The sequence below is a fragment of the Semicossyphus pulcher genome, unplaced genomic scaffold (genome assembly GCF_022749685.1).
Source record: "Semicossyphus pulcher isolate SPU_LCO1_2020_fin unplaced genomic scaffold, fSemPul1.0.p SCAF_13, whole genome shotgun sequence".
NCBI classification, from domain to species: Eukaryota; Metazoa; Chordata; class Actinopteri; order Labriformes; family Labridae; genus Semicossyphus; species Semicossyphus pulcher.
In genome coordinates, this window is record NW_027211637.1 from 31,263,587 (window position 1) to 31,335,675 (window position 72,089).

The 72,089-nt window shown below is 43.2% G+C and overlaps 4 protein-coding genes across 4 annotated transcripts in view; all 4 read left to right on the forward strand.

The window, feature by feature from the left end:
• Positions 1-6,088: 6,088 nt before the first annotated feature.
• On the forward strand, positions 6,089-8,625 carry LOC138589413 (peptidase inhibitor 16-like). Its single transcript, XM_069659675.1, has 4 exons — positions 6,089-6,175; positions 6,258-6,367; positions 7,602-7,693; positions 8,091-8,625. Exons 1-4 carry the CDS (start codon positions 6,089-6,091, stop codon positions 8,612-8,614), a joined length of 813 nt encoding a protein of 270 aa, XP_069515776.1. The 3' UTR covers positions 8,615-8,625.
• A 12,996-nt stretch (positions 8,626-21,621) lies between these two features.
• LOC138589414 (peptidase inhibitor 16-like) lies at positions 21,622-25,874 on the forward strand. The gene is made up of 4 exons (XM_069659676.1): positions 21,622-21,708; positions 21,791-21,900; positions 23,135-23,226; positions 23,624-25,874. Exons 1-4 carry the CDS (start codon positions 21,622-21,624, stop codon positions 24,145-24,147), a joined length of 813 nt encoding a protein of 270 aa, XP_069515777.1. The 3' UTR covers positions 24,148-25,874.
• A 13,362-nt stretch (positions 25,875-39,236) lies between these two features.
• Positions 39,237-43,489, forward strand: LOC138589415 (peptidase inhibitor 16-like). Its single transcript, XM_069659677.1, has 4 exons — positions 39,237-39,323; positions 39,406-39,515; positions 40,750-40,841; positions 41,239-43,489. Exons 1-4 carry the CDS (start codon positions 39,237-39,239, stop codon positions 41,760-41,762), a joined length of 813 nt encoding a protein of 270 aa, XP_069515778.1. The 3' UTR covers positions 41,763-43,489.
• A 21,124-nt stretch (positions 43,490-64,613) lies between these two features.
• The window catches only part of LOC138589416 (uncharacterized), a 14,179-nt gene continuing 6,703 nt past the window's right edge, over positions 64,614-72,089 (forward strand). Inside the window, exon 1 of the mRNA XM_069659678.1 lies at positions 64,614-64,907. Within this exon, the coding sequence (XP_069515779.1) occupies positions 64,881-64,907 (27 nt within the window). The 5' untranslated portion in view covers positions 64,614-64,880. The remainder of the gene's footprint in view (positions 64,908-72,089) is intronic.

The window sequence follows — 72,089 nt, forward strand, 5'->3', positions numbered from 1 at the left end:
CGGTGATGCAACAGCTATCTGGTCATCCTTTAGTCCCAATGAGGACTTCAGGGATGAAGATGACGGCAGACAACAGGTTATCATGGAGAAATCAGAGGAAGACCTGTTAAAAGATGCCGCACCTAGCCCCTCCTCAGATGCCAGGCCTGGGACACGAGCAGACCCGAGCTCTCTTCCTTCAGAACTTGTGGATGTGAAGGATGAAGACGTTGCACCAGCCAGCATCATGGAGCAATTCACAAACAACCTGGAAAGAGAAATGGTTGCACCACCAAGCCTGGAATCTGAGGTCACCACTAATTTGACCTCACCTGGATCTCCGGAGGAGCAGCAGAAAATGGAAAAAGATGTGGAGGAGGCTGTTAGTTCAGAAAGCACTATCTCAACCTCTGTCTCTGCAGTCATTGAGGAAGACCTTAACATGAACACAGATTCAATAGACGTACCCACATTTTCAAACCTGAGCTCTGATTCTCTGGAGGTGGTTGATACCGTTAAACAAAAGGACATCACACCAGAGTCTAAACAATATGACCCAACTCTGTCCCCCACTGGCTCACCTCAACAAGTAGAGCCTCATGAAGCTAGCTCTGCTGTCATTGAGGAACTTGTGGATGTGAAGGATGAAGACGTTGCACCAGCCAGCATCATGGAGCAATTCACAAACAACCTGGAAAGAGAAATGGTTGCACCACCAAGCCTGGAATCTGAGGTCACCACTAATTTGACCTCACCTGGATCTCCGGAGGAGCAGCAGAAAATGGAAAATGATGTGGCGGAGGCTGTTAGTTCAGAAAGCACTATCTCAACCTCTGTCTCTGCAGTCATTGAGGAAGACCTTAACATGGACACAGATTCAATAGACGTACCCACATTTTCAAACCTGAGCTCTGACTCTCTGGAGGTGGTTGATACCGTTAAACAAAAGGACATCACACCAGAGTCTAAACAATATGACCCAACTCTGTCCCCCACTGGCTCACCTCAACAAGTAGAGCCTCATGAAGCTAGCTCTGCTGTCATTGAGGAACTTGTGGATGTGAAGGATGAAGACGTTGCACCAGCCAGCATCATGGAGCAATTCACAAACAACCTGGAAAGAGAAATGGTTGCACCACCAAGCCTGGAATCTGAGGTCACCACTAATTTGACCTCACCTGGATCTCCGGAGGAGCAGCAGAAAATGGAAAATGATGTGGCGGAGGCTGTTAGTTCAGAAAGCACTATCTCAACCTCTGTCTCTGCAGTCATTGAGGAAGACCTTAACATGGACACAGATTCAATAGACGTACCCACATTTTCAAACCTGAGCTCTGACTCTCTGGAGGTGGTTGATACCGTTAAACAAAAGGACATCACACCAGAGTCTAAACAATATGACCCAACTCTGTCCCCCACTGGCTCACCTCAACAAGTAGAGCCTCATGAAGCTAGCTCTGCTGTCATTGAGGAACTTGTGGATGTGAAGGATGAAGACGTTGCACCAGCCAGCATCATGGAGCAATTCACAAACAACCTGGAAAGAGAAATGGTTGCACCACCAAGCCTGGAATCTGAGGTCACCACTAATTTGACCTCACCTGGATCTCCGGAGGAGCAGCAGAAAATGGAAAATGATGTGGCGGAGGCTGGTGGACAGACCATCAGAGTTCACCAAAAGAAGTCGCAGTGGTGGCGCTGCTTTCCCAAATGGCGGCAGTGTAAGGTCCACCCAATCTCAGACCAACCAGTGAATGAGGTTATCCGGTTTTCATCCAGCGAATCATCTGGAATCAAATGTTCAACTCCTGCAGCCATTTCAAAACAAAGCTCTGTGCAATCCAGTAAGAAGAACTCCTGCCAGAAGGATGAGGACAGTGCCCCAGCCAGCATCATGGAGCAATTCACAAACAACCTGGAAAGAGAAATGGTTGCACCACCAAGCCTGGAATCTGAGGTCACCACTAATTTGACCTCACCTGGATCTCCGGAGGAGCAGCAGAAAATGGAAAATGATGTGGCGGAGGCTGGTGGACAGACCATCACAGTTCACCAAAAGAAGTCGCAGTGGTGGCGCTGCTTTCCCAAATGGCGGCAGTGTAAGGTCCACCCAATCTCAGACCAACCAGTGAATGAGGTTATCCGGTTTTCATCCAGCGAATCATCTGGAATCAAATGTTCAACTCCTGTAGCCATTTCAAAACAAAGCTCTGTGCAATCCAGTAAGAAGAACTCCTGCCAGAAGGATGAGGACAGTGCCCCAGAAAGCCCACAGAGCCCACCTATTACCCTAACCCCCTCACCCCCAACTGATTTCCAGGAGGAAGTTGTCCCAGTCCCAGTGACTAAAAAGAAGTCACTGTGGAAGCGGTTCAGACATTTCCTTGGGTTGAGGAAACCGCAGAGGTGGAAGAGGACCTCATCCACAACGCCTCACCCAGATCCCTCTGACCCCTCCTTTACCCCCATCTAGCCCCACCCCCACCAATCCTCCCCTAACCCCCCACCCCCCACCAATCTTCCCCTAACCCCCCACCCTCCTTGTGGGTTTCCCCCGGGTTGCTCCGGTTTCCCCACATTTTTTAAAATAAAAAAATAAAAAATGAAAATTACATTTTGGGTCGTCTAAATTGTATAACATGTATAATGTGTAACTATATTAAAAAAAATCTACTAAATAAAAATATAAACATAAAATTTCAACATAGATGGTTTAATTTGGTTGTTAGTTTGAATACAGTCATGTTATTAAATAAACCTGTTGTCAGATGTAGGAACTTGCCAAAATAGCCCCTGTGATAGGCGCTGCCATCTTGCATTGGTGACGTCATACGGAGCCAGAGTCTGTGCAGTAGAGATCGGCGGGTGAAGCGGCCGTAGCCACTTCCGCTAACCCAAACACACACTTAACTTACCGAAAAAACAGCAAGGATCCCACACACCGGCGTGTTTAACAGCATAACAGCTTCTCTGTGTGGGTCTGAGGTTAACGTTCACAGGTATGGAAACTTCAATGACTGCAGCGACTGTTTTAGTTACGTTTCCACTCAGGGATCGTCCTCCGCTCTGTTCACCTGGAACTGATCGGCTGCAGGAGCCGAATTTGTCAACAGAGCTGTCAATCATCATTTTGACAGCCTCAAATAACTAATTAAAAATAAACTTGTCAGAAAAACGAACACTTGGACGTGAATCACCATGATAATAACTGGCTATAATGACAGAAACCATGTTTGAGAAAAATTTATCGGCCGTGTGTTTTGATTTTATAGTTTGACCCATGTCCCGTCTGTTAACATGGAGGAGGCGGGCTCTATGACCTATACTGCAGCCAGTCAGCAGGGGGCACCCGAAAGGTTTTGGCTTCACTTTTAGGGAGCTGTCATGTCGTCCATCTTTTTATACAGTCTGTGGGCTCTACTGCCAAATGTGGCCAGGGTGGCGAAATAAAAAAAGACTTCCATTTAAAAGTTCTCCAGAAATGTTTAACATTACAGCAGATGGGGGAACTTTCTGTGTCAATTAGGCATCTCCTGGCTAAAGTGTAAATTTTTCGGCTTTTGGCACTCATTTACCACAAGCAGCACAAGATTACTTACGATTTGATGCCTTAATTATGTATGTGGAGTGAACGTTCTGTGCGCTGGTGCACTTTGTTTGGAAAGATTCAGAGTTCTTTTTTCACAGCCTCTCCCCTATGAATGAAGTAACTCTGAATGAATGATATGCTGAAAGCTGAAATGACCTGAAGACGGAAAAGCAAAGCAAAAAACGTGGTGTGTGACAGACGTAAACACACGCGGGTTGCACTTGCACCATAAAGAAAATTAAATCAAATTAGGTAAGCAGTAAAAATAAATAAGAATATTCTATAAAATACGTACACTATATCTCGGAATGTGCAGCATATTGCCCAGTGGGAAATACAAAAAGAGCGTGCCATGCACTGATATAGTACAGGTATAGAAGTCAGATGTAGATTAAGAGACTATGATGTTGGATGAGAGTCCAGGTCAAGGGGGAATGAAGGCGTTACATATGAGGCTGATGCAGAGTTCAAGATCAAGATTCAAGATGTTTATTGACACTCCGATTATACAAATACAGATGTGTGAAATTCTTATGCTGGGAGGACCCATTTAAAGAGGTTAAATATCAAACATAAAAGACATAAAATATAAGAAAATATATTTAATAATATATACACCAAAGTGTGCAAGTGTTGTAAATGACGAAGATACCAACACCAGACTAGTTATTGTTCCACCAACCAACTGAAACTAGACTGTTGTTGCCAAGCAACCCAAACATCCTCCTGCACTCTGATCTGTGTCTGCAGGTGACCACAGATCTGCTGTTTTTGTATCATGTACATTTATCTGTTTGTTTTGCGAAATAAGAGTCGGCTGTGCGATTCAGAGGTACCCGCCTGACTAATGTGGACATGCACAGTCTGCTGTAATGTTAATTAAGAGTATTCAGAACACCTGGTTGAGGCTGAAGGACACGCACAGTAAAAAGACCCAGTGATGTTGTACTCTATATATCCACTCATGAAATGCCTCTAATCCAATCAGATTACTTGGTCTGAACTTACTGTTGTATAATTCATATTGCATAATCTTTATAAGCACACCAAGTTTGGCAGAGTTTTTACAGAATTGTAGATGTTCATATTCTTACCGTTTACTGAGAACAAACAACGACAAATGTTCCTATTATGTTTTTACGACATTAACACTTAATCTTGTCTGAAAATGGCTATGGAAAATTTTAATCGTTGATTTTTGAATGAATTACAAGACATAAGGGAACACATTTAGAGGAAAAAGTGGCCGAATCAGTAAAACTGCTAAAAACGGCTTTTTTTCCAACATCGTGTCATATTACGTCACTACAGGGACTCACGATGTCCGACTCTACTTTAGCTCAATGTGCAGTAGTAGGTGGTAGTGAGTCTGCGCTGTTATATCGTATTGTGCACATATTATTTCGGTAGTCTAACATTGTATTTCAACAGTTATTGTGATGGTTATTTATTCAGTTTGTGCCGGTTGCACAAATTGTAGCTTGACAGGACATCGAGCCCACTGTTCTCCTGACAGGAAGAGGAACGGTGCGAGCTTTCTTGCCTGGATGTGTTTGGTACTGGTGAAGAGACGGGACCTTGTTTCTGCACCGTTCACAAAAAAACGCTGTCATCTGTTGCGCTCATTGTTCACAGGAGGATTATGTTGCAAGCGATATCATGGAGTTCAGGATGGGACGTTAAAACCAGGAGCAAGTGAGACTGATGGCTGGTGCGATCCCTTCAATACATACAGCATGAGGTTCACCGTCAGCAGCAGCCTCTGCTCCCAGCAGGACATACAATCAGAGATTCATCGGCGAAAATGTGAGCTGTGTACAGTAAGACTTGATTTTTAAAGTTAGCTAACTTGAAATTAGGGTATAAGAAGAAACGTCACCACTCTCTCTCTGTAACGTAGTACGGACTGTTACCGTTTAGCCCAGCTGAAGCTGCAGCCGACACGCAGTCGACACATGTTGTGATGTGAAAAAAGCGCTGTGCTCTGCCTGGCACGGTCGGCACCTGTCTTGATCGTTGCATGTGTTGTATTGACTCTCAGATGTCCGTCGCGTTGGACAAAAGTGTCCGCTGAATTCAATTGTAAATTCAATTGCTAGATATCGCTAGCTAACACCGGTCACTATTCACGACACCTGCCCACTGGTTCTCGTTGCACTACAGCTCACTGTCTCTCGTTATTTCTCCTCATCGTGGCCTGTTCCTGCTCTCTTTGATACCTAACAGGCTCATAATTATCACCCTGTGGTCCGTCTTATGCATATGTTTTAACAATTTCTTCTTCTTCAATGACAAGAATTCAAAAATCTATTAATGTTACAGCCCTTATTAATCTGCAGGACTCCCTTACGTTAAGTCACATCCGGTCGTCTGTTTTGATGCAGAAATATAAGAAAACGTATAAAAGTGTCACAGCTGACTCCACAGTTACCAAAAACACAATTTAAATGCAGTTTACAAATTAAGTGAATAAATAATCTAATACAATAAAGACACATGAGCCTAATGTGATGTGTTGTGATGTCACTGATTCCTGTAGAACACCTGAACTATGATTTCCACAACAACAGCTGTGATGAAGACAAGATGTGTGGACACTACACACAGGTCAGAAACACGCAAACACGCACGCACAATTACTTAAACAGGCGTGTATCACAGGTCTGGATCTAAGCTGTGTGTGTTCCAGATGGTGTGGGCGGACACTCACAGAGTCGGCTGTGCTGTGCATCACTGTAACGACATGGAGGGACTGAACTGGGGGAAGACCTACTTCCTCGTCTGCAACTACTACCCGACGTCAGTACCTCCACTGTAATACTGCCTGTACTTCAGAACTAACACTACTGATGCTGCAACTAATACACTGCTGCTACAGTCACTACCACTCGTTACTTCTACTTCCTAGTAAATCACTTTTACTACGACTACCACTACTAGTACTACTAACCACTACTATTAATACTAACTGGACTATTATTCATACTACTACTTCTGGTGTTTCTCCCACTACTGTCAATGCTACATGACTGTTTAATATCACTAATAACACTTCCACTACCACTTCTACTCCTGCTATTACTCCTTCTAATGTAAAACTCCTCCTCCTCCTCCTCCTCCTAGTAGTTCTACTTCTTCACCTCCTCGTCTTAGTAGTACTTCTCCTCCTCCTAGAAGTACTCCGCCTTCTCGGAATCTTAGTAGTACTACTTCTTCTCCTCCTTGTCCTTGTAATAATTCTCCTCCCCCTCCTCCTCCTTCTAATCTTAGTAGTACTTCTCCTTCTCTTCCTCCTTTTACTACTCCTTCTCCTCTTTCTCCCAGCACTACTTCTCTAAGTGACTACCCCTCCCCTTCCTCCACCTCCTTGTCCTCCTAGAAGTACTTTTCCTCCTTGTCCTCCTTTTAATCCTCCTCCTTCTCTGTCTAATAGTACTCCTCCACCTCTTCCTTCTCCTGCCACCCCCTTTAAGTAGTACTACGACTCCTCTTATGTTTCCTTCTACTAGTACTCGTCCTCCTTGTTCTCCAAGTACTACTTCTCCTCCTCCTGGTACTAGCACTTGTTTGCCAAGTATTGCTTCCCCCTCTTCCTGGTAGTACTCCTCCTTCTTCTACTCTTAGTAGTACTACTCCTTCTCCTCCAAGTCCTGGTAGTACTTCTCCCTTTTTAGTACTGCAACTTCTCCTCCTCTTCTACCAGTGCTTCTCCATGTTATAGTTTTACTATATGACTATACTGTATAATGTTACCTCTGTATCACTGACAGCACTACTTCTCTCATCAGTAGAGTGATACCACTGCTAGTCTAACTGCTTGCACTATAATGAATTATGTTGATGTGACTGAAGTAGCAGTGCTACTGCTGGGACATGAGCTCCCTCTTGTGGACTGTTGCATGTATAACTATTTAGTATTTTCGCTGATTATGTATTTCAGTGCATGAAGGAGAAATTAGAGGAGACTATAACAGAGTACAATTAGACTTATTATTACACTATATATTACCTGTGTGTTTTTGTATGTTTTCAGAGGGAACTATGAAGGCGAGCGGCCGTACGTTGAAGGTGATTGGTGCTCCAGATGTCCTGAGAACTTCCAGAAGTGTGAAAACAACCTCTGTGGTACGACACGCTGTCTTTACTCCTCTGTAGTTCACATTCACTGACAAATCAGGTCCTAGTAAGCAGAGTTCAGAACCCGTACAGTACACAGCTTTTATATTTATAACAAGTTAATCAACAAATATGACTTCGTCTGTTAATGTTTTGATTCATTCATTCAACAGAAAGCACCAAACTTTGTTTCAAGCGTCTCAAACAGAAGACTTCCTGCTTTTCTTTGTTTTGTATTATTTCAAATAAATATCTTACATACAAAAGAAGCAGCCATGTTTTGCTCCTGAGAAATTGTAACAGGATTTTTTTGTTGCATCTTTTTTATAGATTAAAAGTTTAAAAAATGACTTCAAATAACCTTTAAGTCAGAAGTTCATGAAAATAATGCTCTTGTGTTTTCTAGTCGCCGACACGGTGGAGGAGGAGGATGACATTGATGCGGAGGATGAAGATGAGTTTACAGAATTTCCTGCAACAACTGTGCCATTCCTCCTGCCTGCAGAGGATGAAGAGGAGGAAAAGGAGGAAGAGGAGGCGGTTGTTCCTCCTCCTGTAACATCTGACCCTCATGTCCCGCCTGCCACCACCGCCATCACACCTACAACCAGCACTCCCCGTGTCACCACCACCTCTGCAGGGGACTCAGAGGAAATCCAACCAGATGACACGCCTGACCCAGGCACACAACCTCCAGAAGCCCCGCTAACGACACTGGGAAGACTTGAGGAGGTTCAGGAAAAGATGAGGGAGAAGGAGGAAGAAGAGGAGGAGGAGCAGGTAGAGGAGATAAAGCCAGCGGAAAAAGCAGAGAGAGATGTGGTTGGAAAAATATTCCAGAAAAACAGAGTTACAATGAGCGCTGCTTCAGTATGTTCACCGTCTGTCCTGTTAGCCAGTCTGACTGCCATCCTGACTCTGAGGCTGTGAGGAGGAGGAGGAGGAGGAGGAAAAAAGTTCCTCTACACCTCACCACTCTTGCGTTGACTGCACATGACCTTTAATCCGCCCGGTGGTAACAAACTGTTTCCCGTCTCTCCCCCATTTGGGTCCATTCATAATTCACACTCACCCGAAAACCATTTTCTAAACATCTGCCCGTGGTCCAGGCCGAGATCTGGGGCAAATAATGTGTGCAAAACCTGCTTTAAAATGCTAAGGATACAAACATTTAACTGCAAGGAAGCTAGCAGAAACTTACAGGCACTAAATATGTCATTCATATCAAAAGAGACAAATTTAAAACACCAGTTTGGATGATTTTTTGGACCGCTAGCTGAAACCAACGCTATACTACAGAACAGAAAAGGGCCTTGTGAGAATAAATCAGAATTTATCAATCAATGCATCTTCACTTTCTGTGGGAGTGAGATGTTTAGATCAATCTCATGGTGGGTGTTAGAATGTCTTTAGCCTAGCTTATCATAAATACTGGATTGGCATTGCTTGGCAGTGTCCAGCTAAAGATTGAAAATGCTCCTATACTTAGCTTCTAAGCTAACTAAGAGATATACATGTTAAAGCCATAATATTCACTTTTAAGAGGATTTACATCAAAAAATGGTATAATGTAGCATTCGTTAACATCCTATATGACCATTTCCCCCCACCGTTTTTTAAGAATGAAGGTTAAGCTAGGTATTTAGCTAGCTATGTAGCAAGTTTACAATCTATTCATTACTCAGCTTACAGAGCTCTGATTGGTTGGCTAAAGTAGGGATCAAAACAGATGTGACAGAGAACAACGCTAGAGTTCTGATGCCAGGCTAGCTGTTCCCCTTTGCTTCCAGTCTTTGTGCTAAGCTAGGCTAATCACACCCCACGTCTTAATTTGAACTTCTCTCTTTTACCCGAGCTAATTTCTCCAGAAGTCTTTGTTTAGCTTGAGAGCAGACTGAGGTGAACATGCTACATTTAGAGCTTCAGGTGTGAAGGATCAAAGTAAGGTCACCCCTCACAGCTAAGTGTGCACATTTACCTGAGTGGGTTTTAAAGTTCATCATGAAGTCGTGCTTATAATAAAACATAACAGTATCAAAGCGTTACAACCGGAGATGTGTTCAATTACAGATGCAGGATACCAAATAAAGTATTTTTGTGTGACATAACATTTTAAATTGTGTGCACTCTGTAAACACAATAAAGTATTTGTGATGTCAGACCCACAGAGCTGCAGAGCTTTTGTACCATTCTAAAACAGAGTTGAAGTGTTTTAAAAAGAGGCCACTCACACACAAAGAATAAAGCTTCGGCCTCTCAGATCGCCTCCTCGTGTTGGTCAGTCGATCGTTTGTTTCTGCAGGGTGGAGGTGAACAGATTCACAGCATCATCTCGTGGAAAAAGAACCACTGTAAAGAAAAAGGAAAGACATGTTTACTGTTTGTAGTGTTTTTAGTTTAAATGCAGGAGAAATTATATGTGAACGGTGTTTGCTGTGTGTCAAACTGACGACCCTGCTTCTTCTTCATAAATATAATCTACTGTTCATCATTTACTGGAGCAACAACTGGACAGAGTCTCTAATAATGTACATTATCTCTGTGACACTGTGTTAGACAACAGGAAATTACCATAACTATCCTCAGTAACTTAGCAAAGATGATGTAAATGTCTGTATATAAGATTAATAAAGAAATAAACCGTTTCTTCTTTTCGACAACGTTTATGGCTCTTTTTCCACCAGTTCACATTCATTAAGGAGTCTGAGGACACCTGGGCTGTGTTCGATATGCCGTACTATACACTAGATACAATATACTACATGCTATATACTGCATACTGCGTTCAGCGGTCGTTTGAAGTATAGAGGAGCTATTCAAATTAATTTTGCAGTAAGCTACGCCAGGTGGAAGTAAACAATAACCACCGCTTCTTTAGCTTTAGCGCCCCCTTCTGCTGGAATGCTGCTGCTGCCCGTCATTTCAACTGCCGCTGTGACGTTCCAGCACTTTGCATTGTGGGATACAGAAGGCGAGGTAGACCGGTCCAATGCATACTGAAGATTTTCTCCAAATCAGTACGACATCCGGGTATTTTTGGCATTTTGCTTTTGTTTGCATACTGCATAGTACATGCTACATTTTGGCTAAATCAGTACATACTGCTAGTATAGTATGGCATTTTGAACACAGCAATAATGTAGCAGACAACCTCCGGTGTTGAAAAATGAAGCCAATGTGTAAGTGCAAAAACCTGCAGTTCCTCGAGTGGCCACTTGAGGCTGGCTCCAGAAAACAAGAAATAACATTACAGCAGGTGGGAAAATGCTAATTTTTACAGCAGAAATAAACATGTTTACAGCCTGGTACAAAAAAGGTTTTTTTTATAAATAGTTAAGTTTATTGTTTAAGATAACTGTACAGGGGGTGAGGTTTTTTTTATAACACACTCGTTTTAATGAGATTAAGCCGGATTATAGGGGTCGGATCACTTGATTGACAGATGGATCCTGCTGGCTGTCTGCTAGACGTCACGGTCACAGACACACGGTCACTGAACTTAACTTCACCTGTTTGTGTTGTTGGAGCCTTTAGAGGACAAATAATCCGTCTCTCTGTGGGATTTATGGAACTTTCTGGCCGTGCAAGAAGTCTGAGCTCCAGCTTTTCGGTGAGTTAAATGCTTGCGTGTTATTGTACTGATATATTTTTAGCACTAAGTAGCAGGTATACTGTGCTCGCTTTTGCTGCTTGTTAGCCTGTCCAGTGTTTATCAAACATTTATTTAATTGTCGGCCAGTAAATAGGAGTCAGGAGTTGTTGGCTTTTCCCCGGAGAGATTACAGCAGACTGACCGAAGAAGACAGAAGACCGGTTATTTTACATTTCCAGTTACATGTCGACTAGCTGTTTTTTCACCGGGCGAGCGAGCAGAGAGTCCGCTGCTTCTTTACTCTGATAACTAAACACCTGCAGTCAGTCACCATTACAAACAGAATCTCCTCCTGGGAAAGTTAAACTAGTTCATTCATCATTTATACAGTCTATGGCTAATAACCGCTAGCTACGCTCAGGAGCATATAGCTTAGCCGTAGCTGGCTGATTCATGCGGCCCGCCCATAGTCCTCAACCATAGGCTTCAGCTCGTTCGCGCTCCGCCTCTTTGCCTGCCTCTAGATTAGCAGGCTCTGGCATTTCTAATATAGCGACCCCCAGCGCCGGCGCAATTCAGGCTTCAAAACGCTTCTTCAGAAACCAATGGGTGACGTCACTGAGACTATGTCCATTATTTATACTGTCTATGATAGAAGATGGAGAATGCCAGGAGGGCAGACTGTGACAGAAACAACTGAGTTACTCTGAGCTACAACTGACTGAAGCCTGCAGCAGCTGTGGATACTATAACTAATGTTTGTGTTTCATATTATATGAAGACTGTAAGCTTAATATCTCAAAATACAAAATTACTGCATTAGTTCATAGAAGCAGGTTACTTAACTCATTGTCATAGGAAATAAAGATATGGGATAGATTATCTCCATTTCACATTGTTAAAAAAATTACTTAATGATTATGTGTAGAAAACAGACTTTGTTTAAAGATTGTCAATCGATTAAAAGCTGTTTTAATTAGATAAGATATTTTTCTAAAACAAAATTATATACAATGTAATGTCATGAGAGGCAGCGTCATTGAGGGGAGATACATTCCCTCCAGGTGGCTGCAACAAGGACTACAACCCATCATGGCATCTGTTAATAGACTACAAAGCCCAGGGAGAGCAGGGCAGTGAGATCAATGGGTGCTGCCCAGCTGAAGCTGATGAGCTGATTACCCTGGTGAAGGAAGAAGGCAAACAGTGTGGGGAGAAGAAAGAGAAGGACTGAGATGAAACAGAAGGGACAGGGCTTCTGTCAGTTTACAAGAGAAGATAACAAGAAAGCAGATTAGGATTTGAGTTAAATCCCTGTTTTTGATTTTGTAAGCAAGAGTTTAAGTTTACCTGTATGACAAAAGTCAATACAGTGTCTTTATGTTGGAAAGCAACGCTTCACTGTTCTCTTTTCCTGCACCCACACCTCCAAAGCTCCAAAAGAAAAGCTCTTTTTATCTTAAGTAGATCCATCTCATATCCCCTATATGACTGTAGGTTTTGTTTATTAAATAATGGTGTTTCCTTATTCATTGCACTGTACCGAATATGTCTCCTTACCTGTGGAAATGCAGATAAGACATGATTAAAGGAGAAGATATGAGAAAGGTACACTGATGTGTGAAGAGAGAGAAAGTAAAGATGGAAAGATTAAAAGTTTACAGACACATAAAAATAGAAAATGCAAAAGTGGAGGAGAAACAGATATGAAGGAATTAAAATGAAGGAGCGCGAAGGGCTGAAATATTCATTGCTAACTACTCTTACTGCTCTATTTCTGCTGCTTACTGAGAGGCTGCACGTGTTTAAACTTTATTTGTAAATGTTTAACATAATATTATTATAGGGGAGTACATGATGGGTTATCAAGATTTTACAATGTTTTGTAGCAAATCACAAACTCTAAAATACTATCAAAACCTACAAAATGAGTATTTTTCATTTTTCACTGACCAGATACCAGATTGATTATCACTTCAAAAGACGTGATAGAATTAACTTACATGTTTATTTTGGTTTCTAATGCCTATTTTGAAATGCTTATGTGTAAAATGTGTGTGCATGTGTGTAGAATGTTTAAAATGTGTGTGCATGTGTGTAGAATGTGTAAAATGTGTGTGCGTGTGTGTAGAATGTGTGTGCGTGTGTGTAGAATGTGTGTGTGGAATGTCTGTCACAGAATGAAACAGAATTCTTTGATGACCTTTGATGTCTTTGATGTCTTTGATCTGGCAGAGAATCCTCACTAAGACACTTATGACATCACACCAGAGGTTATATTAACCAGTCAGACACTTTAGTTATTATGAACAAAAACAAGAGAGACAAACTTATTTTCTCTGTACTGTTAACAAATATCGAACAAAGCCCACTGGAAATGGAACATATGGAGACGGTTTCAACAACCAGCCCGCCCAGCAAGGAAGAAGAGACAGAGGTCTCCTCTGTTTCCTCTGAAACGTCAATGACCTCCTTATATGCCAGCATGCTCGTCTCAGATGTACTGGGTCAGGCTGCAGACAATGCAGACGAGTTGATGCAGTCTATCTCAACATGGGAAGCAGAGGAAGACTCTCACTCAAAAGCTGAAGACGAAGACAATGAATGCTCAGCTGCTTGTCGCACCAACCAAAAGGTGGAGCAGCAATTACATAGGTTTTTCAACCTCCGCCGAGCGTTTGCAGAGCACCAAGGAGAAACTCCACAATACAAAGAGGAAGATCTTCCCCCCGAGATGGATTCTACGTCTGAACAAGAGGGATATCAAGTGTCTGCACCACCAAGCCTGAAATCTCATGCCAGAATGCTCATCTCAGATATAGTGAGTCTGGCTGCAGACAATGTAAACGAGTTGATGCAGTCTATCTCAACATGGGAAGCAGAGGAAGACTCTCACTCAAAAGCTGAAGACGAAGACAATGAATACTCAGCTGCTTGTCGCATCAACCAAAAGGTGGAGCGGCACTTACATAGGTTTTTCAACCTCCGCCGAGCGTTTGCAGAGCACCAAGGAGAAACTCCACAATACAAAGAGGAAGATCTTGCCCCCGAGATGGATTCTACATCTGAACAAGAGGGATATCAAGTGTCTGCACCACCAAGCCTGGAATCTAATGCCAGAATGCTCATCTCAGATATAGTGAGTATGGCTGCAGACAATGTAAACGAGTTGATGCAGTCTATCTCAACATGGGAAGCAGAGGAAGACTCTCACTCAAAAGCTGAAGACGAAGACAATGAATACTCAGCTGCTTGTCGCATCAACCAAAAGGTGGAGCGGCACTTACATAGGTTTTTCAACCTCCGCCGAGCGTTTGCAGAGCACCAAGGAGAAACTCCACAGTACAAAGAGGAAGATCTTGCCCCCGAGATGGATTCTACATCTGAACAAGAGGGATATCAAGTGTCTGCACCACCAAGCCTGGAATCTCATGCCAGAATGCTTGTCTCAGATGTACTGGGCCTGGCTGCAGACAATGTAAACGAGTTGATGCAGTCTATGTCAACATGGGAAGCAGAGGAAGACTCTCACTCAAAAGCTGAAGACGAAGACAATGAATACTCAGCTGCTTGTCGCCAAGCGTTTGCAGAGCACCAAGGAGAAACTCCACAATACAAAGAGGAAGATCTTGCCCCCGAAATGGATTCTACGTCTAAACAAGAGGGATATCAAGTGTCTGCATCTGTCAGTACAAAGAACTCTGACGATTCTGAGAGTCCCAATGAGGACTTGAGGGATGAAGATGACCGCATGCTACAGGTTGTCATGGACAAATTAGACGTTGTAGACAGGTTGGTGCAGTATATCTCAACATGGGAAGCAGAGGAAGACTCTCACTCAAAAGCTGCACCACCTGGAAGCCTGGAATCTGAGGTCACCACTAATTTGACCTCACCTGGATCTCCGGAGGAGCAGCAGAAAATGGAAAATGATGTGGAGGAGGCTGTTAGTTCAGAAAGCACTGTCTCAACCTCCGTCTCTGCAGTCATTGAGGAAGACCTTAACATGAACACAGATTCAATAGACATACCCACATTTTCAAACCTGAGCTCTGACTCTCTGGAGGTGGTTGATAGCGTTAAACAAAAGGACATCACACCAGAGTCTAAACAATATGACCCAACTCTGTCCCCCACTGGCTCACCTCAACAAGCAGAGCCTCATGAAGCTAGCTCTGCTGTCATTGAGGAAGACCTTAACATGAACAACGATTCAATAGATGTACCCTATGGAGAGGATGAATGTGAATCAACCAGCGGTGATGCAACAGCTATCTGGTCATCCTTTAGTCCCAATGAGGACTTCAGGGATGAAGATGACGGCAGACAACAGGTTATCATGGAGAAATCAGAGGAAGACCTGTTAAAAGATGCCGCACCTAGCCCCTCCTCAGATGCCAGGCCTGGGACACGAGCAGACCCGAGCTCTCTTCCTTCAGAACTTGTGGATGTGAAGGATGAAGACGTTGCACCAGCCAGCATCATGGAGCAATTCACAAACAACCTGGAAAGAGAAATGGTTGCACCACCAAGCCTGGAATCTGAGGTCACCACTAATTTGACCTCACCTGGATCTCCGGAGGAGCAGCAGAAAATGGAAAAAGATGTGGAGGAGGCTGTTAGTTCAGAAAGCACTATCTCAACCTCTGTCTCTGCAGTCATTGAGGAAGACCTTAACATGAACACAGATTCAATAGACGTACCCACATTTTCAAACCTGAGCTCTGACTCTCTGGAGGTGGTTGATACCGTTAAACAAAAGGACATCACACCAGAGTCTAAACAATATGACCCAACTCTGTCCCCCACTGGCTCACCTCAACAAGTAGAGCCTCATGAAGCTAGCTCTGCTGTCATTGAGGAACTTGTGGATGTGAAGGATGAAGACGTTGCACCAGCCAGCATCATGGAGCAATTCACAAACAACCTGGAAAGAGAAATGGTTGCACCACCAAGCCTGGAATCTGAGGTCACCACTAATTTGACCTCACCTGGATCTCCGGAGGAGCAGCAGAAAATGGAAAAAGATGTGGAGGAGGCTGTTAGTTCAGAAAGCACTATCTCAACCTCTGTCTCTGCAGTCATTGAGGAAGACCTTAACATGAACACAGATTCAATAGACGTACCCACATTTTCAAACCTGAGCTCTGATTCTCTGGAGGTGGTTGATACCGTTAAACAAAAGGACATCACACCAGAGTCTAAACAATATGACCCAACTCTGTCCCCCACTGGCTCACCTCAACAAGTAGAGCCTCATGAAGCTAGCTCTGCTGTCATTGAGGAACTTGTGGATGTGAAGGATGAAGACGTTGCACCAGCCAGCATCATGGAGCAATTCACAAACAACCTGGAAAGAGAAATGGTTGCACCACCAAGCCTGGAATCTGAGGTCACCACTAATTTGACCTCACCTGGATCTCCGGAGGAGCAGCAGAAAATGGAAAATGATGTGGCGGAGGCTGTTAGTTCAGAAAGCACTATCTCAACCTCTGTCTCTGCAGTCATTGAGGAAGACCTTAACATGGACACAGATTCAATAGACGTACCCACATTTTCAAACCTGAGCTCTGACTCTCTGGAGGTGGTTGATACCGTTAAACAAAAGGACATCACACCAGAGTCTAAACAATATGACCCAACTCTGTCCCCCACTGGCTCACCTCAACAAGTAGAGCCTCATGAAGCTAGCTCTGCTGTCATTGAGGAACTTGTGGATGTGAAGGATGAAGACGTTGCACCAGCCAGCATCATGGAGCAATTCACAAACAACCTGGAAAGAGAAATGGTTGCACCACCAAGCCTGGAATCTGAGGTCACCACTAATTTGACCTCACCTGGATCTCCGGAGGAGCAGCAGAAAATGGAAAATGATGTGGCGGAGGCTGGTGGACAGACCATCAGAGTTCACCAAAAGAAGTCGCAGTGGTGGCGCTGCTTTCCCAAATGGCGGCAGTGTAAGGTCCACCCAATCTCAGACCAACCAGTGAATGAGGTTATCCGGTTTTCATCCAGCGAATCATCTGGAATCAAATGTTCAACTCCTGCAGCCATTTCAAAACAAAGCTCTGTGCAATCCAGTAAGAAGAACTCCTGCCAGAAGGATGAGGACAGTGCCCCAGCCAGCATCATGGAGCAATTCACAAACAACCTGGAAAGAGAAATGGTTGCACCACCAAGCCTGGAATCTGAGGTCACCACTAATTTGACCTCACCTGGATCTCCGGAGGAGCAGCAGAAAATGGAAAATGATGTGGCGGAGGCTGGTGGACAGACCATCACAGTTCACCAAAAGAAGTCGCAGTGGTGGCGCTGCTTTCCCAAATGGCGGCAGTGTAAGGTCCACCCAATCTCAGACCAACCAGTGAATGAGGTTATCCGGTTTTCATCCAGCGAATCATCTGGAATCAAATGTTCAACTCCTGTAGCCATTTCAAAACAAAGCTCTGTGCAATCCAGTAAGAAGAACTCCTGCCAGAAGGATGAGGACAGTGCCCCAGAAAGCCCACAGAGCCCACCTATTACCCTAACCCCCTCACCCCCAACTGATTTCCAGGAGGAAGTTGTCCCAGTCCCAGTGACTAAAAAGAAGTCACTGTGGAAGCGGTTCAGACATTTCCTTGGGTTGAGGAAACCGCAGAGGTGGAAGAGGACCTCATCCACAACGCCTCACCCAGATCCCTCTGACCCCTCCTTTACCCCCATCTAGCCCCACCCCCACCAATCCTCCCCTAACCCCCCACCCCCCACCAATCTTCCCCTAACCCCCCACCCTCCTTGTGGGTTTCCCCCGGGTTGCTCCGGTTTCCCCACATTTTTTAAAATAAAAAAATAAAAAATGAAAATTACATTTTGGGTCGTCTAAATTGTATAACATGTATAATGTGTAACTATATTAAAAAAAATCTACTAAATAAAAATATAAACATAAAATTTCAACATAGATGGTTTAATTTGGTTGTTAGTTTGAATACAGTCATGTTATTAAATAAACCTGTTGTCAGATGTAGGAACTTGCCAAAATAGCCCCTGTGATAGGCGCTGCCATCTTGCATTGGTGACGTCATACGGAGCCAGAGTCTGTGCAGTAGAGATCGGCGGGTGAAGCGGCCGTAGCCACTTCCGCTAACCCAAACACACACTTAACTTACCGAAAAAACAGCAAGGATCCCACACACCGGCGTGTTTAACAGCATAACAGCTTCTCTGTGTGGGTCTGAGGTTAACGTTCACAGGTATGGAAACTTCAATGACTGCAGCGACTGTTTTAGTTACGTTTCCACTCAGGGATCGTCCTCCGCTCTGTTCACCTGGAACTGATCGGCTGCAGGAGCCGAATTTGTCAACAGAGCTGTCAATCATCATTTTGACAGCCTCAAATAACTAATTAAAAATAAACTTGTCAGAAAAACGAACACTTGGACGTGAATCACCATGATAATAACTGGCTATAATGACAGAAACCATGTTTGAGAAAAATTTATCGGCCGTGTGTTTTGATTTTATAGTTTGACCCATGTCCCGTCTGTTAACATGGAGGAGGCGGGCTCTATGACCTATACTGCAGCCAGTCAGCAGGGGGCGCCCGAAAGGTTTTGGCTTCACTTTTAGGGAGCTGTCATGTCGTCCATCTTTTTATACAGTCTGTGGGCTCTACTGCCAAATGTGGCCAGGGTGGCGAAATAAAAAAAGACTTCCATTTAAAAGTTCTCCAGAAATGTTTAACATTACAGCAGATGGGGGAACTTTCTGTGTCAATTAGGCATCTCCTGGCTAAAGTGTAAATTTTTCGGCTTTTGGCACTCATTTACCACAAGCAGCACAAGATTACTTACGATTTGATGCCTTAATTATGTATGTGGAGTGAACGTTCTGTGCGCTGGTGCACTTTGTTTGGAAAGATTCAGAGTTCTTTTTTCACAGCCTCTCCCCTATGAATGAAGTAACTCTGAATGAATGATATGCTGAAAGCTGAAATGACCTGAAGACGGAAAAGCAAAGCAAAAAACGTGGTGTGTGACAGACGTAAACACACGCGGGTTGCACTTGCACCATAAAGAAAATTAAATCAAATTAGGTAAGCAGTAAAAATAAATAAGAATATTCTATAAAATACGTACACTATATCTCGGAATGTGCAGCATATTGCCCAGTGGGAAATACAAAAAGAGCGTGCCATGCACTGATATAGTACAGGTATAGAAGTCAGATGTAGATTAAGAGACTATGATGTTGGATGAGAGTCCAGGTCAAGGGGGAATGAAGGCGTTACATATGAGGCTGATGCAGAGTTCAAGATCAAGATTCAAGATGTTTATTGACACTCCGATTATACAAATACAGATGTGTGAAATTCTTATGCTGGGAGGACCCATTTAAAGAGGTTAAATATCAAACATAAAAGACATAAAATATAAGAAAATATATTTAATAATATATACACCAAAGTGTGCAAGTGTTGTAAATGACGAAGATACCAACACCAGACTAGTTATTGTTCCACCAACCAACTGAAACTAGACTGTTGTTGCCAAGCAACCCAAACATCCTCCTGCACTCTGATCTGTGTCTGCAGGTGACCACAGATCTGCTGTTTTTGTATCATGTACATTTATCTGTTTGTTTTGCGAAATAAGAGTCGGCTGTGCGATTCAGAGGTACCCGCCTGACTAATGTGGACATGCACAGTCTGCTGTAATGTTAATTAAGAGTATTCAGAACACCTGGTTGAGGCTGAAGGACACGCACAGTAAAAAGACCCAGTGATGTTGTACTCTATATATCCACTCATGAAATGCCTCTAATCCAATCAGATTACTTGGTCTGAACTTACTGTTGTATAATTCATATTGCATAATCTTTATAAGCACACCAAGTTTGGCAGAGTTTTTACAGAATTGTAGATGTTCATATTCTTACCGTTTACTGAGAACAAACAACGACAAATGTTCCTATTATGTTTTTACGACATTAACACTTAATCTTGTCTGAAAATGGCTATGGAAAATTTTAATCGTTGATTTTTGAATGAATTACAAGACATAAGGGAACACATTTAGAGGAAAAAGTGGCCGAATCAGTAAAACTGCTAAAAACGGCTTTTTTTCCAACATCGTGTCATATTACGTCACTACAGGGACTCACGATGTCCGACTCTACTTTAGCTCAATGTGCAGTAGTAGGTGGTAGTGAGTCTGCGCTGTTATATCGTATTGTGCACATATTATTTCGGTAGTCTAACATTGTATTTCAACAGTTATTGTGATGGTTATTTATTCAGTTTGTGCCGGTTGCACAAATTGTAGCTTGACAGGACATCGAGCCCACTGTTCTCCTGACAGGAAGAGGAACGGTGCGAGCTTTCTTGCCTGGATGTGTTTGGTACTGGTGAAGAGACGGGACCTTGTTTCTGCACCGTTCACAAAAAAACGCTGTCATCTGTTGCGCTCATTGTTCACAGGAGGATTATGTTGCAAGCGATATCATGGAGTTCAGGATGGGACGTTAAAACCAGGAGCAAGTGAGACTGATGGCTGGTGCGATCCCTTCAATACATACAGCATGAGGTTCACCGTCAGCAGCAGCCTCTGCTCCCAGCAGGACATACAATCAGAGATTCATCGGCGAAAATGTGAGCTGTGTACAGTAAGACTTGATTTTTAAAGTTAGCTAACTCGAAATTAGGGTATAAGAAGAAACGTCACCACTCTCTCTCTGTAACGTAGTACGGACTGTTACCGTTTAGCCCAGCTGAAGCTGCAGCCGACACGCAGTCGACACATGTTGTGATGTGAAAAAAGCGCTGTGCTCTGCCTGGCACGGTCGGCACCTGTCTTGATCGTTGCATGTGTTGTATTGACTCTCAGATGTCCGTCGCGTTGGACAAAAGTGTCCGCTGAATTCAATTGTAAATTCAATTGCTAGATATCGCTAGCTAACACCGGTCACTATTCACGACACCTGCCCACTGGTTCTCGTTGCACTACAGCTCACTGTCTCTCGTTATTTCTCCTCATCGTGGCCTGTTCCTGCTCTCTTTGATACCTAACAGGCTCATAATTATCACCCTGTGGTCCGTCTTATGCATATGTTTTAACAATTTCTTCTTCTTCAATGACAAGAATTCAAAAATCTATTAATGTTACAGCCCTTATTAATCTGCAGGACTCCCTTACGTTAAGTCACATCCGGTCGTCTGTTTTGATGCAGAAATATAAGAAAACGTATAAAAGTGTCACAGCTGACTCCACAGTTACCAAAAACACAATTTAAATGCAGTTTACAAATTAAGTGAATAAATAATCTAATACAATAAAGACACATGAGCCTAATGTGATGTGTTGTGATGTCACTGATTCCTGTAGAACACCTGAACTATGATTTCCACAACAACAGCTGTGATGAAGACAAGATGTGTGGACACTACACACAGGTCAGAAACACGCAAACACGCACGCACAATTACTTAAACAGGCGTGTATCACAGGTCTGGATCTAAGCTGTGTGTGTTCCAGATGGTGTGGGCGGACACTCACAGAGTCGGCTGTGCTGTGCATCACTGTAACGACATGGAGGGACTGAACTGGGGGAAGACCTACTTCCTCGTCTGCAACTACTACCCGACGTCAGTACCTCCACTGTAATACTGCCTGTACTTCAGAACTAACACTACTGATGCTGCAACTAATACACTGCTGCTACAGTCACTACCACTCGTTACTTCTACTTCCTAGTAAATCACTTTTACTACGACTACCACTACTAGTACTACTAACCACTACTATTAATACTAACTGGACTATTATTCATACTACTACTTCTGGTGTTTCTCCCACTACTGTCAATGCTACATGACTGTTTAATATCACTAATAACACTTCCACTACCACTTCTACTCCTGCTATTACTCCTTCTAATGTAAAACTCCTCCTCCTCCTCCTCCTCCTAGTAGTTCTACTTCTTCACCTCCTCGTCTTAGTAGTACTTCTCCTCCTCCTAGAAGTACTCCGCCTTCTCGGAATCTTAGTAGTACTACTTCTTCTCCTCCTTGTCCTTGTAATAATTCTCCTCCCCCTCCTCCTCCTTCTAATCTTAGTAGTACTTCTCCTTCTCTTCCTCCTTTTACTACTCCTTCTCCTCTTTCTCCCAGCACTACTTCTCTAAGTGACTACCCCTCCCCTTCCTCCACCTCCTTGTCCTCCTAGAAGTACTTTTCCTCCTTGTCCTCCTTTTAATCCTCCTCCTTCTCTGTCTAATAGTACTCCTCCACCTCTTCCTTCTCCTGCCACCCCCTTTAAGTAGTACTACGACTCCTCTTATGTTTCCTTCTACTAGTACTCGTCCTCCTTGTTCTCCAAGTACTACTTCTCCTCCTCCTGGTACTAGCACTTGTTTGCCAAGTATTGCTTCCCCCTCTTCCTGGTAGTACTCCTCCTTCTTCTACTCTTAGTAGTACTACTCCTTCTCCTCCAAGTCCTGGTAGTACTTCTCCCTTTTTAGTACTGCAACTTCTCCTCCTCTTCTACCAGTGCTTCTCCATGTTATAGTTTTACTATATGACTATACTGTATAATGTTACCTCTGTATCACTGACAGCACTACTTCTCTCATCAGTAGAGTGATACCACTGCTAGTCTAACTGCTTGCACTATAATGAATTATGTTGATGTGACTGAAGTAGCAGTGCTACTGCTGGGACATGAGCTCCCTCTTGTGGACTGTTGTATGTATAACTATTTAGTATTTTCGCTGATTATGTATTTCAGTGCATGAAGGAGAAATTAGAGGAGACTATAACAGAGTACAATTAGACTTATTATTACACTATATATTACCTGTGTGTTTTTGTATGTTTTCAGAGGGAACTATGAAGGCGAGCGGCCGTACGTTGAAGGTGATTGGTGCTCCAGATGTCCTGAGAACTTCCAGAAGTGTGAAAACAACCTCTGTGGTACGACACGCTGTCTTTACTCCTCTGTAGTTCACATTCACTGACAAATCAGGTCCTAGTAAGCAGAGTTCAGAACCCGTACAGTACACAGCTTTTATATTTATAACAAGTTAATCAACAAATATGACTTCGTCTGTTAATGTTTTGATTCATTCATTCAACAGAAAGCACCAAACTTTGTTTCAAGCGTCTCAAACAGAAGACTTCCTGCTTTTCTTTGTTTTGTATTATTTCAAATAAATATCTTACATACAAAAGAAGCAGCCATGTTTTGCTCCTGAGAAATTGTAACAGGATTTTTTTGTTGCATCTTTTTTATAGATTAAAAGTTTAAAAAATGACTTCAAATAACCTTTAAGTCAGAAGTTCATGAAAATAATGCTCTTGTGTTTTCTAGTCGCCGACACGGTGGAGGAGGAGGATGACATTGATGCGGAGGATGAAGATGAGTTTACAGAATTTCCTGCAACAACTGTGCCATTCCTCCTGCCTGCAGAGGATGAAGAGGAGGAAAAGGAGGAAGAGGAGGCGGTTGTTCCTCCTCCTGTAACATCTGACCCTCATGTCCCGCCTGCCACCACCGCCATCACACCTACAACCAGCACTCCCCGTGTCACCACCACCTCTGCAGGGGACTCAGAGGAAATCCAACCAGATGACACGCCTGACCCAGGCACACAACCTCCAGAAGCCCCGCTAACGACACTGGGAAGACTTGAGGAGGTTCAGGAAAAGATGAGGGAGAAGGAGGAAGAAGAGGAGGAGGAGCAGGTAGAGGAGATAAAGCCAGCGGAAAAAGCAGAGAGAGATGTGGTTGGAAAAATATTCCAGAAAAACAGAGTTACAATGAGCGCTGCTTCAGTATGTTCACCGTCTGTCCTGTTAGCCAGTCTGACTGCCATCCTGACTCTGAGGCTGTGAGGAGGAGGAGGAGGAGGAGGAGGAAAAAAGTTCCTCTACACCTCACCACTCTTGCGTTGACTGCACATGACCTTTAATCCGCCCGGTGGTAACAAACTGTTTCCCGTCTCTCCCCCATTTGGGTCCATTCATAATTCACACTCACCCGAAAACCATTTTCTAAACATCTGCCCGTGGTCCAGGCCGAGATCTGGGGCAAATAATGTGTGCAAAACCTGCTTTAAAATGCTAAGGATACAAACATTTAACTGCAAGGAAGCTAGCAGAAACTTACAGGCACTAAATATGTCATTCATATCAAAAGAGACAAATTTAAAACACCAGTTTGGATGATTTTTTGGACCGCTAGCTGAAACCAACGCTATACTACAGAACAGAAAAGGGCCTTGTGAGAATAAATCAGAATTTATCAATCAATGCATCTTCACTTTCTGTGGGAGTGAGATGTTTAGATCAATCTCATGGTGGGTGTTAGAATGTCTTTAGCCTAGCTTATCATAAATACTGGATTGGCATTGCTTGGCAGTGTCCAGCTAAAGATTGAAAATGCTCCTATACTTAGCTTCTAAGCTAACTAAGAGATATACATGTTAAAGCCATAATATTCACTTTTAAGAGGATTTACATCAAAAAATGGTATAATGTAGCATTCGTTAACATCCTATATGACCATTTCCCCCCACCGTTTTTTAAGAATGAAGGTTAAGCTAGGTATTTAGCTAGCTATGTAGCAAGTTTACAATCTATTCATTACTCAGCTTACAGAGCTCTGATTGGTTGGCTAAAGTAGGGATCAAAACAGATGTGACAGAGAACAACGCTAGAGTTCTGATGCCAGGCTAGCTGTTCCCCTTTGCTTCCAGTCTTTGTGCTAAGCTAGGCTAATCACACCCCACGTCTTAATTTGAACTTCTCTCTTTTACCCGAGCTAATTTCTCCAGAAGTCTTTGTTTAGCTTGAGAGCAGACTGAGGTGAACATGCTACATTTAGAGCTTCAGGTGTGAAGGATCAAAGTAAGGTCACCCCTCACAGCTAAGTGTGCACATTTACCTGAGTGGGTTTTAAAGTTCATCATGAAGTCGTGCTTATAATAAAACATAACAGTATCAAAGCGTTACAACCGGAGATGTGTTCAATTACAGATGCAGGATACCAAATAAAGTATTTTTGTGTGACATAACATTTTAAATTGTGTGCACTCTGTAAACACAATAAAGTATTTGTGATGTCAGACCCACAGAGCTGCAGAGCTTTTGTACCATTCTAAAACAGAGTTGAAGTGTTTTAAAAAGAGGCCACTCACACACAAAGAATAAAGCTTCGGCCTCTCAGATCGCCTCCTCGTGTTGGTCAGTCGATCGTTTGTTTCTGCAGGGTGGAGGTGAACAGATTCACAGCATCATCTCGTGGAAAAAGAACCACTGTAAAGAAAAAGGAAAGACATGTTTACTGTTTGTAGTGTTTTTAGTTTAAATGCAGGAGAAATTATATGTGAACGGTGTTTGCTGTGTGTCAAACTGACGACCCTGCTTCTTCTTCATAAATATAATCTACTGTTCATCATTTACTGGAGCAACAACTGGACAGAGTCTCTAATAATGTACATTATCTCTGTGACACTGTGTTAGACAACAGGAAATTACCATAACTATCCTCAGTAACTTAGCAAAGATGATGTAAATGTCTGTATATAAGATTAATAAAGAAATAAACCGTTTCTTCTTTTCGACAACGTTTATGGCTCTTTTTCCACCAGTTCACATTCATTAAGGAGTCTGAGGACACCTGGGCTGTGTTCGATATGCCGTACTATACACTAGATACAATATACTACATGCTATATACTGCATACTGCGTTCAGCGGTCGTTTGAAGTATAGAGGAGCTATTCAAATTAATTTTGCAGTAAGCTACGCCAGGTGGAAGTAAACAATAACCACCGCTTCTTTAGCTTTAGCGCCCCCTTCTGCTGGAATGCTGCTGCTGCCCGTCATTTCAACTGCCGCTGTGACGTTCCAGCACTTTGCATTGTGGGATACAGAAGGCGAGGTAGACCGGTCCAATGCATACTGAAGATTTTCTCCAAATCAGTACGACATCCGGGTATTTTTGGCATTTTGCTTTTGTTTGCATACTGCATAGTACATGCTACATTTTGGCTAAATCAGTACATACTGCTAGTATAGTATGGCATTTTGAACACAGCAATAATGTAGCAGACAACCTCCGGTGTTGAAAAATGAAGCCAATGTGTAAGTGCAAAAACCTGCAGTTCCTCGAGTGGCCACTTGAGGCTGGCTCCAGAAAACAAGAAATAACATTACAGCAGGTGGGAAAATGCTAATTTTTACAGCAGAAATAAACATGTTTACAGCCTGGTACAAAAAAGGTTTTTTTTATAAATAGTTAAGTTTATTGTTTAAGATAACTGTACAGGGGGTGAGGTTTTTTTTATAACACACTCGTTTTAATGAGATTAAGCCGGATTATAGGGGTCGGATCACTTGATTGACAGATGGATCCTGCTGGCTGTCTGCTAGACGTCACGGTCACAGACACACGGTCACTGAACTTAACTTCACCTGTTTGTGTTGTTGGAGCCTTTAGAGGACAAATAATCCGTCTCTCTGTGGGATTTATGGAACTTTCTGGCCGTGCAAGAAGTCTGAGCTCCAGCTTTTCGGTGAGTTAAATGCTTGCGTGTTATTGTACTGATATATTTTTAGCACTAAGTAGCAGGTATACTGTGCTCGCTTTTGCTGCTTGTTAGCCTGTCCAGTGTTTATCAAACATTTATTTAATTGTCGGCCAGTAAATAGGAGTCAGGAGTTGTTGGCTTTTCCCCGGAGAGATTACAGCAGACTGACCGAAGAAGACAGAAGACCGGTTATTTTACATTTCCAGTTACATGTCGACTAGCTGTTTTTTCACCGGGCGAGCGAGCAGAGAGTCCGCTGCTTCTTTACTCTGATAACTAAACACCTGCAGTCAGTCACCATTACAAACAGAATCTCCTCCTGGGAAAGTTAAACTAGTTCATTCATCATTTATACAGTCTATGGCTAATAACCGCTAGCTACGCTCAGGAGCATATAGCTTAGCCGTAGCTGGCTGATTCATGCGGCCCGCCCATAGTCCTCAACCATAGGCTTCAGCTCGTTCGCGCTCCGCCTCTTTGCCTGCCTCTAGATTAGCAGGCTCTGGCATTTCTAATATAGCGACCCCCAGCGCCGGCGCAATTCAGGCTTCAAAACGCTTCTTCAGAAACCAATGGGTGACGTCACTGAGACTATGTCCATTATTTATACTGTCTATGATAGAAGATGGAGAATGCCAGGAGGGCAGACTGTGACAGAAACAACTGAGTTACTCTGAGCTACAACTGACTGAAGCCTGCAGCAGCTGTGGATACTATAACTAATGTTTGTGTTTCATATTATATGAAGATTGTAAGCTTAATATCTCAAAATACAAAATTACTGCATTAGTTCATAGAAGCAGGTTACTTAACTCATTGTCATAGGAAATAAAGATATGGGATAGATTATCTCCATTTCACATTGTTAAAAAAATTACTTAATGATTATGTGTAGAAAACAGACTTTGTTTAAAGATTGTCAATCGATTAAAAGCTGTTTTAATTAGATAAGATATTTTTCTAAAACAAAATTATATACAATGTAATGTCATGAGAGGCAGCGTCATTGAGGGGAGATACATTCCCTCCAGGTGGCTGCAACAAGGACTACAACCCATCATGGCATCTGTTAATAGACTACAAAGCCCAGGGAGAGCAGGGCAGTGAGATCAATGGGTGCTGCCCAGCTGAAGCTGATGAGCTGATTACCCTGGTGAAGGAAGAAGGCAAACAGTGTGGGGAGAAGAAAGAGAAGGACTGAGATGAAACAGAAGGGACAGGGCTTCTGTCAGTTTACAAGAGAAGATAACAAGAAAGCAGATTAGGATTTGAGTTAAATCCCTGTTTTTGATTTTGTAAGCAAGAGTTTAAGTTTACCTGTATGACAAAAGTCAATACAGTGTCTTTATGTTGGAAAGCAACGCTTCACTGTTCTCTTTTCCTGCACCCACACCTCCAAAGCTCCAAAAGAAAAGCTCTTTTTATCTTAAGTAGATCCATCTCATATCCCCTATATGACTGTAGGTTTTGTTTATTAAATAATGGTGTTTCCTTATTCATTGCACTGTACCGAATATGTCTCCTTACCTGTGGAAATGCAGATAAGACATGATTAAAGGAGAAGATATGAGAAAGGTACACTGATGTGTGAAGAGAGAGAAAGTAAAGATGGAAAGATTAAAAGTTTACAGACACATAAAAATAGAAAATGCAAAAGTGGAGGAGAAACAGATATGAAGGAATTAAAATGAAGGAGCGCGAAGGGCTGAAATATTCATTGCTAACTACTCTTACTGCTCTATTTCTGCTGCTTACTGAGAGGCTGCACGTGTTTAAACTTTATTTGTAAATGTTTAACATAATATTATTATAGGGGAGTACATGATGGGTTATCAAGATTTTACAATGTTTTGTAGCAAATCACAAACTCTAAAATACTATCAAAACCTACAAAATGAGTATTTTTCATTTTTCACTGACCAGATACCAGATTGATTATCACTTCAAAAGACGTGATAGAATTAACTTACATGTTTATTTTGGTTTCTAATGCCTATTTTGAAATGCTTATGTGTAAAATGTGTGTGCATGTGTGTAGAATGTTTAAAATGTGTGTGCATGTGTGTAGAATGTGTAAAATGTGTGTGCGTGTGTGTAGAATGTGTGTGCGTGTGTGTAGAATGTGTGTGTGGAATGTCTGTCACAGAATGAAACAGAATTCTTTGATGACCTTTGATGTCTTTGATGTCTTTGATCTGGCAGAGAATCCTCACTAAGACACTTATGACATCACACCAGAGGTTATATTAACCAGTCAGACACTTTAGTTATTATGAACAAAAACAAGAGAGACAAACTTATTTGCTCTGTACTGTTAACAAATATCGAACAAAGCCCACTGGAAATGGAACATATGGAGACGGTTTCAACAACCAGCCCGCCCAGCAAGGAAGAAGAGACAGAGGTCTCCTCTGTCTCCTCTGGAACAGAGGTCTCCTCTGTTTCCTCTGAAACGTCAATGACCTCCTTATATGCCAGCATGCTCGTCTCAGATGTACTGGGTCAGGCTGCAGACAATGCAGACGAGTTGATGCAGTCTATCTCAACATGGGAAGCAGAGGAAGACTCTCACTCAAAAGCTGAAGACGAAGACAATGAATGCTCAGCTGCTTGTCGCACCAACCAAAAGGTGGAGCAGCAATTACATAGGTTTTTCAACCTCCGCCGAGCGTTTGCAGAGCACCAAGGAGAAACTCCACAATACAAAGAGGAAGATCTTGCCCCCGAGATGGATTCTACATCTGAACAAGAGGGATATCAAGTGTCTGCACCACCAAGCCTGGAATCTAATGCCAGAATGCTCATCTCAGATATAGTGAGTCTGGCTGCAGACAATGTAAACGAGTTGATGCAGTCTATCTCAACATGGGAAGCAGAGGAAGACTCTCACTCAAAAGCTGAAGACGAAGACAATGAATACTCAGCTGCTTGTCGCATCAACCAAAAGGTGGAGCGGCACTTACATAGGTTTTTCAACCTCCGCCGAGCGTTTGCAGAGCACCAAGGAGAAACTCCACAGTACAAAGAGGAAGATCTTGCCCCCGAGATGGATTCTACATCTGAACAAGAGGGATATCAAGTGTCTGCACCACCAAGCCTGGAATCTCATGCCAGAATGCTTGTCTCAGATGTACTGGGCCTGGCTGCAGACAATGTAAACGAGTTGATGCAGTCTATGTCAACATGGGAAGCAGAGGAAGACTCTCACTCAAAAGCTGAAGACGAAGACAATGAATACTCAGCTGCTTGTCGCGCCAACCAAAAGGTGGAGCGGCAATTACAAAGGTTTTTCAACTCCCGCCAAGCGTTTGCAGAGCACCAAGGAGAAACTCCACAATACAAAGAGGAAGATCTTGCCCCCGAAATGGATTCTACGTCTAAACAAGAGGGATATCAAGTGTCTGCATCTGTCAGTACAAAGAACTCTGACGATTCTGAGAGTCCCAATGAGGACTTGAGGGATGAAGATGACCGCATGCTACAGGTTGTCATGGACAAATTAGACGTTGTAGACAGGTTGGTGCAGTATATCTCAACATGGGAAGCAGAGGAAGACTCTCACTCAAAAGCTGAAGACGAAGACAATGAATACTCAGCTGCTTGTCGCATCAACCAAAAGGTGGAGCGGCACTTACATAGGTTTTTCAACCTCCGCCGAGCGTTTGCAGAGCACCAAGGAGAAACTCCACAATACAAAGAGGAAGATCTTGCCCCCGAGATGGATTCTACATCTGAACAAGAGGGATATCAAGTGTCTGCACCACCAAGCCTGGAATCTAATGCCAGAATGCTCATCTCAGATATAGTGAGTCTGGCTGCAGACAATGTAAACGAGTTGATGCAGTCTATCTCAACATGGGAAGCAGAGGAAGACTCTCACTCAAAAGCTGAAGACGAAGACAATGAATACTCAGCTGTTTGTCGCACCAACCAAAAGGTGGAGCGGCACTTACATAGGTTTTTCAACCTCCGCCGAGCGTTTGCAGAGCACCAAGGAGAAACTCCACAGTACAAAGAGGAAGATCTTGCCCCCGAGATGGATTCTACATCTGAACAAGAGGGATATCAAGTGTCTGCACCACCAAGCCTGGAATCTCATGCCAGAATGCTTGTCTCAGATGTACTGGGCCAGGCTGCAGACAATGTAAACGAGTTGATGCAGTCTATGTCAACATGGGAAGCAGAGGAAGACTCTCACCCAAAAGCTGAAGACGAAGACAATGAATACTCAGCTGCTTGTCGCGCCAACCAAAAGGTGGAGCGGCAATTACAAAGGTTTTTCAACTCCCGCCAAGCGTTTGCAGAGCACCAAGGAGAAACTCCACAATACAAAGAGGAAGATCTTGCCCCCGAAATGGATTCTACGTCTAAACAAGAGGGATATCAAGTGTCTGCATCTGTCAGTGCAAAGAACTCTGACGATTCTGAGAGTCCCAATGAGGACTTGAGGGATGAAGATGACCGCATGCTACAGGTTGTCATGGACAAATTAGACGTTGTAGACAGGTTGGTGCAGTATATCTCAACATGGGAAGCAGAGGAAGACTCTCACTCAAAAGCTGCACCACCTGGAAGCCTGGAATCTGAGGTCACCACTAATTTGACCTCACCTGGATCTCCGGAGGAGCAGCAGAAAATGGAAAATGATGTGGAGGAGGCTGTTAGTTCAGAAAGCACTGTCTCAACCTCCGTCTCTGCAGTCATTGAGGAAGACCTTAACATGAACACAGATTCAATAGACATACCCACATTTTCAAACCTGAGCTCTGACTCTCTGGAGGTGGTTGATAGCGTTAAACAAAAGGACATCACACCAGAGTCTAAACAATATGACCCAACTCTGTCCCCCACTGGCTCACCTCAACAAGCAGAGCCTCATGAAGCTAGCTCTGCTGTCATTGAGGAAGACCTTAACATGAACAACGATTCAATAGATGTACCCTATGGAGAGGATGAATGTGAATCAACCAGCGGTGATGCAACATCTATCTGGTCATCCTTTAGTCCCAATGAGGACTTCAGGGATGAAGATGACGGCAGACAACAGGTTATCATGGAGAAATCAGAGGAAGACCTGTTAAAAGATGCCGCACCTAGCCCCTCCTCAGATGCCAGGCCTGGGACACGAGCAGACCCGAGCTCTCTTCCTTCAGAACTTGTGGATGTGAAGGATGGAGACGTTGCACCAGCCAGCATCATGGAGCAATTCACAAACAACCTGGAAAGAGAAATGGTTGCACCACCAAGCCTGGAATCTGAGGTCACCACTAATTTGACCTCACCTGGATCTCCGGAGGAGCAGCAGAAAATGGAAAAAGATGTGGAGGAGGCTGTTAGTTCAGAAAGCACTATCTCAACCTCTGTCTCTGCAGTCATTGAGGAAGACCTTAACATGAACACAGATTCAATAGACGTACCCACATTTTCAAACCTAAGCTCTGATTCTCTGGAGGTGGTTGATACCGTTAAACAAAAGGACATCACACCAGAGTCTAAACAATATGACCCAACTCTGTCCCCCACTGGTTCACCTCAACAAGTAGAGCCTCATGAAGCTAGCTCTGCTGTCATTGAGGAACTTGTGGATGTGAAGGATGAAGACGTTGCACCAGCCAGCATCATGGAGCAATTCACAAACAACCTGGAAAGAGAAATGGTTGCACCACCAAGCCTGGAATCTGAGGTCACCACTAATTTGACCTCACCTGGATCTCCGGAGGAGCAGCAGAAAATGGAAAATGATGTGGCGGAGGCTGTTAGTTCAGAAAGCACTATCTCAACCTCTGTCTCTGCAGTCATTGAGGAAGACCTTAACATGGACACAGATTCAATAGACGTACCCACATTTTCAAACCTGAGCTCTGACTCTCTGGAGGTGGTTGATACCGTTAAACAAAAGGACATCACACCAGAGTCTAAACAATATGACCCAACTCTGTCCCCCACTGGCTCACCTCAACAAGTAGAGCCTCATGAAGCTAGCTCTGCTGTCATTGAGGAACTTGTGGATGTGAAGGATGAAGACGTTGCACCAGCCAGCATCATGGAGCAATTCACAAACAACCTGGAAAGAGAAATGGTTGCACCACCAAGCCTGGAATCTGAGGTCACCACTAATTTGACCTCACCTGGATCTCCGGAGGAGCAGCAGAAAATGGAAAATGATGTGGCGGAGGCTGTTAGTTCAGAAAGCACTATCTCAACCTCTGTCTCTGCAGTCATTGAGGAAGACCTTAACATGGACACAGATTCAATAGACGTACCCACATTTTCAAACCTGAGCTCTGACTCTCTGGAGGTGGTTGATACCGTTAAACAAAAGGACATCACACCAGAGTCTAAACAATATGACCCAACTCTGTCCCCCACTGGCTCACCTCAACAAGTAGAGCCTCATGAAGCTAGCTCTGCTGTCATTGAGGAACTTGTGGATGTGAAGGATGAAGACGTTGCACCAGCCAGCATCATGGAGCAATTCACAAACAACCTGGAAAGAGAAATGGTTGCACCACCAAGCCTGGAATCTGAGGTCACCACTAATTTGACCTCACCTGGATCTCCGGAGGAGCAGCAGAAAATGGAAAAAGATGTGGAGGAGGCTGTTAGTTCAGAAAGCACTATCTCAACCTCTGTCTCTGCAGTCATTGAGGAAGACCTTAACATGGACACAGATTCAATAGACGTACCCACATTTTCAAACCTGAGCTCTGACTCTCTGGAGGTGGTTGATACCGTTAAACAAAAGGACATCACACCAGAGTCTAAACAATATGACCCAACTCTGTCCCCCACTGGCTCACCTCAACAAGTAGAGCCTCATGAAGCTAGCTCTGCTGTCATTGAGGAACTTGTGGATGTGAAGGATGAAGACGTTGCACCAGCCAGCATCATGGAGCAATTCACAAACAACCTGGAAAGAGAAATGGTTGCACCACCAAGCCTGGAATCTGAAGTCACCACTAATTTGACCTCACCTGGATCTCCGGAGGAGCAGCAGAAAATGGAAAATGATGTGGCGGAGGCTGTTAGTTCAGAAAGCACTATCTCAACCTCTGTCTCTCCACATCACAGAGACTTGTCACCCACTGTCTCAATATGCTCGAGGGACGAAATGGGGGATGCAACATTTGCAAACCTGAGCTCTGACTCTCCGGAGGTGGTTGATAGCGTTAGACAAAAGGACATCACACCAGAGTCTAAACAATATGACCCAACTCTGTCCCCCACTGGCTCACCTCAACAAGTAGAGCCTCATGAAGCTAGCTCTGCTGTCATTGAGGAAGACCTTAACATGAACACCGATTCAATAGACGTAGCCTATGGAGAGGATGAATGTGAATCAACCAGCAGTGATGCAACATCTAGCTGGCCATCTTTTAGTTCCAGTGACGACTTATGGGATAAAGATGATGGCAAACTGCAGTTTATCATGGAAGAATCAAAGGAAGACCTGATAAAAGATGCTGCACCTAGCCCCTCCTCAGATGCCAGGCCTGGGACACGAGTAGACCTGAGCTCTCTTCCTTTAGAACTTGTGGATGTGAAGGATGAAGACGTTGCACCAGCTAGCATCATGGAGAAATTCACAGACAACCTGGAAAGAGAAATGGTTGCACCACCAAAGGCTGCAGACCAAGATTTGGACAAACATTTTGAAACTTCCAAAGACGACGATGGAGCAGCAGGAGTACCCCAGCTAACTGACCTAGAAAATACCTTCTACACCATCATTAAGGAATTCTTTGACAACCTTACTGACAGGCAGCGCAAGGAATTAAGTGAAGGCGTTCATCAAGAGGAAGTGAAGGAGAAGCTTGTTGACATGGTTGTGGAGGTTATAGATCTTGTCGTACAGACCATCATTGCAAATCTTTCACAAGCCACAAATCTACTTGCTCCACCATACAAATTCATGACCACAAGAAGCCCCACCTCTTCCTTGGTGTGTGGAACAGAGAAGATTGAACCAAAGCTCATCAGGAAGTACTTTTCCATCACTGAAGACATCATACAGCAGAATTTAAAAGGCTCATTAGATAAGGCCTTCTACAATGTGGTTAGTGCAGGCACCTCTGTAAACATAACACACAAATTTAAGGATAGCATTGTCAAAACAATCGCTGAGCAGGTCAACTCTTTTCTCTCAAACACAATTCAAGCTGCACTGGACAGTGAATCCTCCAATGTCCATGCTCCTGCCTGCTGCAAGTTCTCAAGCTGCAGAGCATGCAGGGAGATGTTGGCAAGAGTAATCCGGGCAATGAAATTCATCAGAAGCAGGACACAGACGAAGTCAGATCCTGAGATTAGAGATGGACAGACCATCAGAGTTCACCAAAAGAAGTCGCAGTGGTGGCGCTGCTTTCCCAAATGGCGGCAGTGTAAGGTCCACCCAATCTCAGACCAACCAGTGAATGAGGTTATCCGGTTTTCATCCAGCGAATCATCTGGAATCAAATGTTCAACTCCTGTAGCCATTTCAAAACAAAGCTCTGTGCAATCCAGTACGAAGAACTCCTGCCAGAAGGATGAGGACAGTGCCCCAGAAAGCCCACAGAGCCCACCTATTACCCTAACCCCCTCACCCCCAACTGATTTCCAGGAGGAAGTTGTCCCAGTCCCAGTGACTAAAAAGAAGTCACTGTGGAAGCGGTTCAGACATTTCCTTGGGTTGAGGAAACCGCAGAGGTGGAAGAGGACCTCATCCACAACGCCTCACCCAGATCCCTCTGACCCCTCCTTTACCCCCATCTAGCCCCACCCCCACCAATCCTCCCCTAACCCCCCACCCCCCACCAATCTTCCCCTAACCCCCCACCCTCCTTGTGGGTTTCCCCCGGGTTGCTCCGGTTTCCCCACATTTTTTAAAATAAAAAAATAAAAAATGAAAATTACATTTTGGGTCGTCTAAATTGTATAACATGTATAATGTGTAACTATATTAAAAAAAATCTACTAAATAAAAATATAAACATAAAATTTCAACATAGATGGTTTAATTTGGTTGTTAGTTTGAATACAGTCATGTTATTAAATAAACCTGTTGTCAGATGTAGGAACTTGCCAAAATAGCCCCTGTGATAGGCGCTGCCATCTTGCATTGGTGACGTCATACGGAGCCAGAGTCTGTGCAGTAGAGATCGGCGGGTGAAGCGGCCGTAGCCACTTCCGCTAACCCAAACACACACTTAACTTACCGAAAAAACAGCAAGGATCCCACACACCGGCGTGTTTAACAGCATAACAGCTTCTCTGTGTGGGTCTGAGGTTAACGTTCACAGGTATGGAAACTTCAATGACTGCAGCGACTGTTTTAGTTACGTTTCCACTCAGGGATCGTCCTCCGCTCTGTTCACCTGGAACTGATCGGCTGCAGGAGCCGAATTTGTCAACAGAGCTGTCAATCATCATTTTGACAGCCTCAAATAACTAATTAAAAATAAACTTGTCAGAAAAACGAACACTTGGACGTGAATCACCATGATAATAACTGGCTATAATGACAGAAACCATGTTTGAGAAAAATTTATCGGCCGTGTGTTTTGATTTTATAGTTTGACCCATGTCCCGTCTGTTAACATGGAGGAGGCGGGCTCTATGACCTATACTGCAGCCAGTCAGCAGGGGGCGCCCGAAAGGTTTTGGCTTCACTTTTAGGGAGCTGTCATGTCGTCCATCTTTTTATACAGTCTGTGGGCTCTACTGCCAAATGTGGCCAGGGTGGCGAAATAAAAAAAGACTTCCATTTAAAAGTTCTCCAGAAATGTTTAACATTACAGCAGATGGGGGAACTTTCTGTGTCAATTAGGCATCTCCTGGCTAAAGTGTAAATTTTTCGGCTTTTGGCACTCATTTACCACAAGCAGCACAAGATTACTTACGATTTGATGCCTTAATTATGTATGTGGAGTGAACGTTCTGTGCGCTGGTGCACTTTGTTTGGAAAGATTCAGAGTTCTTTTTTCACAGCCTCTCCCCTATGAATGAAGTAACTCTGAATGAATGATATGCTGAAAGCTGAAATGACCTGAAGACGGAAAAGCAAAGCAAAAAACGTGGTGTGTGACAGACGTAAACACACGCGGGTTGCACTTGCACCATAAAGAAAATTAAATCAAATTAGGTAAGCAGTAAAAATAAATAAGAATATTCTATAAAATACGTACACTATATCTCGGAATGTGCAGCATATTGCCCAGTGGGAAATACAAAAAGAGCGTGCCATGCACTGATATAGTACAGGTATAGAAGTCAGATGTAGATTAAGAGACTATGATGTTGGATGAGAGTCCAGGTCAAGGGGGAATGAAGGCGTTACATATGAGGCTGATGCAGAGTTCAAGATCAAGATTCAAGATGTTTATTGACACTCCGATTATACAAATACAGATGTGTGAAATTCTTATGCTGGGAGGACCCATTTAAAGAGGTTAAATATCAAACATAAAAGACATAAAATATAAGAAAATATATTTAATAATATATACACCAAAGTGTGCAAGTGTTGTAAATGACGAAGATACCAACACCAGACTAGTTATTGTTCCACCAACCAACTGAAACTAGACTGTTGTTGCCAAGCAACCCAAACATCCTCCTGCACTCTGATCTGTGTCTGCAGGTGACCACAGATCTGCTGTTTTTGTATCATGTACATTTATCTGTTTGTTTTGCGAAATAAGAGTCGGCTGTGCGATTCAGAGGTACCCGCCTGACTAATGTGGACATGCACAGTCTGCTGTAATGTTAATTAAGAGTATTCAGAACACCTGGTTGAGGCTGAAGGACACGCACAGTAAAAAGACCCAGTGATGTTGTACTCTATATATCCACTCATGAAATGCCTCTAATCCAATCAGATTACTTGGTCTGAACTTACTGTTGTATAATTCATATTGCATAATCTTTATAAGCACACCAAGTTTGGCAGAGTTTTTACAGAATTGTAGATGTTCATATTCTTACCGTTTACTGAGAACAAACAACGACAAATGTTCCTATTATGTTTTTACGACATTAACACTTAATCTTGTCTGAAAATGGCTATGGAAAATTTTAATCGTTGATTTTTGAATGAATTACAAGACATAAGGGAACACATTTAGAGGAAAAAGTGGCCGAATCAGTAAAACTGCTAAAAACGGCTTTTTTTCCAACATCGTGTCATATTACGTCACTACAGGGACTCACGATGTCCGACTCTACTTTAGCTCAATGTGCAGTAGTAGGTGGTAGTGAGTCTGCGCTGTTATATCGTATTGTGCACATATTATTTCGGTAGTCTAACATTGTATTTCAACAGTTATTGTGATGGTTATTTATTCAGTTTGTGCCGGTTGCACAAATTGTAGCTTGACAGGACATCGAGCCCACTGTTCTCCTGACAGGAAGAGGAACGGTGCGAGCTTTCTTGCCTGGATGTGTTTGGTACTGGTGAAGAGACGGGACCTTGTTTCTGCACCGTTCACAAAAAAACGCTGTCATCTGTTGCGCTCATTGTTCACAGGAGGATTATGTTGCAAGCGATATCATGGAGTTCAGGATGGGACGTTAAAACCAGGAGCAAGTGAGACTGATGGCTGGTGCGATCCCTTCAATACATACAGCATGAGGTTCACCGTCAGCAGCAGCCTCTGCTCCCAGCAGGACATACAATCAGAGATTCATCGGCGAAAATGTGAGCTGTGTACAGTAAGACTTGATTTTTAAAGTTAGCTAACTCGAAATTAGGGTATAAGAAGAAACGTCACCACTCTCTCTCTGTAACGTAGTACGGACTGTTACCGTTTAGCCCAGCTGAAGCTGCAGCCGACACGCAGTCGACACATGTTGTGATGTGAAAAAAGCGCTGTGCTCTGCCTGGCACGGTCGGCACCTGTCTTGATCGTTGCATGTGTTGTATTGACTCTCAGATGTCCGTCGCGTTGGACAAAAGTGTCCGCTGAATTCAATTGTAAATTCAATTGCTAGATATCGCTAGCTAACACCGGTCACTATTCACGACACCTGCCCACTGGTTCTCGTTGCACTACAGCTCACTGTCTCTCGTTATTTCTCCTCATCGTGGCCTGTTCCTGCTCTCTTTGATACCTAACAGGCTCATAATTATCACCCTGTGGTCCGTCTTATGCATATGTTTTAACAATTTCTTCTTCTTCAATGACAAGAATTCAAAAATCTATTAATGTTACAGCCCTTATTAATCTGCAGGACTCCCTTACGTTAAGTCACATCCGGTCGTCTGTTTTGATGCAGAAATATAAGAAAACGTATAAAAGTGTCACAGCTGACTCCACAGTTACCAAAAACACAATTTAAATGCAGTTTACAAATTAAGTGAATAAATAATCTAATACAATAAAGACACATGAGCCTAATGTGATGTGTTGTGATGTCACTGATTCCTGTAGAACACCTGAACTATGATTTCCACAACAACAGCTGTGATGAAGACAAGATGTGTGGACACTACACACAGGTCAGAAACACGCAAACACGCACGCACAATTACTTAAACAGGCGTGTATCACAGGTCTGGATCTAAGCTGTGTGTGTTCCAGATGGTGTGGGCGGACACTCACAGAGTCGGCTGTGCTGTGCATCACTGTAACGACATGGAGGGACTGAACTGGGGGAAGACCTACTTCCTCGTCTGCAACTACTACCCGACGTCAGTACCTCCACTGTAATACTGCCTGTACTTCAGAACTAACACTACTGATGCTGCAACTAATACACTGCTGCTACAGTCACTACCACTCGTTACTTCTACTTCCTAGTAAATCACTTTTACTACGACTACCACTACTAGTACTACTAACCACTACTATTAATACTAACTGGACTATTATTCATACTACTACTTCTGGTGTTTCTCCCACTACTGTCAATGCTACATGACTGTTTAATATCACTAATAACACTTCCACTACCACTTCTACTCCTGCTATTACTCCTTCTAATGTAAAACTCCTCCTCCTCCTCCTCCTCCTAGTAGTTCTACTTCTTCACCTCCTCGTCTTAGTAGTACTTCTCCTCCTCCTAGAAGTACTCCGCCTTCTCGGAATCTTAGTAGTACTACTTCTTCTCCTCCTTGTCCTTGTAATAATTCTCCTCCCCCTCCTCCTCCTTCTAATCTTAGTAGTACTTCTCCTTCTCTTCCTCCTTTTACTACTCCTTCTCCTCTTTCTCCCAGCACTACTTCTCTAAGTGACTACCCCTCCCCTTCCTCCACCTCCTTGTCCTCCTAGAAGTACTTTTCCTCCTTGTCCTCCTTTTAATCCTCCTCCTTCTCTGTCTAATAGTACTCCTCCACCTCTTCCTTCTCCTGCCACCCCCTTTAAGTAGTACTACGACTCCTCTTATGTTTCCTTCTACTAGTACTCGTCCTCCTTGTTCTCCAAGTACTACTTCTCCTCCTCCTGGTACTAGCACTTGTTTGCCAAGTATTGCTTCCCCCTCTTCCTGGTAGTACTCCTCCTTCTTCTACTCTTAGTAGTACTACTCCTTCTCCTCCAAGTCCTGGTAGTACTTCTCCCTTTTTAGTACTGCAACTTCTCCTCCTCTTCTACCAGTGCTTCTCCATGTTATAGTTTTACTATATGACTATACTGTATAATGTTACCTCTGTATCACTGACAGCACTACTTCTCTCATCAGTAGAGTGATACCACTGCTAGTCTAACTGCTTGCACTATAATGAATTATGTTGATGTGACTGAAGTAGCAGTGCTACTGCTGGGACATGAGCTCCCTCTTGTGGACTGTTGTATGTATAACTATTTAGTATTTTCGCTGATTATGTATTTCAGTGCATGAAGGAGAAATTAGAGGAGACTATAACAGAGTACAATTAGACTTATTATTACACTATATATTACCTGTGTGTTTTTGTATGTTTTCAGAGGGAACTATGAAGGCGAGCGGCCGTACGTTGAAGGTGATTGGTGCTCCAGATGTCCTGAGAACTTCCAGAAGTGTGAAAACAACCTCTGTGGTACGACACGCTGTCTTTACTCCTCTGTAGTTCACATTCACTGACAAATCAGGTCCTAGTAAGCAGAGTTCAGAACCCGTACAGTACACAGCTTTTATATTTATAACAAGTTAATCAACAAATATGACTTCGTCTGTTAATGTTTTGATTCATTCATTCAACAGAAAGCACCAAACTTTGTTTCAAGCGTCTCAAACAGAAGACTTCCTGCTTTTCTTTGTTTTGTATTATTTCAAATAAATATCTTACATACAAAAGAAGCAGCCATGTTTTGCTCCTGAGAAATTGTAACAGGATTTTTTTGTTGCATCTTTTTTATAGATTAAAAGTTTAAAAAATGACTTCAAATAACCTTTAAGTCAGAAGTTCATGAAAATAATGCTCTTGTGTTTTCTAGTCGCCGACACGGTGGAGGAGGAGGATGACATTGATGCGGAGGATGAAGATGAGTTTACAGAATTTCCTGCAACAACTGTGCCATTCCTCCTGCCTGCAGAGGATGAAGAGGAGGAAAAGGAGGAAGAGGAGGCGGTTGTTCCTCCTCCTGTAACATCTGACCCTCATGTCCCGCCTGCCACCACCGCCATCACACCTACAACCAGCACTCCCCGTGTCACCACCACCTCTGCAGGGGACTCAGAGGAAATCCAACCAGATGACACGCCTGACCCAGGCACACAACCTCCAGAAGCCCCGCTAACGACACTGGGAAGACTTGAGGAGGTTCAGGAAAAGATGAGGGAGAAGGAGGAAGAAGAGGAGGAGGAGCAGGTAGAGGAGATAAAGCCAGCGGAAAAAGCAGAGAGAGATGTGGTTGGAAAAATATTCCAGAAAAACAGAGTTACAATGAGCGCTGCTTCAGTATGTTCACCGTCTGTCCTGTTAGCCAGTCTGACTGCCATCCTGACTCTGAGGCTGTGAGGAGGAGGAGGAGGAGGAGGAGGAAAAAAGTTCCTCTACACCTCACCACTCTTGCGTTGACTGCACATGACCTTTAATCCGCCCGGTGGTAACAAACTGTTTCCCGTCTCTCCCCCATTTGGGTCCATTCATAATTCACACTCACCCGAAAACCATTTTCTAAACATCTGCCCGTGGTCCAGGCCGAGATCTGGGGCAAATAATGTGTGCAAAACCTGCTTTAAAATGCTAAGGATACAAACATTTAACTGCAAGGAAGCTAGCAGAAACTTACAGGCACTAAATATGTCATTCATATCAAAAGAGACAAATTTAAAACACCAGTTTGGATGATTTTTTGGACCGCTAGCTGAAACCAACGCTATACTACAGAACAGAAAAGGGCCTTGTGAGAATAAATCAGAATTTATCAATCAATGCATCTTCACTTTCTGTGGGAGTGAGATGTTTAGATCAATCTCATGGTGGGTGTTAGAATGTCTTTAGCCTAGCTTATCATAAATACTGGATTGGCATTGCTTGGCAGTGTCCAGCTAAAGATTGAAAATGCTCCTATACTTAGCTTCTAAGCTAACTAAGAGATATACATGTTAAAGCCATAATATTCACTTTTAAGAGGATTTACATCAAAAAATGGTATAATGTAGCATTCGTTAACATCCTATATGACCATTTCCCCCCACCGTTTTTTAAGAATGAAGGTTAAGCTAGGTATTTAGCTAGCTATGTAGCAAGTTTACAATCTATTCATTACTCAGCTTACAGAGCTCTGATTGGTTGGCTAAAGTAGGGATCAAAACAGATGTGACAGAGAACAACGCTAGAGTTCTGATGCCAGGCTAGCTGTTCCCCTTTGCTTCCAGTCTTTGTGCTAAGCTAGGCTAATCACACCCCACGTCTTAATTTGAACTTCTCTCTTTTACCCGAGCTAATTTCTCCAGAAGTCTTTGTTTAGCTTGAGAGCAGACTGAGGTGAACATGCTACATTTAGAGCTTCAGGTGTGAAGGATCAAAGTAAGGTCACCCCTCACAGCTAAGTGTGCACATTTACCTGAGTGGGTTTTAAAGTTCATCATGAAGTCGTGCTTATAATAAAACATAACAGTATCAAAGCGTTACAACCGGAGATGTGTTCAATTACAGATGCAGGATACCAAATAAAGTATTTTTGTGTGACATAACATTTTAAATTGTGTGCACTCTGTAAACACAATAAAGTATTTGTGATGTCAGACCCACAGAGCTGCAGAGCTTTTGTACCATTCTAAAACAGAGTTGAAGTGTTTTAAAAAGAGGCCACTCACACACAAAGAATAAAGCTTCGGCCTCTCAGATCGCCTCCTCGTGTTGGTCAGTCGATCGTTTGTTTCTGCAGGGTGGAGGTGAACAGATTCACAGCATCATCTCGTGGAAAAAGAACCACTGTAAAGAAAAAGGAAAGACATGTTTACTGTTTGTAGTGTTTTTAGTTTAAATGCAGGAGAAATTATATGTGAACGGTGTTTGCTGTGTGTCAAACTGACGACCCTGCTTCTTCTTCATAAATATAATCTACTGTTCATCATTTACTGGAGCAACAACTGGACAGAGTCTCTAATAATGTACATTATCTCTGTGACACTGTGTTAGACAACAGGAAATTACCATAACTATCCTCAGTAACTTAGCAAAGATGATGTAAATGTCTGTATATAAGATTAATAAAGAAATAAACCGTTTCTTCTTTTCGACAACGTTTATGGCTCTTTTTCCACCAGTTCACATTCATTAAGGAGTCTGAGGACACCTGGGCTGTGTTCGATATGCCGTACTATACACTAGATACAATACACTACATGCTATATACTGCATACTGCGTTCAGCGGTCGTTTGAAGTATAGAGGAGCTATTCAAATTAATTTTGCAGTAAGCTACGCCAGGTGGAAGTAAACAATAACCACCGCTTCTTTAGCTTTAGCGCCCCCTTCTGCTGGAATGCTGCTGCTGCCCGTCATTTCAACTGCCGCTGTGACGTTCCAGCACTTTGCATTGTGGGATACAGAAGGCGAGGTAGACCGGTCCAATGCATACTGAAGATTTTCTCCAAATCAGTACGACATCCGGGTATTTTTGGCATTTTGCTTTTGTTTGCATACTGCATAGTACATGCTACATTTTGGCTAAATCAGTACATACTGCTAGTATAGTATGGCATTTTGAACACAGCAATAATGTAGCAGACAACCTCCGGTGTTGAAAAATGAAGCCAATGTGTAAGTGCAAAAACCTGCAGTTCCTCGAGTGGCCACTTGAGGCTGGCTCCAGAAAACAAGAAATAACATTACAGCAGGTGGGAAAATGCTAATTTTTACAGCAGAAATAAACATGTTTACAGCCTGGTACAAAAAAGGTTTTTTTTATAAATAGTTAAGTTTATTGTTTAAGATAACTGTACAGGGGGTGAGGTTTTTTTTATAACACACTCGTTTTAATGAGATTAAGCCGGATTATAGGGGTCGGATCACTTGATTGACAGATGGATCCTGCTGGCTGTCTGCTAGACGTCACGGTCACAGACACACGGTCACTGAACTTAACTTCACCTGTTTGTGTTGTTGGAGCCTTTAGAGGACAAATAATCCGTCTCTCTGTGGGATTTATGGAACTTTCTGGCCGTGCAAGAAGTCTGAGCTCCAGCTTTTCGGTGAGTTAAATGCTTGCGTGTTATTGTACTGATATATTTTTAGCACTAAGTAGCAGGTATACTGTGCTCGCTTTTGCTGCTTGTTAGCCTGTCCAGTGTTTATCAAACATTTATTTAATTGTCGGCCAGTAAATAGGAGTCAGGAGTTGTTGGCTTTTCCCCGGAGAGATTACAGCAGACTGACCGAAGAAGACAGAAGACCGGTTATTTTACATTTCCAGTTACATGTCGACTAGCTGTTTTTTCACCGGGCGAGCGAGCAGAGAGTCCGCTGCTTCTTTACTCTGATAACTAAACACCTGCAGTCAGTCACCATTACAAACAGAATCTCCTCCTGGGAAAGTTAAACTAGTTCATTCATCATTTATACAGTCTATGGCTAATAACCGCTAGCTACGCTCAGGAGCATATAGCTTAGCCGTAGCTGGCTGATTCATGCGGCCCGCCCATAGTCCTCAACCATAGGCTTCAGCTCGTTCGCGCTCCGCCTCTTTGCCTGCCTCTAGATTAGCAGGCTCTGGCATTTCTAATATAGCGACCCCCAGCGCCGGCGCAATTCAGGCTTCAAAACGCTTCTTCAGAAACCAATGGGTGACGTCACTGAGACTATGTCCATTATTTATACTGTCTATGATAGAAGATGGAGAATGCCAGGAGGGCAGACTGTGACAGAAACAACTGAGTTACTCTGAGCTACAACTGACTGAAGCCTGCAGCAGCTGTGGATACTATAACTAATGTTTGTGTTTCATATTATATGAAGATTGTAAGCTTAATATCTCAAAATACAAAATTACTGCATTAGTTCATAGAAGCAGGTTACTTAACTCATTGTCATAGGAAATAAAGATATGGGATAGATTATCTCCATTTCACATTGTTAAAAAAATTACTTAATGATTATGTGTAGAAAACAGACTTTGTTTAAAGATTGTCAATCGATTAAAAGCTGTTTTAATTAGATAAGATATTTTTCTAAAACAAAATTATATACAATGTAATGTCATGAGAGGCAGCGTCATTGAGGGGAGATACATTCCCTCCAGGTGGCTGCAACAAGGACTACAACCCATCATGGCATCTGTTAATAGACTACAAAGCCCAGGGAGAGCAGGGCAGTGAGATCAATGGGTGCTGCCCAGCTGAAGCTGATGAGCTGATTACCCTGGTGAAGGAAGAAGGCAAACAGTGTGGGGAGAAGAAAGAGAAGGACTGAGATGAAACAGAAGGGACAGGGCTTCTGTCAGTTTACAAGAGAAGATAACAAGAAAGCAGATTAGGATTTGAGTTAAATCCCTGTTTTTGATTTTGTAAGCAAGAGTTTAAGTTTACCTGTATGACAAAAGTCAATACAGTGTCTTTATGTTGGAAAGCAACGCTTCACTGTTCTCTTTTCCTGCACCCACACCTCCAAAGCTCCAAAAGAAAAGCTCTTTTTATCTTAAGTAGATCCATCTCATATCCCCTATATGACTGTAGGTTTTGTTTATTAAATAATGGTGTTTCCTTATTCATTGCACTGTACCGAATATGTCTCCTTACCTGTGGAAATGCAGATAAGACATGATTAAAGGAGAAGATATGAGAAAGGTACACTGATGTGTGAAGAGAGAGAAAGTAAAGATGGAAAGATTAAAAGTTTACAGACACATAAAAATAGAAAATGCAAAAGTGGAGGAGAAACAGATATGAAGGAATTAAAATGAAGGAGCGCGAAGGGCTGAAATATTCATTGCTAACTACTCTTACTGCTCTATTTCTGCTGCTTACTGAGAGGCTGCACGTGTTTAAACTTTATTTGTAAATGTTTAACATAATATTATTATAGGGGAGTACATGATGGGTTATCAAGATTTTACAATGTTTTGTAGCAAATCACAAACTCTAAAATACTATCAAAACCTACAAAATGAGTATTTTTCATTTTTCACTGACCAGATACCAGATTGATTATCACTTCAAAAGACGTGATAGAATTAACTTACATGTTTATTTTGGTTTCTAATGCCTATTTTGAAATGCTTATGTGTAAAATGTGTGTGCATGTGTGTAGAATGTTTAAAATGTGTGTGCATGTGTGTAGAATGTGTAAAATGTGTGTGCGTGTGTGTAGAATGTGTGTGCGTGTGTGTAGAATGTGTGTGTGGAATGTCTGTCACAGAATGAAACAGAATTCTTTGATGACCTTTGATGTCTTTGATGTCTTTGATCTGGCAGAGAATCCTCACTAAGACACTTATGACATCACACCAGAGGTTATATTAACCAGTCAGACACTTTAGTTATTATGAACAAAAACAAGAGAGACAAACTTATTTGCTCTGTACTGTTAACAAATATCGAACAAAGCCCACTGGAAATGGAACATATGGAGACGGTTTCAACAACCAGCCCGCCCAGCAAGGAAGAAGAGACAGAGGTCTCCTCTGTCTCCTCTGGAACAGAGGTCTCCTCTGTTTCCTCTGAAACGTCAATGACCTCCTTATATGCCAGCATGCTCGTCTCAGATGTACTGGGTCAGGCTGCAGACAATGCAGACGAGTTGATGCAGTCTATCTCAACATGGGAAGCAGAGGAAGACTCTCACTCAAAAGCTGAAGACGAAGACAATGAATGCTCAGCTGCTTGTCGCACCAACCAAAAGGTGGAGCAGCAATTACATAGGTTTTTCAACCTCCGCCGAGCGTTTGCAGAGCACCAAGGAGAAACTCCACAATACAAAGAGGAAGATCTTGCCCCCGAGATGGATTCTACATCTGAACAAGAGGGATATCAAGTGTCTGCACCACCAAGCCTGGAATCTAATGCCAGAATGCTCATCTCAGATATAGTGAGTCTGGCTGCAGACAATGTAAACGAGTTGATGCAGTCTATCTCAACATGGGAAGCAGAGGAAGACTCTCACTCAAAAGCTGAAGACGAAGACAATGAATACTCAGCTGCTTGTCGCATCAACCAAAAGGTGGAGCGGCACTTACATAGGTTTTTCAACCTCCGCCGAGCGTTTGCAGAGCACCAAGGAGAAACTCCACAGTACAAAGAGGAAGATCTTGCCCCCGAGATGGATTCTACATCTGAACAAGAGGGATATCAAGTGTCTGCACCACCAAGCCTGGAATCTCATGCCAGAATGCTTGTCTCAGATGTACTGGGCCTGGCTGCAGACAATGTAAACGAGTTGATGCAGTCTATGTCAACATGGGAAGCAGAGGAAGACTCTCACTCAAAAGCTGAAGACGAAGACAATGAATACTCAGCTGCTTGTCGCGCCAACCAAAAGGTGGAGCGGCAATTACAAAGGTTTTTCAACTCCCGCCAAGCGTTTGCAGAGCACCAAGGAGAAACTCCACAATACAAAGAGGAAGATCTTGCCCCCGAAATGGATTCTACGTCTAAACAAGAGGGATATCAAGTGTCTGCATCTGTCAGTACAAAGAACTCTGACGATTCTGAGAGTCCCAATGAGGACTTGAGGGATGAAGATGACCGCATGCTACAGGTTGTCATGGACAAATTAGACGTTGTAGACAGGTTGGTGCAGTATATCTCAACATGGGAAGCAGAGGAAGACTCTCACTCAAAAGCTGAAGACGAAGACAATGAATACTCAGCTGCTTGTCGCATCAACCAAAAGGTGGAGCGGCACTTACATAGGTTTTTCAACCTCCGCCGAGCGTTTGCAGAGCACCAAGGAGAAACTCCACAATACAAAGAGGAAGATCTTGCCCCCGAGATGGATTCTACATCTGAACAAGAGGGATATCAAGTGTCTGCACCACCAAGCCTGGAATCTAATGCCAGAATGCTCATCTCAGATATAGTGAGTCTGGCTGCAGACAATGTAAACGAGTTGATGCAGTCTATCTCAACATGGGAAGCAGAGGAAGACTCTCACTCAAAAGCTGAAGACGAAGACAATGAATACTCAGCTGTTTGTCGCACCAACCAAAAGGTGGAGCGGCACTTACATAGGTTTTTCAACCTCCGCCGAGCGTTTGCAGAGCACCAAGGAGAAACTCCACAGTACAAAGAGGAAGATCTTGCCCCCGAGATGGATTCTACATCTGAACAAGAGGGATATCAAGTGTCTGCACCACCAAGCCTGGAATCTCATGCCAGAATGCTTGTCTCAGATGTACTGGGCCAGGCTGCAGACAATGTAAACGAGTTGATGCAGTCTATGTCAACATGGGAAGCAGAGGAAGACTCTCACCCAAAAGCTGAAGACGAAGACAATGAATACTCAGCTGCTTGTCGCGCCAACCAAAAGGTGGAGCGGCAATTACAAAGGTTTTTCAACTCCCGCCAAGCGTTTGCAGAGCACCAAGGAGAAACTCCACAATACAAAGAGGAAGATCTTGCCCCCGAAATGGATTCTACGTCTAAACAAGAGGGATATCAAGTGTCTGCATCTGTCAGTGCAAAGAACTCTGACGATTCTGAGAGTCCCAATGAGGACTTGAGGGATGAAGATGACCGCATGCTACAGGTTGTCATGGACAAATTAGACGTTGTAGACAGGTTGGTGCAGTATATCTCAACATGGGAAGCAGAGGAAGACTCTCACTCAAAAGCTGCACCACCTGGAAGCCTGGAATCTGAGGTCACCACTAATTTGACCTCACCTGGATCTCCGGAGGAGCAGCAGAAAATGGAAAATGATGTGGAGGAGGCTGTTAGTTCAGAAAGCACTGTCTCAACCTCCGTCTCTGCAGTCATTGAGGAAGACCTTAACATGAACACAGATTCAATAGACATACCCACATTTTCAAACCTGAGCTCTGACTCTCTGGAGGTGGTTGATAGCGTTAAACAAAAGGACATCACACCAGAGTCTAAACAATATGACCCAACTCTGTCCCCCACTGGCTCACCTCAACAAGCAGAGCCTCATGAAGCTAGCTCTGCTGTCATTGAGGAAGACCTTAACATGAACAACGATTCAATAGATGTACCCTATGGAGAGGATGAATGTGAATCAACCAGCGGTGATGCAACATCTATCTGGTCATCCTTTAGTCCCAATGAGGACTTCAGGGATGAAGATGACGGCAGACAACAGGTTATCATGGAGAAATCAGAGGAAGACCTGTTAAAAGATGCCGCACCTAGCCCCTCCTCAGATGCCAGGCCTGGGACACGAGCAGACCCGAGCTCTCTTCCTTCAGAACTTGTGGATGTGAAGGATGGAGACGTTGCACCAGCCAGCATCATGGAGCAATTCACAAACAACCTGGAAAGAGAAATGGTTGCACCACCAAGCCTGGAATCTGAGGTCACCACTAATTTGACCTCACCTGGATCTCCGGAGGAGCAGCAGAAAATGGAAAAAGATGTGGAGGAGGCTGTTAGTTCAGAAAGCACTATCTCAACCTCTGTCTCTGCAGTCATTGAGGAAGACCTTAACATGAACACAGATTCAATAGACGTACCCACATTTTCAAACCTAAGCTCTGATTCTCTGGAGGTGGTTGATACCGTTAAACAAAAGGACATCACACCAGAGTCTAAACAATATGACCCAACTCTGTCCCCCACTGGTTCACCTCAACAAGTAGAGCCTCATGAAGCTAGCTCTGCTGTCATTGAGGAACTTGTGGATGTGAAGGATGAAGACGTTGCACCAGCCAGCATCATGGAGCAATTCACAAACAACCTGGAAAGAGAAATGGTTGCACCACCAAGCCTGGAATCTGAGGTCACCACTAATTTGACCTCACCTGGATCTCCGGAGGAGCAGCAGAAAATGGAAAATGATGTGGCGGAGGCTGTTAGTTCAGAAAGCACTATCTCAACCTCTGTCTCTGCAGTCATTGAGGAAGACCTTAACATGGACACAGATTCAATAGACGTACCCACATTTTCAAACCTGAGCTCTGACTCTCTGGAGGTGGTTGATACCGTTAAACAAAAGGACATCACACCAGAGTCTAAACAATATGACCCAACTCTGTCCCCCACTGGCTCACCTCAACAAGTAGAGCCTCATGAAGCTAGCTCTGCTGTCATTGAGGAACTTGTGGATGTGAAGGATGAAGACGTTGCACCAGCCAGCATCATGGAGCAATTCACAAACAACCTGGAAAGAGAAATGGTTGCACCACCAAGCCTGGAATCTGAGGTCACCACTAATTTGACCTCACCTGGATCTCCGGAGGAGCAGCAGAAAATGGAAAATGATGTGGCGGAGGCTGTTAGTTCAGAAAGCACTATCTCAACCTCTGTCTCTGCAGTCATTGAGGAAGACCTTAACATGGACACAGATTCAATAGACGTACCCACATTTTCAAACCTGAGCTCTGACTCTCTGGAGGTGGTTGATACCGTTAAACAAAAGGACATCACACCAGAGTCTAAACAATATGACCCAACTCTGTCCCCCACTGGCTCACCTCAACAAGTAGAGCCTCATGAAGCTAGCTCTGCTGTCATTGAGGAACTTGTGGATGTGAAGGATGAAGACGTTGCACCAGCCAGCATCATGGAGCAATTCACAAACAACCTGGAAAGAGAAATGGTTGCACCACCAAGCCTGGAATCTGAAGTCACCACTAATTTGACCTCACCTGGATCTCCGGAGGAGCAGCAGAAAATGGAAAATGATGTGGCGGAGGCTGTTAGTTCAGAAAGCACTATCTCAACCTCTGTCTCTCCACATCACAGAGACTTGTCACCCACTGTCTCAATATGCTCGAGGGACGAAATGGGGGATGCAACATTTGCAAACCTGAGCTCTGACTCTCCGGAGGTGGTTGATAGCGTTAGACAAAAGGACATCACACCAGAGTCTAAACAATATGACCCAACTCTGTCCCCCACTGGCTCACCTCAACAAGTAGAGCCTCATGAAGCTAGCTCTGCTGTCATTGAGGAAGACCTTAACATGAACACCGATTCAATAGACGTAGCCTATGGAGAGGATGAATGTGAATCAACCAGCAGTGATGCAACATCTAGCTGGCCATCTTTTAGTTCCAGTGACGACTTATGGGATAAAGATGATGGCAAACTGCAGTTTATCATGGAAGAATCAAAGGAAGACCTGATAAAAGATGCTGCACCTAGCCCCTCCTCAGATGCCAGGCCTGGGACACGAGTAGACCTGAGCTCTCTTCCTTTAGAACTTGTGGATGTGAAGGATGAAGACGTTGCACCAGCTAGCATCATGGAGAAATTCACAGACAACCTGGAAAGAGAAATGGTTGCACCACCAAAGGCTGCAGACCAAGATTTGGACAAACATTTTGAAACTTCCAAAGACGACGATGGAGCAGCAGGAGTACCCCAGCTAACTGACCTAGAAAATACCTTCTACACCATCATTAAGGAATTCTTTGACAACCTTACTGACAGGCAGCGCAAGGAATTAAGTGAAGGCGTTCATCAAGAGGAAGTGAAGGAGAAGCTTGTTGACATGGTTGTGGAGGTTATAGATCTTGTCGTACAGACCATCATTGCAAATCTTTCACAAGCCACAAATCTACTTGCTCCACCATACAAATTCATGACCACAAGAAGCCCCACCTCTTCCTTGGTGTGTGGAACAGAGAAGATTGAACCAAAGCTCATCAGGAAGTACTTTTCCATCACTGAAGACATCATACAGCAGAATTTAAAAGGCTCATTAGATAAGGCCTTCTACAATGTGGTTAGTGCAGGCACCTCTGTAAACATAACACACAAATTTAAGGATAGCATTGTCAAAACAATCGCTGAGCAGGTCAACTCTTTTCTCTCAAACACAATTCAAGCTGCACTGGACAGTGAATCCTCCAATGTCCATGCTCCTGCCTGCTGCAAGTTCTCAAGCTGCAGAGCATGCAGGGAGATGTTGGCAAGAGTAATCCGGGCAATGAAATTCATCAGAAGCAGGACACAGACGAAGTCAGATCCTGAGATTAGAGATGGACAGACCATCAGAGTTCACCAAAAGAAGTCGCAGTGGTGGCGCTGCTTTCCCAAATGGCGGCAGTGTAAGGTCCACCCAATCTCAGACCAACCAGTGAATGAGGTTATCCGGTTTTCATCCAGCGAATCATCTGGAATCAAATGTTCAACTCCTGTAGCCATTTCAAAACAAAGCTCTGTGCAATCCAGTACGAAGAACTCCTGCCAGAAGGATGAGGACAGTGCCCCAGAAAGCCCACAGAGCCCACCTATTACCCTAACCCCCTCACCCCCAACTGATTTCCAGGAGGAAGTTGTCCCAGTCCCAGTGACTAAAAAGAAGTCACTGTGGAAGCGGTTCAGACATTTCCTTGGGTTGAGGAAACCGCAGAGGTGGAAGAGGACCTCATCCACAACGCCTCACCCAGATCCCTCTGACCCCTCCTTTACCCCCATCTAGCCCCACCCCCACCAATCCTCCCCTAACCCCCCACCCCCCACCAATCTTCCCCTAACCCCCCACCCTCCTTGTGGGTTTCCCCCGGGTTGCTCCGGTTTCCCCACATTTTTTAAAATAAAAAAATAAAAAATGAAAATTACATTTTGGGTCGTCTAAATTGTATAACATGTATAATGTGTAACTATATTAAAAAAAATCTACTAAATAAAAATATAAACATAAAATTTCAACATAGATGGTTTAATTTGGTTGTTAGTTTGAATACAGTCATGTTATTAAATAAACCTGTTGTCAGATGTAGGAACTTGCCAAAATAGCCCCTGTGATAGGCGCTGCCATCTTGCATTGGTGACGTCATACGGAGCCAGAGTCTGTGCAGTAGAGATCGGCGGGTGAAGCGGCCGTAGCCACTTCCGCTAACCCAAACACACACTTAACTTACCGAAAAAACAGCAAGGATCCCACACACCGGCGTGTTTAACAGCATAACAGCTTCTCTGTGTGGGTCTGAGGTTAACGTTCACAGGTATGGAAACTTCAATGACTGCAGCGACTGTTTTAGTTACGTTTCCACTCAGGGATCGTCCTCCGCTCTGTTCACCTGGAACTGATCGGCTGCAGGAGCCGAATTTGTCAACAGAGCTGTCAATCATCATTTTGACAGCCTCAAATAACTAATTAAAAATAAACTTGTCAGAAAAACGAACACTTGGACGTGAATCACCATGATAATAACTGGCTATAATGACAGAAACCATGTTTGAGAAAAATTTATCGGCCGTGTGTTTTGATTTTATAGTTTGACCCATGTCCCGTCTGTTAACATGGAGGAGGCGGGATCTATGACCTATACTGCAGCCAGTCAGCAGGGGGCGCCCGAAAGGTTTTGGCTTCACTTTTAGGGAGCTGTCATGTCGTCCATCTTTTTATACAGTCTGTGGGCTCTACTGCCAAATGTGGCCAGGGTGGCGAAATAAAAAAAGACTTCCATTTAAAAGTTCTCCAGAAATGTTTAACATTACAGCAGATGGGGGAACTTTCTGTGTCAATTAGGCATCTCCTGGCTAAAGTGTAAATTTTTCGGCTTTTGGCACTCATTTACCACAAGCAGCACAAGATTACTTACGATTTGATGCCTTAATTATGTATGTGGAGTGAACGTTCTGTGCGCTGGTGCACTTTGTTTGGAAAGATTCAGAGTTCTTTTTTCACAGCCTCTCCCCTATGAATGAAGTAACTCTGAATGAATGATATGCTGAAAGCTGAAATGACCTGAAGACGGAAAAGCAAAGCAAAAAACGTGGTGTGTGACAGACGTAAACACACGCGGGTTGCACTTGCACCATAAAGAAAATTAAATCAAATTAGGTAAGCAGTAAAAATAAATAAGAATATTCTATAAAATACGTACACTATATCTCGGAATGTGCAGCATATTGCCCAGTGGGAAATACAAAAAGAGCGTGCCATGCACTGATATAGTACAGGTATAGAAGTCAGATGTAGATTAAGAGACTATGATGTTGGATGAGAGTCCAGGTCAAGGGGGAATGAAGGCGTTACATATGAGGCTGATGCAGAGTTCAAGATCAAGATTCAAGATGTTTATTGACACTCCGATTATACAAATACAGATGTGTGAAATTCTTATGCTGGGAGGACCCATTTAAAGAGGTTAAATATCAAACATAAAAGACATAAAATATAAGAAAATATATTTAATAATATATACACCAAAGTGTGCAAGTGTTGTAAATGACGAAGATACCAACACCAGACTAGTTATTGTTCCACCAACCAACTGAAACTAGACTGTTGTTGCCAAGCAACCCAAACATCCTCCTGCACTCTGATCTGTGTCTGCAGGTGACCACAGATCTGCTGTTTTTGTATCATGTACATTTATCTGTTTGTTTTGCGAAATAAGAGTCGGCTGTGCGATTCAGAGGTACCAGCCTGACTAATGTGGACATGCACAGTCTGCTGTAATGTTAATTAAGAGTATTCAGAACACCTGGTTGAGGCTGAAGGACACGCACAGTAAAAAGACCCAGTGATGTTGTACTCTATATATCCACTCATGAAATGCCTCTAATCCAATCAGATTACTTGGTCTGAACTTACTGTTGTATAATTCATATTGCATAATCTTTATAAGCACACCAAGTTTGGCAGAGTTTTTACAGAATTGTAGATGTTCATATTCTTACCGTTTACTGAGAACAAACAACGACAAATGTTCCTATTATGTTTTTACGACATTAACACTTAATCTTGTCTGAAAATGGCTATGGAAAATTTTAATCGTTGATTTTTGAATGAATTACAAGACATAAGGGAACACATTTAGAGGAAAAAGTGGCCGAATCAGTAAAACTGCTAAAAACGGCTTTTTTTCCAACATCGTGTCATATTACGTCACTACAGGGACTCACGATGTCCGACTCTACTTTAGCTCAATGTGCAGTAGTAGGTGGTAGTGAGTCTGCGCTGTTATATCGTATTGTGCACATATTATTTCGGTAGTCTAACATTGTATTTCAACAGTTATTGTGATGGTTATTTATTCAGTTTGTGCCGGTTGCACAAATTGTAGCTTGACAGGACATCGAGCCCACTGTTCTCCTGACAGGAAGAGGAACGGTGCGAGCTTTCTTGCCTGGATGTGTTTGGTACTGGTGAAGAGACGGGACCTTGTTTCTGCACCGTTCACAAAAAAACGCTGTCATCTGTTGCGCTCATTGTTCACAGGAGGATTATGTTGCAAGCGATATCATGGAGTTCAGGATGGGACGTTAAAACCAGGAGCAAGTGAGACTGATGGCTGGTGCGATCCCTTCAATACATACAGCATGAGGTTCACCGTCAGCAGCAGCCTCTGCTCCCAGCAGGACATACAATCAGAGATTCATCGGCGAAAATGTGAGCTGTGTACAGTAAGACTTGATTTTTAAAGTTAGCTAACTCGAAATTAGGGTATAAGAAGAAACGTCACCACTCTCTCTCTGTAACGTAGTACGGACTGTTACCGTTTAGCCCAGCTGAAGCTGCAGCCGACACGCAGTCGACACGCAGCCCGTGTGTCACGCCACGCTCTGCTCACGCTTCCAGTCTGAATCGGCTGTAAGTATTTACGCTCCAATTTACGACTACTCATAATCTGTTTTAACTATGGTACGTGATAACCTTTGCATTGTTGTGATGTGAAAAAAGCGCTGTGCTCTGCCTGGCACGGTCGGCACCTGTCTTGATCGTTGCTTGTGTTGTATTGACTCTCAGATGTCCGTCGCGTTGGACAAAAGTGTCCGCTGAATTCAATTGTAAATTCAATTGCTAGATATCGCTAGCTAACACCGGTCACTATTCACGACACCTGCCCACTGGTTCTCGTTGCACTACAGCTCACTGTCTCTCGTTATTTCTCCTCATCGTGGCCTGTTCCTGCTCTCTTTGATACCTAACAGGCTCATAATTATCACCCTGTGGTCCGTCTTATGCATATGTTTTAACAATTTCTTCTTCTTCAATGACAAGAATTCAAAAATCTATTAATGTTACAGCCCTTATTAATCTGCAGGACTCCCTTACGTTAAGTCACATCTGGTCGTCTGTTTTGATGCAGAAATAAAAGAAAACGTATAAAAATGACTCCAGAAGCCACTGCAGTGTTTTAATTCATATATTTTGTTGAAAATACAATTTCGAAATCATTTTCCTACACATTGATTCACTGGTGTCTCCAACCTGAAAGTTGCTCTTTAAAATCATAGCATGTTTGTCATTTAGTCAGTCTAGGACTAATCTCTAGTTACAGATTCTACATTTCCATGTAGAATCTGAAGGCAAGTGTTCTGTTTATACTACGCTTGTAGTCCGAGTAAACTTGACCAATCATGTGTCAGCAGGCTGCGGTGTATGCAAGAAAAACTGTCCGTGAGGAGAGCAAAAGCAGGCAGAACGTAATCCACCTTAATGGCTTCTTATTAATCTCTATAAACAGACATCTGCATGCTAACAGCTAACAATCTGTTCTAAATCTTAAATTTTATTTGAGATAAATTCCCTTGACGCTGTGTTTCGAAAGCCGTTAAGCGTTCAGATTTCCCAATTTCCTCGAATTAATCAGATCCATCCGACCTCCGTTCAATAAACGAGAATTTAAAAAGTTTTCTTCTCCTCTTGAGGACAGACCTGACAGAGCTTCAATTTTTATTTCTTACAAATCTGCATCATGATGTTGAAATTTGGGAAAGTTTATTTTTAATTAGTTATTTGATGCTGTCAAAATGATGATTGACAGTTCTGCTGACCAATACAGCTCCTGCAGCCAATCAGTTCTGGATTAGCAGAGTGGAGGACAAACAGCGAGAGGAGACGTAACTAAAACAATCACTACAGTCATTGAAGTTTCCATACCTGTGAACGTTAACCTCAGACCAACACAAAGAAGCTGTTCTGCTGCTAAAGACGCTGGCAAGCGTCTGTTGTTTGCTGTTTTTTCGTTAAGTTAAGTGTGCGTCATATGGAGCCAGATGGCAGCACCTATCACAGGGGCTATTTTGGCATCACTTTCGTACAATGGGAGCAGATGGAGACGTGTCGTCCATCTATACAGTCATTGATTTAAACCAAAACAAGAAAAATGGTAATTTTCTCTCAGTGTAAAAACTTAAACTCTTTACAAACAACAAAACAACAAGATGCAGAAGCGAAAAATCCTCGTGATCCACTCAACAAAAAAAAACCTGTCACAGCTTCAAGTGATGGAGACAGACACAGGCACACTGGAATAGCTGAGCAGTCAGTTGTATTACTTTTACTCATATTATAGTGATACATACAGTATGTCAGAATGGTGGTGATTGCTTGGGAAGAATTGAATTTACACTTTAGTACGGTCTGAAATATAGAACATTTATTTAGCTACATGTAGGATACTTCCTGGTTTAAGGTAAAGTCATGATGCACATTTTCTGTTCCATGTTTGCTGCAGTTTTACGTCACGATGTCACTTACTGCAGATTTAAAGGTGCTATATGTAACTTTCAGAAAATCCTCATTCCTAGTGACTCGGTTGGTCGTTGAGGGAATGGCTGTCAACCTTCTTGTACGCGCTCGCGCGGACACTCGCATGCATGAACAAGCATCCAGGGTTTTTGCCGAAGACGTATGAAACTGAGCATGCTCAGTCTCGGAACTCATCGGCTCTGTTTACTTTTCACTGACATGTTGTGTTCATTGACCGGTATCATGTGGACAAAATCAACACTGTTTGTCATAATACCTAAGTTAGTATCATGTTAGGTGGCCAAGTTATTTGTCCAGCTAGACTGACAACACTGACATACACACTCAGATAGTATTTTGGTTTTCATAACGTTAGCGAGCATGCTAAGGTTAGCTAACTAGCTTCAACATAACTACATTGCATGGATCTGGCATTGTGCTTCGTAATCAAACGGCAAATTACTCAATTAGCAGCCAGATCAGCCCCGGGAGTCTGCGTGAGTTAGCTGAGGTTATCTATTCGATGGTGTTTTGCTACGTTGCCTAACTGGCAAATCATCTGCAATAGCAGACAAGCTAACAGTAGCTTGTTGCCAGCTTACAGCTGGCTGGCTAACCTAGGCAGGTAATGCAACGATATTGGCTAATATAAAACAATCGGTGGTTATACACGTTGGCTTTTGTTACGGGGCTACATCATTTACTAAATCTACCCTGTTTATCATGTTAGCTGGCACAGTTATTTGTCAAGCTAGATAACTGACATTCACACTCAGATAGTATTTTGGTAGTCATAACGTTAGCGAGCATGCTAAGGTTAGGTTGTCTTGTGTTGCACACTGTTGACTGTAGTGGCGTAGAACGAGCTCTCGGCAGAGGTACTCGCGAACACGCAGATACGTCACATCCTCTTGTTTCCCGGAAAAACCGTCCTGAGTGCTTTACATAAAAATCAGCCCACAGGTTGTTAGGGTCGATGGAGGAAGTTGGAGAAGGTCTCAATTTATCAGTTCCTCTACCAGCCCTTCACACATTGGCAATAAAAAATGACATTTGATCGATGAATATATGTAAAATCTTACATATAGCCCCTTTAAGTAAGTTAGGCAAAACTTAATTTATCTCTGGGGGTAAATTTGTTCAACTGTATTTGACTATCAAGTATATTTTGTAGGTGCTCTGCAGAATTACACGACAGATGTTTTTATTGGGTTGAAAGAAATTCCAAAATGTTGTGTCCTGTAGAGAGCGAGACTTTCACCGCATCACTGCACCAGAACACGGGCCTCTGGTGACCACAGCACCAACAACCTTCCCCCCGGAACGATGTGTTAGAGGACGGCGAGACCAGTGAATGAGAGGTAGAGACAGACAGGCAGAAAGAGAGTGAAATAAGTAGAAAAAGAAAGAAAAAATACAAGAGAAAAATAGAGGGGATGGAGGGAGTGGAAATATATGTAAAGAGAAAGAGGGACATAGAAGAGAGGGATAGGGCCAGAGGAAGAGGAAGTTCTGGGACAGTAAAGGAGAGAGAGTAAAAGAGAAAGAGTCACTGGACTCAGAGAAACCAACAATGACGTGTCCTCTGGCTGCCCCCGGCTCACTTCCTCTCTCACTTTTTATTTCCTCTACATCTCTCACTCTCTCCCTTTTTATCCATCCTTTCTTCTGATCGTCCATTTCTTTTCAGTCTGTTGCCCACACAAAACAAGCCATTTAAATGCATAATCAGCTCCAGCCCCTCCGTGACCCTGGACAGGATAAGTGGCATAGATAATGGACGGATGGATGGACTTGTGGCAGAAGATCAAATTTATGCTTTGATTAAACTCCCAACCACGAGGGTGGTGTTGCAATCAATCTTCTGATATTTGACTCTTCACTCCACTAACACTAACTTAACATGTCACTAAGGTAAAGAACGAAAACAGACCTATAGCATAGGATTATACAGAAACCCTGAGCGGACATGCATCCATGCATTTTAATTACCCCGTTTTCCCATAAGTCATTTCAGTCTCGTTATCTTGAGATAACAGAGCTGGTTTTCTGCTCGATGTAGAGAACAGAGCAACAGGCTGCTCACTGTGATATTACAGAGCAGGACATGCTGCCACTGCCCACACTAATGAGGGAAGTTGAGCCTGTTTCTATGTTTGTTTGGTGCTTTTGCAGCTCTGGGGACACGAGGTGTGATCATCTGATGTTATGGTGGTGCAGGGCTGTCACCTAGAGGTCGACTTTCGCAGGAAGCCACCCCAGACAGCACCGGTGAACATCCAGGGATTTTACATCGAGAGGGTGGAGACCTACATATACCTGGGTGTTCACCTCAATAACAAACTGGACTGGTCACACAACACAGACGTCCTGTACAAGAAGGGCCAAAGTCACCTGCACCTGCTGAGGAGACTGAGGTCCTTTGGGGTATGCAGGACTCTGTTACGGACATTTTACTACACTGTGGTGGCGTCTGCAGTCTTCTATGTAGTGGTCTGCTGGGGAGGAGGGAGCACAGAGAGGGACAGGAAGAGACTGAACAGACTGGTGAGGAGGGCCGGTTCTGTCCTGGACTGTCCTCTCGACGCCATAGAGGAGGTGGGTGAGAGGAGGATGTTAGCCAAGCTGACGTTGATCATGGACAACCCCTCCCACCCCCTGCATGAGACTGTGGGGGCCTTAAGCAGCTCCTTCAGCAGCAGACTGAGACACCGACCCTGCAATTGTTTTTATACAAAAACGTAACCATCCACAACAATTGAAAGGTGAACATAGTGTATATATTTATTAATAATATTAATATTGTATTTTATTGTCTTTTTGTCCTGCCTTTTTGTACCCACCACTTGTTTCACCCTGTCCTTTACTTTGAGCTGTTGTAACAAGTGAATTTCCCCCAATGGGGGGTCAATAAATGCTATCTTATCTTATCACGAGATAAATAAGCCCAGATCTCAAGAAAACAACAGAAACAATTCGTTATTACCGAGCACCAACCTCTGGTGTTGAAAAATTAAGCCCATGTGGAAGTGCAAAAAGCTGCAGTTCCTCGAGTGGCCATTTGGGGCTCCAGAAATAACATTACAGCAAATGTCATTGTTTACAGCAGAAATAAACATGTTTACAGCCTGGTACAAAAATCGGTTTTGTTATAAATAGCTAATTTTATTGTTCATGATAACTGTACGGGGGGTGAATTTTTTATAACACACCTGTTTTAATTACATTAAGCCTGAAATTATAGGGGTCGGATCACTTGATTGACAGGTGGATCCTGCTGGCTGTCTGCTAGACGTCAACACAGACACACAGACACTGAGCTTAACTTCACCTGTTTGTGTTGTTGGAGCCTTTAGAGGACAAATAATCCGTCTCTCTGTGGGATTTATGGAACTTTCTGGTCGTGCAAGAAGTCTGAGCTCCAGCTTTTCAGTGAGTTAAATGCTTGTGTTATTGTACTGATATATTTTTGCACAAAGTCGCAGGCATACGGTGAATACTGTTAGCCTGTTCAGTGTTTATCAAACATTTATTTCATCCTCGGCCAGTACATAGGAGTCAGGAGTTGTTGGCTTTTCCTAGTGATGAGGAGACCGGTTATTTTACAGTTCTCATTTTACGCGTCGTTCACTCGCCGTGAGTCCGCTACTTCCTCAGTCTGATAAATAAACAGGGTGACGTCACGGTGGCTACGTCCATTATTTATACAGTCTATGGTAATGATTGTTCTCAGTATTGGAATATCCTGGTTATTAATTGATTGATTATCTGTTTTGAAAAAATATTGAAAATAGTGACAAATGTTGTCACAATGACCTGGAGCCCAGAGCGATGCTTTAACTGTGCGTTCACACCAAACGCGAAGCGAATATTCGCCTCGTTTTACTCGAGCGAGTTTGACCGCCGGATCAAAACTCGCGTTTAAATAACATGCGAATATTCGCCCTTCGCTTCAGGAATGGAGGAGAGGAAGCGGAGCTTATCTCCATGGTCACCAACGGTGTTTCTTTCTATCATTTCTTTCGGCTATCAACCATGTCCGACATCCCTACTCTCACTACATTATACCTGCTGTGGAAGCCCGAGATGGGTCGCAAAAACCAGACATCGACGTGTGTGGGTTCATGACACCATCCGGAGGTGAACATAGCTGGGTGAATACCACCGCCTTGTCCAGGAACTCTGTCTGGATGACTCCTGCTTCCAGCGGTATTTGAGGCTGACCGGGGCCCAGTTTGATGACCTGCTAGCCAGGGTTAGTGGCAGGATTTCACGGATGGACACCAACTACAGGCGTTCCGTCCCGGCTGCGGAGGGCCTGACCATCTGTCTCCGGTGAGTGGTATTAATTATTAATTAATAATAAAAATGTGTGTCAAAATCAATACATAAATCTGGGTAGATTTTTGCTGTTTTTTCATGTCAAAAACATATCATGGCTACTGTTAAGTGATTACTGTAGCACAAATTTGACCAAATTTAGAGCAAGTTAGCTGACACACACATCAGAAGGTAGGCTTCATCCCTGGGATAGGCCTACTATACATAAGTTAAAACCGCTGTTACCATGAAATGAAACTGTGCTTTCTTCAATCTTTGTTTAAGTATTGCAAATAATGTTGAGATTTTTAAAGTAAAATTACCTCTTTATCCACCACAATAAAGTGACAGTATAAACATTCAGTGAGCACATCATGAGGAACAGCTGTGGGACCATATCAATGAAACGCTACTATTTATAGATTTTGTTTAGGTTTCCACCTACAGTATCTTCACTACTGTGTCATGCAGAAACTAAATTTCAATCTGTGGTACATATCAGGGGGCCTTCTCTCCACTGAGGGTCCAGCAGCAGGGGGGCAGTGAGACTCTGCCTCGCTGCCTTCCGATGGCAGGTCTCCCTGGTCTATAGTATTGAAAACACATTTTCTAATACCCAGGAAGTAAAATGTATTCAACTCACGCGAATTCGCGTCATTCACGCCGCCCAAGGCGAATTCGCGTCATTGCATTGACTTTGTATTGAATCTCACCGCAGATTCGCGTCTATTCGCGTTCAGTGTGAACCATAGACTGTATAAAAGATGGACGACATGACAGCTCCCTAAAAGTGAAGCCAAAACCTTTCGGGCGCCCCCTGCTGACTGGCTGCAGTATAGCTCATAAAGCCCGCCTCCTCCATGTTAACAGACGGGACATGAGTCAAACTATAAAATCAAAATACACGCCCGATAAATTTTTCTCAAACATGGTTTCTGTCATTATAGTTAGTTCTTATCATGCTGATTTATGTCACAGTGTTCATTTTTCTTACAAGTTTGTTTTTAATTAGTTATTTGATGCTGTCAAAATGATGATTGACAGCTCTGTTGACAAATTCGGCTCCTGCAGCCGATCAGTTCCGGGTGAGCAGAGTGGAGGACGATCCGCGAGTAGAAACCTGACTAAAACAATCACTACAGTCATTGAAGTTTCCATACCTGTGAACTTTAACCTCAGACCCAAACAAGAAGCTGTTCTGCTGTTAAACACGCCGGTGTGCGGGATCCTTGCTGTTTTTTCGATAAGTTAAGGGTGTGTTTGAGTTAGCGGAAGTGGCTACGGCCGCTTCACTCGCCGATCTCTACTGCACAGACTCTGGCTCCGTATGACGTCACCATCCCAACTTGGCAGCGCTTATCACAGGGGCTATTTTGGCATCAATTACGTACAATGGGAGCAGATGAAGACGCGTTGTCCATCTGTATATTCATTGGTGTGAACGCACAGTAACAGTGCTTGTTACAAAAAAAAATACAATTCTTTTAAATGAAAAGCAGCAAATCCAGAACATCTAAAAATAACTACAACCATTATCAGAACGTTACCAATTTAATTTCCTATAAATCAACTAACTGATTAATGGGCTGATCATTTATAACACATTTTAAAAAAAATATTAAGTACAGTATTTGAGTTACATTTCACCGCTGATTTTTTTAGTATTCTAGAATTTTATTTTCGTGCTGTTTTTTTATTAGGACATGTGTGCTCTAAACATGAATTATACTGTGTAATTGCTTTGTATTGTGCAGTCTAAAATACGAAAGCTACCACGTTAACATGCACTCACAGTGTTCGGTGTTACTGAGAAAAACAGCCTCGTTTTAGAATCGAAATTATGAATCATATGATTTGCATAACAAGATAAATGGCACAGTAACACACACACACACACACACACACACACACACACATATTAAGAATAATATCAGCATCAGTCGAGGCTCGGGGCAAAAGCAGGATAAAAGGAGCAGGAAGGAATTTAACAACAGATGGTGACAAAAGAAAAAGAGTGAAGGAGAGAGAGAGAGAGGAGGGGAAAGAACGATAGAATCAAAACACATACACAGAAAGAGAGAGAGAGAGGTGAAGGAGAGAAAAATGAATGGATGCTTCAACTGACTCATCTCTCAGCCAATCAGAGCCTCCGCCTCCCCTCCTCCTTGCATCAGGGCTCTGTGATTGGCCGACAGGAGGAGAGCTACAGAAGGAGAGAGAGAGTGTGACAGGAGAATAAGAAAGAAGAAGAAGAAGAAATTGTGAGACGAGGACAGCTCTGTTCTTCACACCTACGTCTCTCTCTCTCTCTCTTTCAGTTTTACTGTAGCAGCATCTCTGCCTCGCTCGCCCGTCTCTCTGTGCTGCCGCTGCTGCTGCTGCATTTGCTCGCCCTTGCTGCTTTCTGATTCCTGAGGAGAGAGAGAGGTTTAATGCGATGGACCTGCTGCCCACCGACTGCTGCTGTTTACACCGCGGCATCATGGGAGCTGTAGTTTCCTGTGCGGCACAGGAGGACAGCTGATGAGCCGAGGATTGTGGGGGATCAGAGTTTTGGAGATGTGAGCCGGTGGGCGGACGAGGTCCAACAAACTCTCTCTCTCTTTTCTTTTTCTCCACCTCTTTCTCTCTTTCTCTGTCTCTATAACCCTTGCTCGCCCTTCTCCTAACAACCTCTTCATCTTTCTTTCTCTCATCCTTTCTGCCCTTTCCCTCCATTTTCTCTCCTCCGAACTCGTACCTATCTGAGGAACAATTCAGAATGGGTTGTCGTCTCACTCGGACAAAGGTGAGTGACCTCCTGCAGGTGGGTTTTTGGGGGGGGGGGGAGAAAAGAGAGGAATAGGGAGAGAGGAAGGGGGAGGAGAAGAGAGGGCAGATAACGAGATGTGATGGTTGCTGTGATGACCTGCTCTCAGTTAGATACGCTTCACACACACGCACACAAGCACACACACACCGCTAACCCAGATAGTACCAGTGAACCCAGACAATAGCTGAAGGACAAGCTCTAATGACTGAAGGCTAAAGGCTATTATCTGTGTGTGTGTGTGTGTGTGTGTGTCTGTGTGTGTGTCTGTGTGTGTGTCTGTGTGTGTGTGTAGCGAGGATGAGGAGATGGAAAGCAAAGATGCAAAAGACTCTGACAGAAAGTGATATCAAGTTCTCTACATCAAACTAATTCCACTGCAGGAACTTTCCACCACAGGGACCAGAGTCTAGCTGAAGTTAAAGGACATTATTTTAGCCGCCAAAACGTCTCTGCAGCTGGCGAATAGAATTCACACTTGTTAAGTTTAAAGGCAAACCGCTATTTCACTGTGGACACACAAGCCTGACGTTTCTACTTGCTTATTTTACTTACGTTGGTCATGATTCCACCAAATAACAACGTCCTACAGCTGGTCAGAATCTGTGACTGTATATGAAGATGGACGACGCGTCTCTACCTCCTCTCGTAGCACAAAAGTGAAGCCTAAACCCCCCCGGAATGCATTTGACTTGTAGTTTGATTATATAGTTTGACTCATGTCCCATCTGTTAACATGGAGGAGGCGGGCTTTATGAGCTATACTGCAGCCAGTCAGAAGGGGGTGATAGAGAGGGTTTGGCTTCACTTTCAGGGAGCTGCCATCATTTTATACTGTGTATGGAGCTGCAGTATATTAACACTATGTTTGGCTCTGGTGATGATTGGCTCTGAACATCTGCTTGTCTGAATTTTGTAGTTATGACAATAATGCTCAGTGAAAGGAGGCAGGATCTTTTGCCTTTGATCGCTTTTCTCTTGAAGCGTGTCTACCTCTGGTGACCGGCTGGTTCTCACAGTAAACGTAAACAAAAAAAGGATCTGTATTCCTCTAACTGGTTGTTGGCAGTTCTAAAAGCAGGTTAGAGGAACATTACTGCCAGCAGGTGGACTGAAGAGGAACAAGGGAAGTGAAATTTGGGCTCTAGCGATAAATAACGTCTCCTGTGCACGACTTGGTTCACTGAAGAGTTGTTTTAACATTCATGAATGTAACTGCGCTGGAATTTTGCACATAACGTTAACCAATTCTCCCAACAGATGGAATATATATTTATTGCTGCTGCCATATTGTTAATTATAAAATATCGGGCCTTATTACAGTGTATAATGTGTCTTAATAGTTAACCCAGTTTATTTTTAAGTTGTTCCTGCTTTTTGAAAACTCTTAAATACCAGTATGTGCTTCTAAGAAACATCTTGGATCTGTCTTTGCACTGAACAGAGCTGAAGCTGATATTGATCCACTTAGTTGTTCAAAGGACATTTTTACATTTTACCATCCGCGCATGACTTCCACTGGTGACTCATCTGCAGCAGAGCAAACAGATCTTTTTAAAAGCAGAGAATAAACTTTGTTATTCTGCGTGAACAAAGCCTGAGCAGCACAGGGACACAGGAAGAGGCTCCGCTTCCTCATATTACTCCGTCTCTGGGAGTTTTTCTTGGAAAGCGTTTGTTTGTGCTGGTGACTGAGCTCTCCTCTGAGCTTCTGTCTGCTTGTTAACGCGAGAAGCAACATCTCTGTAATTGCTCTTCGTTGAATCTGAGAGGTTTCTTCCCTCGCGATGATCACTAACAAGCGCTCGTAGCTAAGCCATGTTCTCATTCAGCGCCACGTCTCCTGGCTGAACGCCTTGCTGATCTAAAGACTGGCCTGGCTGCGCTCCGACGCTCTCTTTCGACATGCAGAGCTGAACAATCTGCAACAACGACGGCAGGACGAATGTTTCCTGGCACATGTTCGTCTCCGAGCGCTGGAACACGGGATTATCCGGCTACGCACGTCATAGGAGGTTTCATCCTCCATGCACTGAGTGATGCACGTAAACAAACAAACACCTTAGCGCATGACTTCCTGTAACACACACACACACACACACACACAGTTCAGCAGAGCAGTGGGCCTCTGATGGACCAGCACAGTACAGTACAGAGACAGAGAGACGAGCAGATCGTAACTGGCTCTGACGGCTGCAGAGATGACCCGGTCTGAGAGATGGAGGAGGACAAGCGTCGCATAAACACACAACATGAAACATGCAACACAGTCACTGTACATATCAGAGCACAGATCAGGTTATATGGAGATCAGAGGGGAGATACACAAAGGCACAGAGCAATAACATTTTCTGTTTATGGGCCCACTGCTTTCCCGTTTACAGCTGTTTTAATGTAATAAATATTAATGTTAAGCTGGAATATAAGCTATAAAAACATACTGGAAGCATAGACTGTGATAAACAGTGGACGTAGCTGCTGTGATGTAATCTGCTGATTTCTGGATGCCTTTATGAAACTTTTTGCACTTTTGTCAGCACCATGTTGGTTTTCTGGAGCCAGATGTTAGAGAGGAGTGTGGGGTTAGCTTATAATGTATGCCTAAGACTAATTAATTAGCTGGCAAATAAACTAGTTAGTGAGATTCTGTTTATGGTGGGAGCTGACCGGAGGTGTTAATCAGTCTGAAGAAGCAAAATTAGCTTTGGGAAGTAGCGGACACAAGCGGCAGGATAACTTAAAATATCCAGTCCTTCCATCACTCCGGCTCGCCATCTTCTCTGCAGGAAAAGCCAAAAACACTCCTGACCACAAATAACTTAATGTACAAGCTAACAAGCAGGTATGTTGAGCACAGACACAGATAGCTGCTAATCAGTGCTAACATATAAATAAAACAATGAGTGTAAACAGTGTGTGAGACGTGTTGGACGGTCTGTTCGTCCAATAAAGCACACACAGATTATCTGTCTGATATTTACATGAACAAATCTCCAAAAGGCTCCAACAGCACAAACACGGCCCAGAGGTTATGTTCAGTGACTGAGTTAGCTGAGGGGACACCTAGCAGACAGCTAGCAGCTCCCAGCTGTCACTCAAAGAGGCCACGCCCCTAATGCTGCATCACTTTAAGACTTAATATAATGTAAACAGGTGAGCTGTATAAAGATTCTCCCCGTACAGTTGTCATGAAGAGAGAAATGAGCTATAGAGACCCAAACTGTTTTTTGTACCAGGCTGTAAACATGTTTATTTCTGCTGTAAAGTTTAACATGGGGCTCTATGGGGACTGACTCACTGCTGGAGACAGCCTCAAGTGGACACCAGAGGAACTGCAGCTGTTGGTACTTCCGCGTTGTTTTTTTTTTTCAGCACCTCGAGGTTCCTGCTTGATTTCCTTAAGCAAGCTATAAAAATACCAACATACTAACGGCAGTGTCTCTTAACTCCAAACCCAGAGGTCCCTAGTGAAGACAACACGTGGTATCATGTGTGATATATTCCGTCTCCTGTCGAGGTGACAGCTGAGGTTTTGTCTCAGAGAGGATCAGCGCGGATCTTCCATCACGGCTGCTGAAGCTGAGTGTAAATGTTTGAGTTATCTGTTGTGACACTATTGTGAATGAGAGACAGTGGAGGATAAAACTGGGTTTGTTTTACTCTGATGAGACGCTTGCAGCAGGATGTCAGGTTATTTGACTGTAAAGACATTGACAGTTGGGTGCAGGACTGAGGGTTGTACAGTATATCGCCTGTGGATATACAGAACACTTCATATCCTTATAGCTGCTTGAAAAACTTTATTTATATGCAGTAAAAGTTGGTGTTGTGATTAACTATTTTTGTTAAAGCCTATAGTAACGGAAAAAAGTTATTTGTCGTTGTTTCAACCATGCAAACGAGCTTAGAAGACACCTCACATTACCATAAACCTGACCATGAATGCAGCACATTCATGCCAAACTTTAGAAACCTCTAACAAAAACACAGACTGGTACGATTAGAAGAAATCACAATAAGCCCAATCAAAGAGTCATTTTGGCTTCTTTTCTGGGATTTTCAGACAATGGTTTTAAAATATTCAGATTTTTAATCATCTGTGCAGCAGAATATGTCAGTGTTTGATCATTGCATAAAAGACTGACACACTCGATACATACAAAGGAAAATGTGACTCATTTTCCTCTCAGCTCACACGATCTGAATCTGCACCGATAACACTCAGAGGAAGAGTTCAGAAAAAGATCTGTAGAGAATCAAGCTGAACGTCATGAATCCTGTGTTATCTGAAGTTTCATATGTTTGTTTAATAAACATGTTGCTCCTTTATTTCAACAATATTTATCCCAAATGTTCGGATTCTGTTGTGTTGTTTCAGGACCCTGTGAGACAATAAAATATGATTGAGCTGGCATTAAATGTGAGGGATGTGCACTGGGCTAAAGTTGGTTTAAACCACAGACTGTATAAAAAGATAACCGACATGGCAGCTCCCTAAACCCTCTCTATCGCCCCCTGCTGACTGGCTGCAGTATAGCTCATAAAGTCCGCCTCCTTGAAGTTAAAAGATGGGACATAAGTCAAACTATAAAATCACAATACACGTCAAATAAATTTTTCTTAAACATGGTTTCTGTCATTATAGTTAGTTCTTATCATGCTGATTTACGTCTGACAAGTTTACTTTTAATTAATCATTTGATCCTGTCAAAATGATGACTGACAGCTCTGTGGACAAATGAAGCATTCTGTTCCCGAGTAGCAGAGTAGAGGAGGAACGGCGAGAGGAGACGTAACTAACACTAACACTACAATCATTGAACTTTCCATCAGCGTGAATATCTGCTTCAGACCGACACAAGAAGCTGTTGTGCTGCAGAGGTAAAGGTGGGTTTGGGTAGAGGAAGTAGTGTGAGATGTAGAAGAGAGCGGACAACCTCCAGGTCCCTCCCCCTCTCTCTCCGCGGCGCTCAGTCCTGCCTCCAAAACCCTCCCTGCAGAGGAGGCTGTCATGCCCACAGGCAAGTAACCACGGTAACTGAAGGAGCCAGCTATACATGTAAAAACGTGAAATGACAACAACTGCAGCCGTTGTATTACACCACCAACACTATCGAAGCAGATACACGTCAAACCAGCGGAAATCAGTGTTTTTACTGTGAACGGTAATCTACAGCTAGTTCTATTTGGCAAAACCAGCAGCACTTCATTTGCTAACAGAGACTGTGGAAAAAATAGAGCCAACTAAGCAGTAACACACTGATGTTGTGAACATTTAGCCGTGTTAGCACAGGCACACAGAACGATCAGGAGAAAGTCTGAAACGGTAACACTGCCTGGGCACGGAGATATGTTCAGCCACTCCTCCATGAAACAACGTTGAACAGCAGCCACATAGAGAACAAGCTAACGTTAGCCCGACTGCAACACCAACGTAACACAACGTCACAGTAATCGCAGACATCTGAGCAATGTGAAACAAACACAGCAGAAATGAAGCTGGCGTAATTACCTGTCGAACAGAACTGTAATTCAGCATCGCTTTATAATCCTTTCAGGTCCCGTAGCTCTCTTCACCTCGGAAATGCCGCTCCAATGTTTACTCTCGTCACGGTCCAACTCTTTCTTTTTGGCTTGCTTCTCCTCTTTTCTCTTCTTCGATTTAACGCTCTTTGTAGTGTAAGCCGTAGTTGGCGGGGAGGGATGGGCAGTTTTTTCATTCCTGGTGGTTGTTTTTAAGCCTTTGTGGACACAAACCGTCTGACGCTGCGCACAGTGAAGAAACTGAGCTCGACCATGTGAGCATGCGCAGCGAAGTAGTGCTGCGCGGCGTGTGATTGACAGCAGCCTGAGAGACAGCTCGGCTCTGATTGGTTGTGTGTTTCAGCAACGTTGGATTCTTACAAATGCCATTAGTAGCAGTAGGAGGAGCCTGGGGAACATGATTATCTCTCTCATGTCTCATGACTGCATGTTTAAAGTGACAGTCTGAGCAAATATGACAAAAAGTTAGTATTAATAGTTTTACCTACGACAGGTTTAAACCGTAACCACATTCTTTTATTATGAATGTGGGAATATATGTGCAATATTATATAGGATAGGTAAGGCAGAAATATATATACTGTATATAAATGTTAAGTGTTATATCATCACAATAAGAACATTTACAGATATATAATAATAATATAATATGGTATAATAAGATATAATACAATATCATGTTAGACGTGTCAGCTGAAGCTAAATCTTATCATACCTACGCTTTATTACACATGTGCTTACAGTAAACACCTTCACTACTTTAAATTTTACAAGAAAAAAAACTGAACAAACATAAAAGTTTAAAAGATTTCTTAATAAAAACAAATGCTGTACGAAGATAGATTATAAAATGACACAATTGGCACTGATTTTAATTCAACTTTAACAAAAATAAAAATAATATCAACAGTCCTGTACGTTAATCTGAAGCAGATCACTTTTAAAACACTGAACTTCTTACCTGGATGAGTTTGACGGAATTGTGCATAAACGTTGTCAGTCTCCTTTTTCTGCATCTTATGCATGCATTTATTTTCACATGTATAAAACAGTATGTGATATTTTGAGAGTCAAAACTTGGACTGAAGCCTTTTGTTTGTATAGAAATATTAAATTCAATAGCCTGTTTATTTTAAATAGCAGGGGCTGAAATTCACAGGATCAGATGGTACTCTCTGGTACACTTTTCCAAAGTCGGCTGCAATCGACACTTTTGTTGAATTTTGCACGCTTGCTGTGATTTTGTGCTGAGAACGACGAGTGTCACATTTTGCAGAGTTTTGCACTTTGAGACTCACTGAAAACTGAGTCAAAGCTTCTGAAAAAACACAGTGAGAAGAATGAGAGAGACAGATAGATGAAGAGGCAGAGAGAGAGAGATCAGTCTGCGTTACTGTCAAAGTGCAGCGGAGCATAACACACTTCTCCAGGGTACATCACTCTCTCTCTCTGATTCCAGTGTGTGTGTGTGTGTGTGTGTGTGTGTGTGTGTGTGTGCGTGTGGGTGTTTCTGCATATATGACCTTGTGTGAAGCAGGTTTCCACATGTATGATGTATAAACTGGTTGTTAATGTATGCGTGCACATATTTCTGCATCCCTGTGTGCTTGTTTTTCT

Bases quoted from the DNA above. Each gene is read 5' to 3' on its own strand.
- LOC138589415 (XM_069659677.1), top strand. From the start codon at position 39,237: ATGTCACTGATTCCTGTAGAACACCTGAACTATGATTTCCACAACAAC. The intron at 39,324-39,405 runs GTCAGAAACACG...TGTGTGTTCCAG, and splicing joins TGTGTGGACACTACACACAG to ATGGTGTGGGCGGACACTCA. The intron at 39,516-40,749 runs GTCAGTACCTCC...GTATGTTTTCAG, and splicing joins GTCTGCAACTACTACCCGAC to AGGGAACTATGAAGGCGAGC.
- LOC138589413 (XM_069659675.1), top strand. From the start codon at position 6,089: ATGTCACTGATTCCTGTAGAACACCTGAACTATGATTTCCACAACAAC. The intron at 6,176-6,257 runs GTCAGAAACACG...TGTGTGTTCCAG, and splicing joins TGTGTGGACACTACACACAG to ATGGTGTGGGCGGACACTCA. The intron at 7,694-8,090 runs GTACGACACGCT...TGTGTTTTCTAG, and splicing joins GTGTGAAAACAACCTCTGTG to TCGCCGACACGGTGGAGGAG.
- LOC138589414 (XM_069659676.1), top strand. From the start codon at position 21,622: ATGTCACTGATTCCTGTAGAACACCTGAACTATGATTTCCACAACAAC. The intron at 21,901-23,134 runs GTCAGTACCTCC...GTATGTTTTCAG, and splicing joins GTCTGCAACTACTACCCGAC to AGGGAACTATGAAGGCGAGC. The intron at 23,227-23,623 runs GTACGACACGCT...TGTGTTTTCTAG, and splicing joins GTGTGAAAACAACCTCTGTG to TCGCCGACACGGTGGAGGAG.